Source organism: Pseudonaja textilis, chromosome 2, assembly GCF_049901715.1.
Source record: "Pseudonaja textilis isolate UNSWEBS1 chromosome 2, rPseTex1.2, whole genome shotgun sequence".
Taxonomy (NCBI): Eukaryota; Metazoa; Chordata; class Lepidosauria; order Squamata; family Elapidae; genus Pseudonaja; species Pseudonaja textilis.
The window spans coordinates 123806023-123878111 of NC_141991.1; the positions used below are offsets into that span (position 1 = coordinate 123806023).

The 72089-nt window shown below is 38.1% G+C and overlaps 2 protein-coding genes and 1 long non-coding RNA gene across 4 annotated transcripts; 2 read left to right on the forward strand and 1 right to left on the reverse strand.

The window, feature by feature from the left end:
- Nucleotides 1-23995: 23995 nt before the first annotated feature.
- PCTP (phosphatidylcholine transfer protein) lies at nt 23996-38464 on the reverse strand. The gene is made up of 6 exons (XM_026711087.2): nt 38144-38464; nt 32309-32426; nt 28062-28141; nt 27584-27755; nt 25474-25541; nt 23996-25098 (listed from the first exon to the last, which is right to left on the reverse strand). The coding sequence occupies exons 1-6, from the start codon at nt 38462-38464 to the stop codon at nt 25036-25038; spliced, it is 822 nt and encodes a 273-aa protein (XP_026566872.1). The 3' UTR covers nt 23996-25035.
- Nucleotides 38465-45460: 6996 nt separating this feature from the next.
- Nucleotides 45461-58826, forward strand: TMEM100 (transmembrane protein 100). 2 transcript variants are annotated; one of them, XM_026711230.2, is made up of 4 exons: nt 45551-45649; nt 50567-50744; nt 51072-51236; nt 56193-58826. In XM_026711230.2, exon 4 carries the CDS (start codon nt 56229-56231, stop codon nt 56661-56663), a length of 435 nt encoding a protein of 144 aa, XP_026567015.1. In that variant the 5' UTR covers nt 45551-45649; nt 50567-50744; nt 51072-51236; nt 56193-56228; the 3' UTR covers nt 56664-58826. The 2 variants fall into 2 exon arrangements, 1 of the variants encoding a protein (XP_026567015.1); XR_015741893.1 differs by lacking the exon at nt 50567-50744 and having other exon boundaries at nt 45461-45649.
- Nucleotides 58827-61121: 2295 nt separating this feature from the next.
- Nucleotides 61122-67216, forward strand: LOC148127057 (uncharacterized). The gene is made up of 3 exons (XR_015741894.1): nt 61122-61402; nt 63436-63479; nt 67063-67216. It is a non-coding gene; the product is annotated as an uncharacterized LOC148127057 (long non-coding RNA).
- Nucleotides 67217-72089: the final 4873 nt, after the last annotated feature.

Below are 72089 nucleotides of genomic sequence, written 5' to 3' on the forward strand. Positions count from 1 at the left end.
GCGCAGCAGCAGCTTTGGATAGGGGTGGGGTGGGGTGGCAGTGCAGGCAGAACAGCAGCCCTCTATATCAGTCCCAGCTTCTCATGTGGCCCCTTGGGAAAATTTACTCACTCCTGACCTATGGTATAGCTCAGTAGTGTCTAACCATTTTGGGCTCCTGTGCCAAAAATTGTGTGCATGCTTGTACGCTCGCACTCACATGCCAGCACCCAGAAGGCAATGCGCACCTCCCATGCCCTCTACACATGTGCATGTAATCCCCACCCACCCCCACTGCCCCCTTACCTGCACTGTGCCTCATAGCTGATTTTCGGCCAGTTTGAGACCTTTTTCGGCCTCCCAAAGGCTTGAGGAAGGCTTCTGCAGGTTTGGCAGGTATTTTCAGAAAAACAGGAAGTGATGAAACCGGGCTAGTTTTCAGCCTGCAAAATCTGCAGAAGCCTGCAGAAGCCAACCTCAAGCCTTTGGGGGGCTGAAAAAAGCCTCAAACCAGCCCAAAATCAGCTGTGAGGTGCGCGCATAGAAGCTCGTGTGCTGGCACAAATGGCTCTGTGTGCCACCTGTGGCACACATGCCATAGGTTCACCATCACGGGTATAGCTTAACAAGTATACAGATAGGTGTAGTTCATAAAGACTTATGAATTATCACACTACAGAAAATCGTTAACTTACAATTGATTTAGAAAAGACACATTCATTGTAATTATAAAAGCTGTATGATAACTACAGAATGATAAGAGGTGCTTGGCTTAAATAAATCTGTTGGACTGGAAGCAAAACTATGACGTTTGCCTACCTGTGATGCTATAAATAAAAGAGGCAACATCACAAGAAAGGTCTTCTGCATGCTGAATATCTGATCTCTTCCCAGGAACCTAAAACTGAATGAGAGCCGATTCAGTGGAAACTCATTAGGGAACTAATAATAATGTGATAAGTAGAGAGGCAAAATCAATAGGAAGAATTTTATGCATGGAAGTGCCCTGTGTTTCAGCCCAAACAAACATTGCAGTTCAAACTCTTCATGTAAAGGAAATTGTGTGAAGAGCCAGTTTGTTGTAGTAGCTAACAAGCTGGCTAGAAGCCAGGAGATTGTGAATTCTAGTCCCATCTTAGGGGTCAATAAACTTCTCTGGCACTGCACATCAGGGAATGCATGAGCCTGTCATTTGCGGATGGTTCCGATCCATTGATATTTCAGCAAATGTAACATTCTGGCTAGGGGACACTCAAACAGCAAAGCACAGAACAGGTAGTCAGGTCAACCAATCAGCACGCAGGATGTACATCTCTGCACAACACACAGTTGGGATTTGGAAGGTGTGCATGTCAGCTCATCTGCAGCCACCTGCAACCTACATTTACCCATCAACCTCTTTGCAATGTAAGAATGCAGTGACATCTACATGCATTTGAAGGCAACTCTAAATCAACCCTTAGGCATGAAAGCTGGTTACTTTGGACCAGTTGCTGTTTCTCAGCCCAACCCTCCTCACAGGGTTGTTGTTGTGGAAAAAATAGAAGGAGGAAGGAGTATTATGCATCTTCACTGCCTTGAATTACTTATAAAGTAATAAGGTGGGATACAAATCTAATAAATAAACAATAACATTGCAAGTTAAAGATAGGAAAGAAAGAAGGCAAAAAAGTGCAGTTTTGTACATGACTCCTCCAGCTTTTAGTCGAGGAATTGTTTTACTGAAACTTTCCTACTTCTGATCACATTGTGGAAAGAATTTAGGAGAAACTTCTCAGAGACTATTTTTATTTTCTCATTGCATTTTGGGACACCAGTAACAGATGAATTGGAGTGTTCATCACTTTTGGGTAGCTAGCCCTGTTGTTTCCAGCATCTCCTCAGCCAAGTAGAAAGACTTCTACAACTTTTCCAGAGTCCGCCAGCACTCTGCTGCCTCATGTGAAACAGAGCAATAATACTGCGCCAGCATTTGCACAGCATTTCCACATTGCTATTTTCCCACTGCTTGTAATGCAGAGGGCCTAATCCAAACCCACATCCAAATACTTTGTTCAGGTTTCCAATAAGAGCTACATATTCCTTCCTTGCAAGCTGTTTTGGAAAAACAGGTACTAGAAAGAGGTGTCAGAAGAAGTGTTCTCAACTAATTCAGGTTGAGGGCTTACCTATTGCTTGCTTTAAAGCAGGGGTGTCCATAAGGGGGGAGTGTATAAAAAAAGGCCAAATGACAGCTGTGACTATGGCATCAAAGCTCCACCTACTCATCCATCCATCCATCCAATTTATATGCTTCCATCTCACTACTACAGTGATTCTGGGCGGCTGTATTATGCCGATGATAAAAAAGTGATGGGAAAAATGCATAGTTTATGGCAATCATCTTGATTTTTTTTTCTTCCATTACTCCGGTGTTCTTACTTCAGAGCTTCTCATCCTGTGGATCCTAAACAAGTTATTTTTGAAGGAGTTCATCCTTCAGAAACTGGCTACTTTTAAGATGAAATCCTGTGAGCAGATATTTTTCTCACACAAAAGGGGGCAAAATTGGGGGGAAGGAAGGATATTCCCCCCGTTCTTGGAAGAAGGGATCTCCCAGAGCATTGTAAGTTTCATTAAGATGCATACCACACTATGCAAACCAACCCTGTTGCCAACCCAAACATTCAGGAGCAGGCATTCCAAAAGGAGAACATCACTGACCCTCTTAAAGTTAATTTAAAATTAACTTAAAAGGGAAGCAATGGCAAATCCATGACATGTGTGTCAAAGATGGCATACCACAGTGTTTTGGGTGACCTGCCAGCATTCACCAACACCTGACAACAACTATTCTTGAAAATACACCCTATTTTCACATGATTTTAGGGGGCTGCAGAGGTCATGTGAGTGGATTCTGCTCCTGTGTGGCCTCAGAAGTCTCTGAAGAAGGCTGTGCTTTCACACAGTTTTGGGAGGTCTCAGAGGGCAGAGAAGAGCATTCTCCAAAGAGGCTTCAAGAATGAAGGCCTTGTCCAACCAGAAAGAGAAAGAGAAATTGGCAAGATTAACAGTGCATGGCAGATCCTAGGCAGCTCTGGACCACAGGGGCGATTGCACTGTTCCCAAGGCTCACATTCCCTGGAAAATGGCATGAGTCAGCCTTTTTGAGTGGCTGTAGTAGCGCTAGGGCTGAAGTCAAGACCTAGGCCTTTATTTCAAGTCTAGCCTCAGAATTGCCATCGAGTGCTGCAGTTCAGGGTGGCCTAGATAGGAATGGTTGGGAGGGAGGGAGAGAATTGTTTTCTTTTGTTTGGGGGTGCAACACACCGCCAGAGTCAAGTTAACATTTTTAGAACTTTTAAACTGCTGAGTCTAAAGATTCACCATCACCGGTTTAGGGAGTAGAGAAGATGTAGGGGAGAGCTGACCTCCACTCTCTTTTTCTATAACTACTCTTTTTTTTTTAAAGAAAAAGCAGCGCAAATGCCACATATAATGGGCCCTGGATTGCTTCATATTTTAGTTTTTCTTTTATTTCACAGGTTGGGATAGATGTTTTTAGTATTATGTTAAGTAACATATGGCTGTAGAAATCTATTTGGAACAGTTTGATGGATGAAAATGTGCAGTGTTAGCACTGCCTTCTATTTTGTGTTAACAATCCCAAGCAATTTTCTGCCCATTAGCCTTTTTCTATATAATGTCTGATTTGCACAAAATACTGATGAGTTGTGCAGAGTTCTACTATTATGTGCCTGCACAAAACCAGAGCCTTAATTTCTACTCACTCCTTTGACAAATGATGAGGGAACCACTCTTTTCCCGCCTTTTCCATTGAGAGCATTCTAATCTTAGAACTTCCTGTCCTTAGCATGGTTGTTGGGCATCCTATTTGAAATAAAGTTTTTCTCACTTGCTAAAGCAACACAATCCTTGAACAGTGCCTATGTATCTGTTGCAGATTCTCTGCAGGAGGCTGATGATCTGGGGATAAGCTGTAAAACACACAGGAATATTTATACAGATATGTACTTGGTCATAGGAACTCCCCTGTGCCTTTGGTTTGGGAAGTTTCCTTCAGCTGGCCTTCCTCACAGTATGGTTGTTGTAGGAATAAAATCAAGGGAGATTCTCATATAAGCCACCCATTTTCAGGAGAGCTAGATGTAAAGCAAATCATTTTCACTTATCAGCTGTGTGAACAAAAAAAGCATCCCAGGACGGCTGATAGACACAGAGAGCACTTGTTGACAAGGTGACCCTTACAGACCCATCAAGGTGACCCTTACAGACCCCTCTCTGAAAAAGAAAAACTGAAAAAAAAAAGGTTTCAGTTTCCACAATCTATACCCCCACCCTAACCCATTAATCAACCCCAACCCAGATTGAAGCTAAAGACAGATTGTCTAGATATAACATTTCTGCTCTCAGTGTAGCAGAAAAAGTTAGGAAACCCAACTTGCCATATCTAGAATCAGAAAGAATATTAGGATTGACTCTATATCTGCATCTCTAGCCAAAAAAAAAAGGGGGGTGGGGGGTGGGGAAGCATTTTTTAAAAATTGCAAATAAAAGTAAGCCATTTTCATGTGGGTTTTTTCCCCCCTTCGGCCATTCAGAATCAACTCTAAATTCCCCCAACTCCAATGTTTCTCTGAAACTGAAAGCTGAGTTTTCTCTTTTGCAATGCTGCAGGTCTGCAAGACTTGTGTATAGTTCATTTTCCTATATTGGCAACCATTTGCCTCACCTTGCCTCCAGGTGCAGCTCTTTCGTACCTTGTTTCCCCTTCTCTCCAGCTGATTCTAGCCATCCCACCAGCTAGTGCTAATCCTTCTCAGTATTTTGAGGTCGGCAGAAATGAAGATGAAGGCAGCAGTGGTGGGTTTCCAAATTTTTTTCCTACTGGTTTTATCATGAGAGCAAGCTTCGCACGCGGGCAGCACTAAAAAAAACCACCCCCTGTGTCAGCGCTACTGAAGTGAGCTGTTTTTTAGGTCAGCTGAGGCACGGCAATCTGCTCTGCCATGTGAATCAGCTGATCTAAAAAACAAGGGAATATAGGATAGGAAAGGGTAGGGGTGGGTCGACGTGCCCAGCCAGAGGTGGTATTTGCCGATTCTCCAAACCGGTCCAAACCGGTTGAATGCCACCTCTGGAAGGCAAGTTTTTCAGATTGCTTTAATTACCAACTGAGCAGGAACAAACAATGCTGATGTAGAAGTGCCCTTAATTGGAAAGTATAAGAAAGAACTCTTTTTCTCCCCTATCTTTTGCCAAACAGGAGGTCAAAGCTTTCTGATTATAAGAGTGGGCATCCATTGATTTAAAAAAATCTATTTTTACCACCAGACAGTTTACATTAAAAGAAAGAAAGAAATATGCCGAAGAAGACAGCTCAAATGTTTTCCTTCTGACGTATGTTTCTCCTCTCCATCCCAATTTTCATTTTTACTAGCTCTGATGAAAAATTTGTTTTGCAGCCTCATAAATATTCTATCTTATACAAATCTAAGGAATCCAGCTTTAGAAACATTATTGTACTGCCCTCTGGTGTCAATAATATTTATGGGGAAAATGCTTCAAAATATTTTGTCCCTCCTTATTCTGTTAGATAGTAATTGCTATGGCTTGATCCACCTAGCAGATCCTGAACTTGTAGACATCTGAACAATGAATATTAGTGGGACAGATTTAAGACTAGAGTTATCTCTTTTATCAGATGCTAATTAAGGGTTAGAAATATGTCACCTTTGCCAAGTAGCTTTAATATATATGTATATATTCTTTTTAAAGGTAGTACATTGATGCCATTAGCTAATAAAACATTTCCAAATGTACTATTAATGCCAGGAGAACAATGGACTATAGATCAGAGACCAAATGAACAGGAAACATAATGCAAAACAAGGTGTTTTTATATGTTTAATCTGAATATAGGTATCAGCAGAGAAAAATCTCCAATCTTGATAGTATTAACAGATCAATAAAGCAACTTCAATATTACAAAAAAGAGGAAATTATTCTCTTCAAAAATCTGTGCATCAGATATTCATGGGCATATTTAGAAATAAATATAATCATAGAAACAGAAATATGATGCCCCATCATTGGACTGTGACTAAACTCATGTGGCTTTGCATGTATTGTCATAATAGAATTCTTTATCTTTAAAAGCAAACATGGAATTAGCAGGTAAGAGCTTATTGCTCTAAGTTTACACTCCAAAATCTGAGGCAGAGGGAATAAGAGACAGATGAGATAGATGTAAGAGCAAATAAGATGAGAATATGTACTGAGCATAGGACAGTCCTTTGTGGACTTACATTTACTTACATAATCATCATCTACTCGGGGGTATACAAAACTATAACAAATCTGGGAGTACTGTAGTCAAGGAATTTTGGGGAACAGCAACAAGTGGTATTTACCTATGGCAGCTGCAGTTACTTCTCTGACTACAGCCTTACTACCTATAGGTTATCTACTGTACTGATGTGAATTGTTTGGCATCCCCAAATACATGGCCTCCAACACTTGATATGAGTCAAATACTTCCCTTGAATACAAAGCATAGAGCAAAAGTCTTGTATGAAGATGAAACCAGTGGAAGGCTAACTATTACAAAAGGAGAATTGCTCTGGTTCCATATATATCTACATCTGCTGTCCTGCAGGGAGGCAATAAATTGTTAGAGAAGAGATCAGTGGCCATGCTGCCAGCACCATATCACTTGCCAACCACAACTGGCCAGCCATCAAATCACTTGCCAGACACAACTCTACTTTTGAGTAGAATTGTGGCTGGCAAGTGATTGGGTGGCTGGCCAGTGGTGGCTGGCAAATACTGGTAATATGGTGCTGGCAGTAGAGTTGTGAATAATTATCTGAAGAAGCTGAAGAAAGAGCCAGTTACCACTGGTTTCTAGTTTTGAAGGAGGATTGAAAACTGTATCTTTTAATTTTTCTTCCTCTATTTGTCAATATTGGCAATATTGAATGTATGTACAATTGTCAATATTGAACGTATGTACAACTAGGTGGAGGCTTGGATTCTGCTGCTGCAAATGCCTTTAAAAAAAATAGTGACATTCCCCCCCCCTCCATTCTCTGATAGTGTGGCACACACTGCTGATTCAGTATACTCTATTTGTTCTTCCTGGTTTTTGTATCTGAGAGGACTGATATTAAAGGAAGTTTTCAAAAGCTGCCTTTCTTGCCTATCCATCCATAAGACATAACAAGCACAAACAAGAGTGCCTAAAATGTAAGATGTAAAATAGTATCTCCCTTCAACTCCCAGGCTGCATTTAAAAAAAGACCTAATACTTAATACCTAAAAGGGCACATCAACCACCAGATCAGGTTTGGCTATAGGAAGGGGTGTATGTATGTGTGTGTCCTGCTATGATGTCCATTGGTCCTACTATGGCATCCCTTAAAAAAAAAAATACACCTCCCTTCAGCAGCTTTGAAATCCAAAAATAGAAAACATCTTTTTCTTATTAAAAAGAAACAAAGAAAAAAAAAGGAGGGGGAGTAAAAGCTCTTCATGAAAAAGGATCGATGTTGCTGGTGTTCTTGGCAATAAATGTATAAATAAAACCTGTATACGTTTCTTGACCAGATCCAGTGATGGAAACAGATTCAAGAGGCAACTCTGCACTGTAGTCTAAAGAACTTCTCTCCCCTGCTGCTCCTGGCTTTTTCTATTCTATTCCAGATTTCAATGGGCTGGCAGTGGGACCAGGTGGGTGCTCTGTCCAGCCTGCAGCCCCTGTAAGACCTGATGAGTTGTTTGCCTCCATCTTGTCCTTCTCATCCAAGCAGGGAAGACAAAGCTCACTAATTGGCTCTTGCATGGATCAGTCTCTGCATTTCCTTTTAAGGATTATTCCCTCCTCACTAGTCTCTTGTACCTTTGCTTTGCTTTCTAGATATTTGCACATTATGTTCTTCTACTTTCCTTCTCTCCCTCTCTGTCTTTTGTACATCCACAAACACACACACATTAGTGTCCCTAATGCAGATCCTCCCCCACCTTTTTGATTGCATTGTTGCTCTGATGTTTCAATAACCAAAGCAAAAGGAACAGTCTGTTCTTTCTTCCCTACCTTTCTGGGCAGGTCCGTGAGTATTTTGAAAGAAAGAAAAACTGATATTTCAGATTCACAGAATCAAACTAGTGATGTTCCTACCTTGCCAGTTAAATATGTTTAAAAAGGAAGCTTTACAGTACTGTAAAAAGAGAGCAGGAAAGCAAAGTGAGTATGTTGCCCCCAGCTCTGGCAGGAAAGGTGTCCACTGGGAGATGTAAGCTTTGAATGGAGAATTCCAGCATTGAGGACAGTTCATTGACTTAACTGCTTGATTGCTTGATCAGATGCAAGTTTATGCAATATAGAAATTGCCAAGCAACAGAGCACATTGCTGTGCTTCAAGCCAGGACAAAATGGATGCCCAGGGCAAGACCAGTCATGGTGTGTGTGTGTGTGTGTGTGTGTGTGTGTGTGTTTATATTTGCCACTTCAGCCAATCAGAGCTGGGCTGTTACCAGAATGGAACAATGTGCTGAAGAATATCCACTGTGAAGGACTTAGGACGGTTTGGGTTGGACAAAACAGTAGTTTTGAATCAAAGCTGAAAAATACAGACATGAACGGGTCCATTTGCAATAGGCCAGAAATAGGACAAACATGCTATCATCTGAGTGGGCCATAGGCAAAGGTCCAAGCAGATCTGCCCAAGAGCCCCCTGAATCTTTGTTCCCCTGTACCCATCGTAATTAATTACAGAAGGGAAAGTAGGAATCTCTATCCCGTATTCATGCTTGGTCCTAAGGGCCAAAATGCCTGGGAAACCTGTGAAGATAAGGGGGAAGGGCAGGGACAAGAGGTCAGCTTGGCAGCAGCACTTGTGCATTATATCTTGCTATTATTATTATTGTTGTTGTTGTTATTATTATTATTATTATTACCTTTATTGTCAGAGTACAACATGTGTACAATGAGATCGGCTGAGCCTGCCTTCGTGCACACACACACCCAACACAACTCACAGTGAGACAGCAGTCCCTAACCCAGTCCCAATCTTATTACATTATGTGACCCTGTTGCACAACGCACCGGCCCCGCAAGTGTATCATACTATGTTGACATGAAGTTATTTTCTATGTTGACATGAAGTCTGGCAGCCCACGGGTAGGAACTGTCTTTCAGCCTCTTGGTGTGGCTGGCTGTGCTCCCCTACTTTTTAAGATATATCTGAGGCCACTCGAGGGGCTATCTCTTTATTTGTGTAGCTAATTTTGGGTGTCAAAAAGAATACCCTACTGTAGGAGAAAGTCACAGCATGCCCCAAAGCACTTTTTAGTAATATGGAATTCTTCCAATGTATTCATGTATAAATTTTGTTAGCCACAACCATTGTTGGATGAGGTGCAGTTGGTCCAATTCATTTGGGGAACAAGTTTTCAAAGGTTACCAACTGTTTCAAATGATTCCATACTTTTTCTTGAAAACTTATTTTCCAAATAATTAAGTTTTAAAATAGAAGATTAATTTGCTGAGAATATGGAGATGGTGGTGGGTGGGTGGATTCCCGTGCTTATTATTGGGCCAGATGATGGTGGTGGAGTACAACCATGTTTCCTTTAAATTCAGAGTTTTCTTTCTTCCAGTATCTAAGATCTCAGATTTTTAGACTCAGTGAGCACTAGGTGGCAATAGCATATTACAGCCTACATCATGCTATTCACCATCACTAAAAAATTCACCATCTCTTACCATTTTTAAGAAGCCAATTCTGAAAGGCAATATGAAATTGTTGTCTGATATATTTGTCATGCTTCTGATAGAAATCGATATATTTGCCATGCTTCTATCTTTTAGGGCAAGGAAAAGAGAAATGGATTCTTTTTGGGGAAAACAAGGTAACTATAGCTCATTATGAGAAAATGCATGAATTGATCAGAATTATAGTTCTGATCAATGAAAGAAAAGGGAAGCCCTCCCTCTGCACGAATTATATCTCATTCGTTGGTTATGTGAGACCCAGATTTCCATAGGATCCTCCAGTTAGGATTCCCACCACAAATTGATAAATAAATATATAGATATAAATAAATATAAATATATATAAATATATAGAGAAAAAGTAAGGTGTTTGAACAATAATAATCACTAGAAAGTAGGAATCTTTCCATCCTTACACTTTCAGTGTGCATAAATATCCACTTCTCTTTTCCTAGTTTTCAAGTCATTGTTGTATAATTCATATGACTCTGAACAGTTTTAAAAATAAGCCTTTGAGGTTTTAGAATGAGATGGATAGGTTATCAATGAAATTGAAAGAGAGAGAAGAATCAGAGTACTATGGGATTTGGAACTTATGGTATAACTGGTTGGAAGTGGACACAAAACAGATGGATGAAAGATATGTAGGAGTTAGGGTAAGATTAAATAATATTGTTTATAACCATGTAAATAACTATGTAAAGAATTATGTGAATATATCCTTAAATTGAATGTAGGAATAACTGTAAAAATACTTAGTAGTAACCTACAAATTTAGAAATATGTCAATGAGAGTGAACACTGTTACAAACATGCTGTAATGAGTGGAAATGTGTTTTTAATTGTGAAAATATGTTCAATAAAGATTATTTTTTTTAAAAAAAATAAATGAGCCCTTGAGAGCAAAATTTATGAAAACTTAACCATGCTGGTCAAAGACCTCATGTAAATCAACTGCAACTTTGAGGATCAATATTATTTTATTTTCCTCCTGTTCTGTTTATTTCATTACTTCATTCAATATACTTAATGAATAAAAAGAGGTTTTCAAGGTCTTTACAATAAATGCAAACTGCATTTGATATAAAACCTTGACACTGACAGGCTGACAGCATTTCTCCTCCACTCCCTCTTATGCCAAAGAGAGTCAAGGTCAGGCAATCTTGATTTTTCCCCCCTCACACCTTTCTTTTTGTCTGGACTGAGCTCACATTCTGCTAATAGTCTCTGCATATCTTCCCCAAGGACATCTCTGTACTTTTCTACACCTGAGGACAAGGGGCCTTTATGGTGAAATTTCCCTGACAAGGGGGTGGGGAAGCGTCAGGGAACAGATAACTTTATTTTTATCACTATCCCCACCTCAACCACAGGATTTATACAGCATTGTTCAAATTTTCAGAAAGGTCGATATAAAACAAATTATCAGGGTCTCAAAGAGAAGGGCCTACAACATAGTGGATGGACTTGTTAGAAGAAATATCCTTCTGGGTTCAATTCCAAGTGGGGAAAGAGACACTGGAAACATGGAGGCTGTTTGGAAATATGGTTTAATGGTGGATAAGACCACATGGCTTGGAGCTCCAAGGTGAGAAGGACGATCACATGCTTCAAGATGTTGGGTGAAGAAAAGAAGGGAAAAAGGAAGGACTGATATATTGAGAGTGCCTGGGTTTTATACCCTCTGTTGGGATTTGTCTTTGACCTTATATTCTGATTGATTGTCAGACTCCCATGGGGCCATGCAGGGGCAACTCTGTAAGCTGTCCTGAGTCCCAGGCTTGGCTGTGCCTTGCTGGATGACGATGTAATGAAAGGGCTTTGGGCAATTCCTGTTATAGCTCTACCTGGAGTAGCTCTTTGTTATGTAAAATAGACTGGCTCAGGCCAGAGTAATGGTCCATTAGCAAAGGTAGTGGTGGGGGCTGAGTTTCTGCTTCTTTGAGTTTCTACTTTTTTTAGGGGAAATATTCTGCCTTTTTAATATTTCCTATGATAGTTCATTTTTTCAGGAGCGGGGTGGCTGCTAACTTCCTACAGACTCAATTACTAAGGTGATGGCTACCCCATTGGAAGATCTGAAGGACCAGGTTGGGGACAGATCACCATACAGAAAGTCCATGTATATGGTCACTAACAGTTAATACCAATTTGATGGCACGTAATCAAATCCAGTCATTAGGTCTCAAGAAGCCAGATGTCATTTCTCACAAATAAAGACATAGCTGAAGATCCAGATTTGAGCTTATGCTCCACTAGAGTTTAGTGATTTTAAGCCTATGTCCCAGCTTAATGTAGCCCAGCCCACAGGCTGGGGTTAGACCCTCGCATGCCTTGAATTCACAGGTGTACAAAATAATCAATAAAATAAAAAGGGACTACAGTCCTATTTAGGTGTGCTACTGCTGTTTGCTCTCATAGTCACTGTTAAGTGGCATGGAGCACGGTGATAGAGACAGTTTCTCCATCTCCATAAAACTTTTGATGCAGCCCTGGCTCTGGCTTATCTGAGCATGTGTGCAAACCAAGTACAAATCAGGCTGAAGTGTTCAAATAGTCTTGTAATTTACACAGCTGCAAACTGGTTTGTTTATATTATTACTATTAAGCTAACATGCAAATTAACAGTTTAAAAAACAATTTCTTTGCAAAAAATATACATTTGCCCTGGCTCTGCCATACTTTGCAACTGACCTTCTTGCTAGCAGTACACTTTATATGTTTCATAAATGTTCATTTATATTAAAGTAGTTTTATGATCCTACTAACATTTAGAAATCAGCATATCTCCAACCTTTATTGATGTAAAAAATTAAGCATGATCAGGCCAAAGTAATATTTTTCTGAGACATAGCCAGGAAATTCCAAGACTGACTCCTAGTCTGAAAATTATAATAAGCAAATAATAAATCACCAAATAAGGCAATGTTTACCATTTCTTTCATTGCAAATGAACATGCAGCTCTTCAAATATCTGGTCCTACAGCCCATCTTTGTGCAATGATGGATCCAGATCTCCTTCATGTTGCCAAAGTAGCACAATTCAGAAGGAAGGAGTCTAGCTGTCACTAATAGAAATCCCCCGTGCCTCTGGTCACCCAAGACTTCCCAAGATTATTTTAGGGGGGTAATAATTGATCAACTGGCACCTTTGACAACAAATGGACGTATGTCTTCAGTTCCATTTTTCCAACAGGCTACCTGAACCCCTTAGAGTTCTCAGGGACACTTGCAATCATTTGTGAATTACTATCCCAAGGATTTGAAGAGCACCAAGTTGAGGGTGGATGCTTCAGAGTGTCTGATCCCTAGTTGGCAATAGAACTTTTTTGGAGTTTTATCTGCCTCCAGATATTACTGTCTTTTTTATTGCAACTATGGAAAACAATGAGCACTAAAAACAAGCCATTGGTAGTTCTGGTTTTAATTGTCCTTTAGGGGACTATGTTTTTTACAATTTCCTCCCACACCCACTGCAAAGAATTCTCAAAGCAACTCCAAAATGTCAGACAGATAAGATTCACGTTTCTCAAAATCCTCACCATATTGTTGCACTTTATCAATGGCCTTTAGCAGCCAGCGCAAATGTCTTGTAAGACATTAAAATAGGAGAGGATTCTTTATGACATCAGGTTTATTGACTGCCATCTGCAACCCGCACAAATGGCAGCCTACAGATGCTTCTGACACTTTAGTCCTGCCAACACAACTGGGAGATATAGCTGCAGTTACTGACTTTCAGATCCCAAGCGGTGGGATTCTCTCTCTCTCCCTCTCCCTCCTTCCCTTCTCTCCCTCCTTTCTCTCTGTCTCTCTCTGTGTGTCTCTCTGTGTCTCTCTCTGACAGCAAAGGGGAGGGTATATTGTGGTATGGTACATTGTTTTGTATCATGGAGTCCATTCTAGATTTTAATTACATAATTCATGTTTATTTGAGTGCCTTCTATGCTTATACTGTATATTATTCCACTCTATCAAGAAGACATAGAATGCATTTTGTTCACAATATACATGTTTAATCTGAGATATATCTAGCCCATATGGGATTTTTATTGATTTAAAATTCTTGTATGCCCATGCAGCTTAAAACCAGTTCTCTAGCTGGTCTCTAGACTATAAAAACAGTATCATATACAAAAGTTACAAACAATGAGAACAGAAAAGAAAACCCTGGCTCTACTAACCAAACTCCCTTGATGCAATCTACAACACCCTCTTCCAACACTATCCTGGCGCTTGGGTTAAAAGTCAGCTCTTCGTAACTTTCCAAAAGGGTCAGAGCCTACTAGATCTCAAGGCGAAGGGTGTTTTATAGGACAAGAGCTGCCTTGGAAAACCATGATTCCCAGGACCCACAAAATAGCAACATTTAAGGGAAAAGACTTGAAGCCTGCCTACTCTATTCAATTTAATGAGATGGGCAAAGACTCTGCAAGTAACCAGGCTCTGTGCCATGCAAAGGTGATAACTAGTACCTTGAATTGTAGATTTACTTATTCTTTTAATGTATCGCTATGTATTTATTTTCTATGCAACACATCATAAGGGCATTTTATTTTGCTGGATCTAAACCCTAATAGTACATCCCTTTGTGTACAATTAGAAAGGGTCTCGGGGCATTTCTTAGAAAACTTTTAGATTACAGGCCAAGGCATAATAAATGTATTAGTCCTTAATGTAACCCAGGACTGTTTGCTTTGGTTGCAAAAGATTGACTAGGTAATCTTTCCGGAAGCAATTTTTTACATATCTTAAAGATAAACTGATAATTACTTCATGTTCCTGCAACATATGGAATGGATTGCATTAATTGCTGCCCTCCACGTCTTGATAAAGTCTGTTTGAGCAGAAAATGGCATTTCATCCTCAAATCCCTGCTAGTGATTTTTATTATTTTACTTGAAGGTAGATTTACCTAACTACATATACGCCTCTACTCTTTACACATAATCTGGACAAGCAGCATATACAGAAATGAATTTGTTCATTACTGTTCTACTTATTTTTCTGATCTTTCCTATCTCTCTTTTCCTTCATTTCACTCTGTATAATTTCACATTTACTCTTTGCTTCTGTGAAAACCTTCAATAAAATTCATAAAATCCATACGCTGCCCAATTCTCAGCATCTCTGAGCAGCTCACAGCAATCAAAGACAGGAACTACAATGCAATTAATCAAGTTAAAAGTTGGCATGCATGATGAAGTGAGGGGTGTCCTTCTCCCTCCCCAAAGGCCTGGATGAGGAGGACCTTCTAAACAATATCAATTATCAATGAATTGATTGATGATTCATAATGATTATAACTGAACAATTGGTCATGATCCCAGAGCCCCTGCTTCATACGCAAATAACACCCCAGGATGCTGCTTATACATTCTTGCTCTGACCACCGTATTGTACATTCCTTGATACGAGTGAATGTTACAGTTCTAATGAACTATCAATCACAACAGTAGCCTATGAAAATCCCTGGCCCCAGTTGATGCCTGATTTAAGTTTTGTTTTTAAGTTGCTTCCTTTTCCTCACTTGCCATGAGGTCATCATATGCTCCTATCCCACTGTCCTCTGAACTATAGGAGGGTTCTTTTTTTTTCATTTCCTCATGATGCCTTTCAGCCTCAGAAGTGAACTGTCTGAAATTATTCATCGGAGTAATTGCCTCACATTTCCTCTTGCCAATTGTCATTTTCTCTATCCATAGAATGAGTTAGCAGAAATGCTGCAACTTAATTTTCAGCTAGATCATCTGCCTTTAAAGAAAGGGGGAGGAGGGAATTGGCTGGGCTTCTTCCATCCCAGGAATAATATCAGGAAAAAGGAAACCCAAATGCTGACGGGACTGCTTAGATAAAAGCCATGTATTGTGCACACACCACTTTCATTTCCCCAGTGGCTTGCCGTTTCAGTCAGACAGGGGTGAGTGAACGATGGTGCCCTGGGATCCTACCCTCTACTTCCAAATGTCTCTTTCCTAATGCTTTGATCCTCTTTCCTGGCTTCCTCAATTCCAGTATTCAGCAGCTTCCTCTAGACATTCCTCATCGCCGCGCTGACATTGTCCCAATATTGTTTCCCTTCACTTATTAGTTGCAGGCACTTTCTTTCCAACATGCAATTTAAGTAAGCGACAGCAGTATATTTCAACCTGGGAAGGGGGATTTGAACCCAAAGACAAGCAGCCAAAACTCTCCAGCAGACTCATTAATGGGCCTTTTCAATTTGCACTCATTTTGTAAGGGAGTGACTACTTTGTGTTTTTCTGACAGCCCTTTTGTAAGGGGAATCCCCCAACTTGAAAAGGCCTTGTGACAAAGGGGGCTTTGAGCATATAGAGTGGCCATTTCTAGAAGCATGTGTGAGAGAGATACCTTGTTGCAGAAGTGTATATTTTTGGAGATTTCCTGGCTTCAGTGACACATCTGCTCTAGGCCTGTTGAAAGAAGGAAGCGTGCGCTACAGATCTTATGATTACCTTTGCTTCAGATGTATTAGGAATCATGTCATGGGCTCATTCACCGTAAACAATTCCCAATATTTTATCAGAAACCAAGTTTGCAAGTCAAACTAAGCCACCATTTCAAACTATGTTTTGTTGAATCATCAAGTTGCTTTTCAAGTTTTAAATTAAGCTATAGATCAAGGTGTGCGAACCATATTTGATTTTACAACTTACCAGGCCTAAAAGAAGCTGACTACATCTAATGACTTAACATTAGAACTGTCACTAAAATCCTGCATCTACGATCACTAACCACATATGAGCAAATTTTCAGTTTGAGAGCTCTTCCTCTCAAGTCTAGTAAGAATACACCTTTAAAAATAATTTGAACAATGTCCTTACACAGTAAGGGCTGGAAGGGGAAAAAATCTTCTGGAAACAGAAATCAGGCCTATTTATTTGAGAAGTACCTAATTACTGGCAGAGTTCCTCTATTCTGACACATTCTTCAAGTTATCCATAAACTGTGGGAACATTTTAAAATGATATTCCTTGTACAAATTCCTTCTACATATTCCTTTCTTTGGAAAGATTGAAGTATAAATATACAGGTAGTGCTCGACTTATGACCACAATGGAGCCCAAAATTTCCATTGCTAAGCAACAGTTGTTAAGTGTATTCCGCTCAATGTTACAACCTTTCTTACTAGAGGGAATCACTGCAGTTTTTAAATTAGTAACATGGTTGTTAAGCCAGCAGCTCCCAATCTTTCTGCCTCAGTCAACTGGTGGCAGTGATGGGGGTGGGTTGGGAGAGGGGATGGTTTTGTGCACACTTGCCCAACACTTCCATGGCCCGGTTGCAAATGGGCAGGAGCCCGGGGTTTGGGGCCCCTGAGTTAAGTGAATCTGGCTTCCCCATTGCTTGTCAGAAGGTCACAAAAGCTGGTCATATGATCTCAAGACATTGCAGCCATCATAAATATTAGTTGTTTGCCAAGCGTCTGAATTTTAATATGTGACCACAGGGATGCTGCAATGTATGAAAAATGGTCATGTCGCTTTTTTCAGTGCCATTTTAACTTCAAATGGTCAGTAAATGAATGGTTGTAAGTTGAGGACTATCTGTAACTAGGAATTATGATATACTGTAGAAAGAGTTCTCTGCACTTCGTTCATTGCCACCATGAAAACCTACATGCATGTGAACGTTATTATGCACACCATATATGTGGGGAAAATCAGGGTGGGGAATATAAAAACTCGTTGCATTTGTATATGCTTGTATGTATGGGGATTGTGGAAAATACAAGGTGAGCTGCCTAAACTTTATTCTGGGTCACATGATTAGGAGGAAGAAGGGACTTAAAATGGAGGAATAGAGGATCCTAAGCCAATTCTCCCCTATAGGGGTATACTGGAGGGAGCATTTTTTTTTGTAGCCTCCTCCACCCTGTCATCCCATTTTCAATCTTAATTTTTCTTTTGCCACTTTCTCCTGCCACACCAAATCTGCTTGTGCTCTGTTCAGTCTTTGGAGAATCCCCTGCTGATAAAAATGTAGACAGAAGCATGAATGCCCTTTCCATAATTGCTTTCCAATATTTTGCCAGTTGGAAAAAGAATAAAAAGGGTCTTTAAAGTCCTTGCAATCCTTTGTGCAGAAATGTTCTCTCAGTCGATGCTAGGGATGCAGAAGTTAGTTTGAATAAATTGTCTGGATTCTTGATTTGACCCCAATTGCTTCCAGGATTTTACATTCTTTGGCAATTTTTCAAAATAGTACAACACAACTAAAATGACCAAGCGATTCGAGAATCTTTTCATTTGCTGTGTGAAGAACAAAGATAATCTTTTTCCCTTTCCCATGAAGGTAGAACTTCCCTAAGCCACATCCACATGGGTTCCTCTTCCCATGACGCCTTTGCCACAACCAACTATTTCCAACCACATCTTCATAATTCTGCCTGTATTTCAAGGTCAGTCTGCAGCTGGATTTCCATGAAAATGTGGCCTGGTGCTCGGTTCCAGGTGCAGCGTCTTCCCTATTATCCTTGTTCAAGACTGTTTACCGTATCTAGACAATCAATGGCATTTGGCAGAGGAGACTTAACTTGGAATGGCAATTTGCTCAGCTCCGTCTGGCAGGTACACCATGGGACTTGAGGCTTCGTCCCTGTGCTTGGTACCTATTCTGCAATTCTGGTTTGGCTACAAGGGAAACTACAAGGGAAACACCAGAATAACTAGACACCAGGACAGTTTTTTCCTGAAAACCATCACTCTGCTAAACAAATAATTCCCTCAAAACTGTCAAACTATTTACAAAGTCTGCATTACTATTACTATTACTATTAATCCTCCCATCCTTTCTTTCATCCATCTCCTCCCACTTATGACTATATGACCATAACCTTGTTGCTTGTACCCTCACAAATTTATTGACTGTTTCCTAGTAAGATTTGATTGCTTATTGTACCCTATGACTATTATTAAGTGTTGTACCTGATGATTTTGACTCTTGACGAATGTATCATTTCCTTTATGTACACTGAGAACATATGCACCAAGACAAATTCCTTGTGTGTCCAATCACACTTGGCCAATAAAGAATTCTACTCTATTCTATTTTAACAAATAAATATAAAACCCCAAAATTCAGTAGTCCATCCTTGGCTTCACACATGTGACTGAATGCATAATCAGAAGGAGTTAGCTTTTGCACTTCTGTAGTGTATATGGCATAAAAATCCCCTTCTCAGTGGCTGCTGCTCAGGGAAGCTTTTGGGTTTGGAAAGCCAAGAAGCTTTCTCTTCTTGGATTTTGTTCTTGGGGTAATTTATAGTTTTCCTCTTCCAGCAGCAAAACTCCTTTCTCAAACTTCAGTTCTTTAATTGTTTTATTCAGCCGCTATATTTCAGCTATAAAGTTTAGATGACTACTAGATACCAGCCAAGATTTACCGTGTGATAAGATGGGTGGCCAATAAATTTGATAAACAAACAAACAATAGCAGCCCTGGATGGTCAATCCATAATTACAAGGTTTTTTTTCTGTTTAGTGTGAACTGGACTACTGCAAAGGAATAAAAGAAAAGGGAAACAAATGGAGTTCGTGGACTAACAGAGCATTGTGCATACTAATTGGGAAAGGCTTTTTACCTACAAGTTGATGGATGACATTGATTGGGTGTGGAATTTCAGTCAAGGGAACTACCAACAGCAGAATTTTGTGCATAGCAGCTGTTTGAACAGTAGCATGGTACAGACCTGTTCTGGGGACACAGAATGACAACAGCAACATTTAAGATTTCCTGATGGTTCCAGGGAGAGGCAAAAGCATGGCAAAGCAGTTGGGTGGGTATGGGCCTAATGAAGTTCATTGCAAATACATCTAGAATGATCAAAACAAACTGGTTGTTTGACCAACATCAAATTCACTGAACTCACAAATTAAGCAATAATTGATGCTCACTACTTGTTTAGCTGGATTTAAAAAGGGCTTAGATAGATACACTAAGGATGAATTTAGCTGAATGGCTAGTAGTCATGGAAATTCATCTGAATACCAGACTCTGGAATAAACAACCAACAGGCAAAGGTCAGAAACTTCACATGTTATAAAGCACCACATTTCTCATGTTCTCTTCGTAAGGATTATAAATTAACTATAAGTTAATTATAAGTTAATGAATTATAACTCAATCTCTGTACCATTGACACAAGGGTAAAGAAAATTCAGAAATTGATTTCAGAAGTCAATGTTATTATGTTTCAAACTCAATCTCCCATGCAATACATCTCATTGCAATTTTGAAAAACTTAATTGGCATAATTATCTGATTTATTCACTCTTCTGGTTCCGATTGCCACTTAATATACATATGGAAACAGAATCTCTGTGAACACAGATGTGGAAGTGACCATCTGAACAAGTAAAGAATCCTGAGAAGAAACAAATATTAGGTCAATATATAGTCCAAACTGTAGAAATTAGAGAGAAGTTCCCTGAAGATGGGCTCCAACACAAATCTGAAAGCTCAGAATACAAAACTTCTGGTCCTGGTGACCAACCCAGATTGGATCCTAGAATATTATCCTGGAACACATATATTCACCTTCATTTGTGTAGAAATTACCTCACAAATTAATGCATTTTGATTTTTAATTGCATTTAAGTAAGGGTAAAGATGTTTCTGAACTACAACTGCTAGAAGCCTGCCTTGGCCAACAGAGATGTAGGAATATTCATAGTTGGGTTTCTCAAACACCAGGAGAACCACTTAGAGAGTGTATTTTCTTCTCCCCACCCCTCAGATGGACTGAACTTTTTTGTACTCTTTCTTGATGCTCATAAAAATCTCATAAGAAATCAGAAACAGAAGCAAGGCTGCAAGCTCACCTGAATGCAACCATATAGGATGAGTGAGAGCAGGAGAAACGTATTACACATAGATTCCTCTCATTACTTGACTTAATTATAAAACCCAGCAAATTAACAAAGGCATCTGTTTTGCAAATGGCCTTATTTATAAATCTGCTGATAATCAAAAACTCTTTAGACCTGTAATTATTTTCATATATTTTTATCCATATTTTCAAACAAACCTTATTTTCAAATTCTCACTATCAATTTTGTGAAATTATAACATTTGAACTCATTATAACTTCGCCTCTTGCAAGATGACATGCAAAGGGGAAACAGAACTCTGTTCCTTGTTCAGGAAACATCTGGCCAACCTTTTAATTCTCACACAGGTCACTGGCCATTTCAAAGCTCATGGAACAGAAAAGGGTGGGAAGACAAAGGTTCATCTCTCTAAGTATCATCACACAGTATACCACTCTGAATCCAAATAGGTTCTGGAAGTGGCTTTTTGCTGATTGAGGGGTCCTTGGTGCTCTCTGAGCTTGGTTGTTTTCTTGCTGAGAAAACAAGTGCCAAAACTAGGTGACATCATCAGTGCATTTTTGCTGATGGCTTTTCTTAGATCAACTTTTAAGCTGTAGCGTATAGATAGAATTGCAAATTTTCAGTGTAAGTACTGAAAATATGCAGTGCCTGTTGAACACTGAATTATTTTGAACACTGAATTAGTTGAACACTGAATTATGAAGCAAATCCAGGCAGAAGAATGGAATGGCTTCCTTTGAGTTTTTAAATAGTCTGTACTTTTCTGGCTGACATAATGATTAGAAAAGAATGCATTTTAAATTAAGAGCTTGTAGTATTTGTAGATTTATGACAACCTTATACACCCACATCCACATGTCTGTCCATTCACCCTCACCAGTGCAATATGCACCAGTGCAATATGCAAGGCCAGAGAAGGAATAATGGATGGAAACTGAACAAAGAGAGATTCAACCTGGAAATAAGGAGAAACTTTCTTACAGTGAGAACAATCAACCAATGGAACAGCTTGCCCTCGGAAGTTGTGGGAGCGCCATCACTTGAGACCTTCATGAAGAGATTGGACTGCCATTTGTCAGAAATGGTGTAGAGTTTCCCATTTGGGTGGGGGGTTGGACCTGATGACCTATAATGTCCCTCCCAACTCTGATTATCTGTTAACCTCTCTTTCCAGTAAATTAGAGTTGCAACCCATTAGACCAAACTCGGCAGATCAGTTGTCTTTGGTGTTCATTGAAACTCAGTTAGCTTCCTGTTTTGGCTGTCTGTCTCAGAAATAGGGTGGAGAGCAAAAAATAGAAATGTTAACTCATACCTGGCAAACTGTATTTATTACATCACTGCAGAAAGGGGCATAAAATCCACCATGCATAAGTTAAATATGATTAACCCAAATCTAATTGATTTTTATGGGTCTACTTTAAGTACGACCAACAGACATACAAATGTAACAAATGCATAGTATATGCAACTACCCATGTGTTATATTACAGGAAATATAGAGGAAGTAAGTTTAATTCCCCTTATCAGGAGATTCCCTCCTTTTTTCCATTCATTTGAAAGCAGAGATTCACATCTGGCCAGTGTATCCCAGGTGGCCAATTGGAGTGCTATGACTGTTTTGTATTTCTATTTCCCTAAAGCTGAGCATTACAGACTCTAGCTGCTTTAAAACTATTTGAAGCAGTCATATTGGCACAGCAGACAAAACTCTTAGTTCCAGCAGAGAAGATGCAGTCTAAGTTTAAGAACACTTATACAAGTCTCTCATTTGTGCCCAACATAGCTTTAAGATTAGAACTGGGAATTACGAAAACAGCGGCCAAAATGTGAATTGTGTGGATTTTTTTTTAAATATCCAGCTAGAATTTATGTTTATCCCAAGAGGGCTAACTCCTCTGATAATCAGGGTTTTTTTTTTCAATTTACAGGGAAAATCTCTTTCAGAAAAAATGGCTTTATATGGTGTCTCTTGGGAGATATTACTCAGGATGGGATATAATAAGACATAAGATGGCACCAAGCCAGCTGACCGTCTGAAATATGCTAGCTAACTCTTGCCAATCTTTAATAATTATGAATATTGAAGAACATAAAAAGTCACTAATGACAGATATTGAAAGATTCTCTCATATGAACACCTCTGCCAGGGGGGCTCTGCAATTTGCCCTTGGTATGACCTTAGATATAGTTGGTATTGCAAGTCCGTGGGATTGACAACCAGGAACATTTTTTACTGACCTTTGCAAATTTGTGGTAATAGCAAAGTTTAGGTATTAATGGAGTAACAGCACTGTCCAATAGTCTCTGACATTTAGGACACTCGGCTTTTTAAAAGTTATATCTACATCTGAAGGGGATACTGTGAGGTTGAACTACAATGGTAACCTGACACATAATTGGCTAGTGCTGGGAATTTGGGATAGATGGGCAGACTACTTGTGACACATTGCTGGATTATATCCCCTGCACCATCTTCCACACTGTTAAATTAAGCTGGTAACTTCTTGTCATGTAAAAGAGCTAGGTTATTCAAATCTGCCCACTGTATAACAGCCTCCCCACTTCTGCCATCATCAGGATACCCCTGATGCCACTGTGACAATTAAAGTGACAAGATTTATTTTATCCTTATTAAATGTATTAAATTCATCATCCTTGATCTCAGTTAATGATGGTTTATATACTGTGACCATACAGTTGCTCAGCTCCAGTTATTATTTTTATGTTGTTTATTTCCGATATTGTTATGAACTGAACCTGGATCCCTGTATTTTAGGTCTTCTCTGAAGATTGCCTCTGAGTCTACACAGGACATCGCAATTATACTTTTGGCACAAGTCCCACAACAGTTCTTTCTTATATGTGGACAAACCCTTGATGTTTACTTAAATAATAGTCATCTGTGATCCTGAAAAGGTCATTTTTGGGATATACATAGTGTCACAGGTGAAAATGAGCATCTCACTATGCTTTGGATGCTTCCGGATTGAAAGAATTAGGCAGCTATAAGCTGTTGTCCAGGAGACGCCCAAATGTGTTTAACAGCACACATTCTTCAGGGAGGCTTCTTTCATGTCCCCCTCTAATTGAAATGCAAAAGACTTTCAGTTTTAATGAGTCTATATGATTTTTGTTGGAGAGAGGCCAGCTTTTTTAATGATTAAATATAACAAAATATCTAAGTAAAACTACCATCTGTTTAACTTTCAAGGAGCTGATTAAACCACACTGCTTAGAAAATATAAGATTAAAAACAGATGACATTCCCACAAAGAGAACAAACTAAGGGCATGCATCAGCGTCAGATGTACTGTATCTAAATTCTACCCTTTCCCACTTAATTTCTGTGAATCATGAAAAAGAAAAATGCCCAGACAAATCTGAAATACTGCCAGATATATTTTGGATACTCTTCCTACCAATACACACAGAAAGACATATACATGCATACGTGTGTGTGTTAGTTTATTTGATTACCCTAGTATTTGCTTTTTACTAAGCAGTTACTCCTTAAATTCATTTTTTTGTACATGATTTTCCTAAATTGCACCACCACCATGTATTAGTTTTAGGCAGGTTTCACAAAACAATATGTGTCTGTATAACTTTCCCAAATATACACTAGTCTATATGATCATTCTTTGTTGAGGACAATGGATAAAAATGTGCTCTATTTATTCCTGCTGTTCTTCCAGGTACACAGGCTCGGGGGAGAGAGTCAATGAAGGCAATGACAAAAGCAGGATTGAAAGTTATTATATAAGCTCTGCACCTTTTGTAAGTGTGTTATGAAGTTGCACAGAAGTAAGAAAGGGGAGCAGCTTGCACAACAGTTCCACATTGCTTATATCGCTTTGTTGAAAGCCCTGGATCCTGTGGATGCTTCTGGAAGATGCTCATGTCATGAGGGAATTGGCTTTGAGGGTCAGCAGCTTTTTTGAGTCAAAGAAATATGGAATAGGTTTCTCTATTTGAAGCAGATATTGGAAAAAGAAGCAGTGACTTGAGTTCAAAGTACTGAGTTGCTCCAACAAGTTTAATTCATGGGATAAGCTCTGCATACTCAACTCTCTAACCCAGCACTGATTCCAGCACCAGTTCAATTTCTCCAGCCTCTGATGTCAAGGGAACACGTCACATCAGAGTTTAGCTTAAAGAAGATTGTAAGAAGATTAATAGGTTATGTTGAGAAACACAAATACTTTCATTGTGTTTTCAAGCCATCAAAAGTAAAAGAAAGCATGACTGGAAAATGAATAGTTTAATAAGTTCCATTATCATATGCCTGGAAGCTTCCATGGCTCATGATTATCAACCCGAAAGGCAGCTGTTATTCAGAGATGTCTCATGACTATATCCACATTGATGACCAATTTTGAAAAGTATATCTACCAGTCCTTTAGATTGAATACAAAGAGCCATTTATCTCTTACAATAAGTGTAGCAAGCTTTCTGCATGTCTTTCAAGAAGTTGGGAACTCCAGTCTGGAACAGGAATTGAAAAACAGTTATCCTTCTATATTTAATAGTAAACTAAGTAGCAACTAATTTTCTTTGCATCTCTTTTGCGACTACACAAAGAATAAACATTGATTTAAGTCACCCATCTCATACTACAATTTACAGGGAAGCATCACATCAGGACTTAATATTTGTACTAATTCTGGGGACACACTCATTGGATTACTGGTATCTCTTCTACAGTAGCAGCCATCCACTGCCATTCACACTTTTCTAATTAGATATGGAAAAAGGCAACAACAAAACAATATTCCAAATTTCTAAGAGCCCATGAATCAAAATGACTTAATGACTTAACCTACAGCGTTATTTCTCCAGAGCTTCAACTGCTCTGCTTACCTTAACTGCCCAGTTGACAACCCATGAAGGAAGCCTTCCACCAGGATCATCAAAATAGGTCATGAAAACTTTTTAACCAAAAAGAAAGAAGAAAAACAAAGTGCAATTTTAAGTGCATCTTTTTCATTTCTCTAGTATATGCTTGTAATTTAGAATTAAGGATGGAACTTATTCCATCAAAGTTATTTCATGTGCTGAAACCCCACATGGTTTATAAGCACTTTTTATTCCTTTTTCTCTTCCAGATATCAGAATATCCTCCCTTATGCATAATGTACTTCTCATGTGGATTATATTCTAGGCAACTGGACAACTTATTGCACATAAACCCAGTCCAGAAACAAAAGCAGTAAAGAACAGAGATGAATCTAAAAAAAGTTATTCCCTTCCCTAATCCCATTGCCTCACCTATCCTTTGTAAGAAACCTAAATTTGGCCTTTACCAAATCATTCTTTTTGGGTGGGTGGGTGGAGGAGGGAAGGGAGGAGAGATAGGGAAGGGAAAGGAAAGATTATAGTAGTATTTCAATTTAAGTGTAAAGAATCTTAGTCTTGGAATCATAAAAAAATTACTGGATGACACTAAAAACCTATCTATCGCAAGCCCTATTCAATTTTTCTTCCACAACTGCTATTCAGAGATAGATAGCCTCTGATATTGCAAAAACTAGACTGACATCATGACTGCCAGCTACTGATAATCCTTTCCCTTCATTGGTTTGTCTAATCTCAGTTAAATGTTTCCACCATGCCATTTATCAGAACCTGCACTAAAGGAACAAATTGATAAATTAATATGAATTATATGGCTGCGTATCTTAGAAAACACTACTCGGGGCGGCTCACAATAATAAAACCAGGAAAATTTAAAAAAACCAAGACCTGGCATCTTAATCACCAACATGCAATACATCTAATAATAAAGTTCCTGGCACCCTCACCCTATCCCAATGCTTGGCACTAATTGTGTGCCCTAAACGAACTCATGGAATATGCCCAAAATCTCATTCCTGCTTAGTCATTTTAATGTAAATCTCATCAGTATATATGTGACCTGAGGATTTTTCTTCTCAAATGTGCATTTCCAAGGGCTTATTTGAACTTAAGTAATTTATGTTGAATTTTTCAAAGAACTGAGATTCCTTTTTGTTTTAAGTATTCTAACCTATTTGCTAGTAGCAAATCTTGTTGCTTTTCAATTTGCCCATAATTATTTTCAAACATAGTGAAACAAAATTTTGGTTGCTGTTGCTATTTTAAAGCCATTTGTTTTTTCTTTGTGCTTTCTGTTCTTTAATAGATTATCAATCTTCCAATTCCGTAATAGTGAATTTACTCTGGTGCCTCTGGCAAACCTTGTGACAGTAAAGAAAGAAAAGAAAAGAAAATTGTATCCAATGGACATCCCTATCCATAACCTGAATACCTTCAAAGAACTTTAAAGGGTCAGTGAGGCAGAAATTACATTTCCTGAAAGTCTGTTGCTATTTCTTCAGCAAGTTTTGATTTTATATAATGTTCAATGTATCACATGGTCAATCCAAGAAGTACTGGGAAAACCTCTATTCTTCATAGAGCATGGTGCTGCTGTGAGTGCACCAGGCATTTTAAAAGTTAAAGAAAAGTAGAAGAGATTTCCTTGGTCACCACACATAGTTTTAAAGGTGTGTGCAGTCCTTCACCCAACCGTTGCTAGCCAAATTATTGTTCAGTTGCTAGGCATCCCATGACAAATCTGATAGCAGCAAATATTCAAATTCAGTTCACAGAGGGATCTATACTAAATATTTTTAATCCCTAGGTAGGAGACAAACAGAACAGAAAGAAGCAAAAATAGTAGAGATTGGTTAGCTGTGAGACAGAATTATCTGTATTGGAATTTGTGAAATAAATGAAATTTATGAAATAGATTTGTGAAATAAATCATTGGCTGTAGGCCTACAATACTACTATGTACACATTCTTTCAGCAATCTGTTTATCCTAATCGCTAACAAAAGACATAAATTAATTTTTACAAAGGCATATAGATATTTGTCAAAGTCCTGATTAGAATTTAAATTTTCTGATCAAATTAACCATTCCTATAAAATTATCTATTAATTTCTTACCTTTGCACCCTTTCTTGCCATCGCTTGCAAAGGCCACACCTTGTCTAAAATTCTTTACTCTAACAATCCCAGGCTTTTCTGAGAATTTAACAGTATTCACACTTTTAGCCAATATAACATAGATCTTCTGCCCATCAAGCTCCATATCTTGACGCTCGCGAACAAAAACATACTGTGCTGAAGTTTAAGAAACAATCAGGATTTTAAAATTTAACATACATTATGTGTCCAGACATACCCCAAATTTAGGGAGCACAGATTCAATTGCATTTTGGATTTAAAATTATGTGGTTGTTTTTTCCCCCAAAAGTGTAAGATGAAACAACAGCATGTATAAAGATTCTACTTTTTTAGTTTCTAATAAGGATTAATTTGTGCACCATTCAAGTTTTCAGGAATTGAGAAAAACTGAGACTATAGCAAGGTTTGTAACTATTAAAGTTAAAATAAAATTACTGTCAAAAATTTGAAAGGATACATCTCTGTTTGCCAAGGGGAAGGGGAACTTCACTTCCCAGTATATAGCTGTTTTGCCATCCTGAGTTTTCTCACGTACATCTACAAATTGGTGGTAAAATGTATAAGAAACATATTTATTTCACTAAACAAACAATAATGATTAGAAAGCATTTAATGAAAATGCTACAAGTTATACCTAAATCAAGCTAGGTATGTGTGAAATTTCAATAAATGTCCCTTTTTCTAGGCTGTCAGCTTCTAGGGACTTAGGTGGGAGGCAGGATGTGTTTGCTCATCATTCAGAGTTGTTTAAAGTCATGCGGCATGCAAGTTTAATAAATCTTCATTATTATATGCATAACAATGTGAAATCACAGCTGCCAGTTCTTTAGCTGGTGTTGGCCTTCATGCACAGCGAGTTCTTTTTTATTTTATTTATTCAATAAATTTGTATGCTGCCCATGTCACTAACCAAAGCAATCCTGTGTTCTTTCCAAGAACTTAGGACATCATAATGTATCAGTATAATATATATGTGAATTCAAGAATTGCCTTCTGCAATGTACCTATTTTCTAAATGTTGTCCCAGATTTGGTTTGCTACTCAGTATGTCGATAATCAGGTAGGACCACCATGGCAGGCTTATGCCATAATCTTTCAACTTTGATTTGCAAATCTTATACTTTGTGATCTTCTCCAATTCTTTGTCTTTTATTCTACCATCCCTTGGTATTGCCACATCAATTATCCCCACTTTTTCTTTTCAGCCGATCACTTTCTTGTTATAAGCCAAGGCTTTATCAGTTTGTATTTGGAAATCCTACAGTATTTTAAACATTCCTTCTTGACTATTTGTTTCAACTAAGAAGTTCCATCACGTTTTTTTTTTCATACTAGCACATGATAATTTTTATAGATTATTCAGACTAAATTGCAAGTTAATGAGATCAAGGCCAAAAACCATGGCAGCAATTATGGAATCATTATATCTTAACTGCTTCTCAGTGGATAGCAGCTTTGGCTTGCAAAAGTGACCCCTGAGAAGCTCAGAGCCTAAGGAAAAGGAATCCCCCAAACAGTACTGACTTTTTAAAAAGAATACATCAGGAAAAGGAAAAGTTATACAGAAGAAGAATAGGAAATACTATTAAGAGAAGTTATTTATCTATCACCATTTATTTAGCCTCATTAAAGAAAAACAAAAATGTACTTCTGACTTTGTTGCACTGCGGGAACATATCTATTATGAAACAAGAACCATGCTGAGCAACTATGTCGAATTAGGATGTGTTAAGTCTCTGACTACAGATTGCTTGAACCTAAAAGGGTGCCAAGTAAGACTCATATACAATAAATTCTTCACCATTTTCTTGCAAAAGTTTCCCCCTTCCTCAGTACTCCATTCACTTGTATTTTTAGTATCTTGTTGCCCCCAAACCCCACCTTCAACATACATACATACATACATACATACATACATACATACATACATAATTGTATACAGTTCAAATTTTAAAAAGAAAGTTGCCAAGAAACACAGTGTGTTCTAACAAGAGCTGGACTTTAATATAGAGTAAATCATGTCCCCTCCAATTGTATTTCGTCTCCCAGAATTTCCCAGCCAGCATGGTCACTAATGAGAATTCAGCAGATTGACCCATTTGGAGTGCCACCAGATCGGGAAAGACTAGCTTATAAGATCCAAAATATATATCATTAAATTGCCTTTCCCACAAGAAAAAGAATAGAATAATCAGATAAATAAATACAGCATAATGTCTCTGGTGCAATGATTAAGATGTGGGCTAGGCCTGGAAAGGCCCAGGTTCCAGTTTAGCTTAGCCCTTTAAGCTAATCTTTCTGTCTTACCTCACATTTTAAAGTAAAGGTAATGGAAGGAATGAAGAAAGGAATGCTATGTACACTGTCTTGAGGAAAGGTAGTCTATAAGTATGACAAATAATATACATAAGAATAGTAAGTATCTGCCAAAACCCCTCTGTTTTCCAGCAGAAGAAGATCCATGGCTCTGTAACTTAAGCCCCAAAACTGTCTCATCCTTATGATGAATCCTCTTCTGGCCATCTCAAAACAGCAAAGTACTAGGAGATACAAAATGGAGAAAGCTTCTTCTTGGATAAGATGAAGAAAAGAAAAAAAGTCAATTCTAGAAGGACAAATCTATTTCTTCTCATTATTTATTCCAGCAATGGCTCTATTATGAAATTCTTAAGGCAGACAGCGAAGAAAAGCAGTGGACACGAAATCTAATTAACCACCAAACTAGAACTCAATCCAAAAATGCTATTAAATCTTTTTCAATATAGTTTTTCCATTCTGTTGTCAACAACCATAGTTAATTTATGTAGATATGTTTCTTAAATTATGTGACTTATATTTTTTAAAGCCTCAATATATTTTTTTTAGTTTTTCAAGTCATCTTGTGTAACCTAGTTCTTAAAATTATCAGTTAGTTAAAGTTAACTACTTTTCCATCAACACAAATTAAAATGTTTGATTGCTTTTTATAATAATTCATTAATTTCTTTTTAAATATTTCAAAACCGTCAAATACTTCTTAACTTCTCTCTAAAAATAACCTGTAGTGAGGGGAAAAATCCAAAACAATACATTTGGTGCTTTTTCAGGTATCTTTTTTTACTAAGTTTAATTTTTGAAAAATGTTCCAAAATTGCTGCACTACTATTGGTCTTATCCACTCTAAAGCTCCCATTGGAGCCACTTGACAAATAGGAAATCTCATGCACCTAATTGAGGCAGTTTATGTGTTGATACTAGAAAATGCTCTTGAATGCATTCTCAGTGTTTCTGGACAGCTAAATGAAATGCATCTTGAAATGCATCATGCTGATCTTAAAAGTCAAAAAGGCCATTTTGTGCTTTTCAACTAATACTACTACAGGGGTGGGAAGGAGTGACTTCAGATGCTCATATCAGAAAGAGAATTCTCTTAAATTCTTAACATTTCCCCACAAACTTATGGAAGGCTTAATTACAGGATTTCATATTCAATACCAATTTTCTAATGGAATAGAGTATAATTCCCAAAAAGCAGTAAATCACATGAATATCACATTTTCCACCAGAGGTCACTGCTGTATTAATTTGATATCAGACAAATGTACACCCACATCTTCAGACAGAACATCTCTAATCATACACATATATCCATAAATATATTAAACAATCAATGGAACTGAACATTTCTACTTCTTATTTCCTGCTCAATATTGAACCATTTTCTCAGCTCCTTGTTCTTATGCATGCCTTGTTTTAATTGTATATCACTCTTACAGAATTCAGAAATCATTCGTCAACACCATATTTGTGCAAAACAAGCCTTCTCAACTTTACTGCATGCTTTCTTTAACTCATCAAATACAGAATTAATTCTCTTTTCGCTTTCATACAATTAATTTCTAATTCCTGAAGAGTAAAAATCAGGTCCATATTACCTTATATGACATAAAACTGCATCACCCTTTCCACATTATAATTCATTTTAACTTCTAGTATTTTTAGTCACAATTCTGCCAATCACAAATTCTCCCATAGTTTCCTTTTGTGCAAGGAACCCTGAGTAGCCTTCTTTCGATTATAAGGCCTCCATACAATACTTAAATCAAACAGCTACTTCATAACGAAAAGATATTCATATATTTCTCCAATTACAAAATGTATACCTACAGCCTTACTATCAACAAATAGTCAACAAATTGCATGAAAAAAGAAAGAACAGCACATTACATGATAACAGAAGCAGACAATGCAAAAATAGTATACTAATATTGTCTGGGTTGTATTATATTTCCATGTATTAATTTATGTTAATTTCATTATATTTAGCATCTGTGGTTTATAGAACACACACACACACACACACACACACACACACACACACACACACACACACTTTCCATAGGCAGAATAAAATTCTGTTTAGAAGATTTCCTCATATTAATATCAGTAAAGCTAAATGAGAATATCATTGAAGGATCAAAGAAGCTTGATTGAAATAAATGGCTGCCTAGAAACTGGCATATGCTTTAATTAGTTTCTCAAATAAATATCTATAATTTTCAAGGTTAATTTATAAACACTGGAAGAGCATTTTAAACAGTATTTGCATTTTTAAAAAAGAAAAGTTCACTCACTGAATTAATCATCTTTCAATTTAAAACAGTGAAATGAAAGAATCTTAAAAAGGATAGCAGTATAGAAGAAACATTAGAATTATTTACTAACTTTTAACATATTGGTCCCATTTTGTTCTGTAGTTTAAGTCCATATAAACTTCAGCACATATCTCTGGGGAACAATCATTAAGTATGCTGTAGATTTTATATTCATACAGCCCCGATTTCTGGAAAAAAAAATAAAAACCAGTCAGATAAAAAAGTAATATCTGTTTTGTAGTGTATCACTCTTCTTCTCCCCAGTGTCACTCAGCAAAGCCATTGCTAAGAATCAGGGAGTGCAGTGTTCATAATCAAGGGGCACCAAATTAGGGAAGCCTACTTTTACCAATCCAATCTACTTTCATAAAATCAATTTACGTTAGCATCTCAAATATAATATTTGTCTTAAAGGACAGATACTACTGACCCTTTGGTGAAAGGCCTAAGGTGTCCCTTTCAAAATATGAAATACAATATTTGCCAGCAGGTTTCTAATCACTCATGTGATGATGCCTACCCTTCTTTTCCTCCTTCTGCAATAATAACTGCCCACCCGCCCCCCAATCTGCTTTGAAATGATGCAAAAAGATGTACGACAAGAGAGAATGAGTGTCTGGTTGACTAGGATGAAAGAAGTAAAAAGGGGGAACAGAATACATGAATGGACAGGAGAAAAAACATTGCTGGAATGTCCTTGGAAAAGCTGTATTATAATTATGGAAGGCAGGTTGAGATGGCAATCATTTATCTTGGAATTCACCAGAAATTGAACTCAATGAATGGCATCTAATTATCTATTCCATTTGTGGAAATACAGTTAGATTTAAGCTAAAAGCTTCCATCGTGTTAGAAAATAGATTTCTTCATATAGTAACCACATCACTCTGCATGGCAGCCTTAAGATGTTTATCTCCCATGCTGATACTGGCTAGATAGAAAACCTGTCTAGTTTTCAATCTTTGACAATGATCTAGGCCAGATGTTTTGTTCAGACAATACTAACCATGACCTCTAGTTAGTAGATTCACCTACTTCTTTACCTTTTCCTCCAGCATTGAGAAAACAAACACTAATCGCTTTTCCTTATGTGGGCAAATCTTTGAAGACATGCGGTTTTCCTCTGCAAACATTGACACTCAATGAATCATTCAGCTGGGAGGAGGCTTAGACATCTAATTCAACCACGTTTAGGGCCAGATTTGCTTGGCCACAATGAATATATCACCAGATTACCAGTGGATCACTGAATAAAAACACATCAATTTCACCAGTTCTTATCATTTGAGCTAGAAGGCAAAACTGGAAAACTGCGCTCATTTCCATCCCAGCCCTTACTTGAATCCAGAAATCCTTTCTGCCAGCATTGGCCTTTGCGAGCTCAATTAACATTAATGGGCTCTAGTCTTAAGAGAACTGAGAAGCACATCTATACTAGGAGAAAGGAGGGAGATTCTTTTCTCCTTTTTTATGATTTGATAATTGGCAATTAGTACTTGACAACAAATCATATAGCCCCTGGCATTTCATGATTTAGTTTGGTTCCTCGGCAAGACTTGGAAGATATTTCAGACATGAATTGGCTGGTAAGATTCTTTAGATGAGAATTAAACCATGCAAAACAGAGTCTTGATTTTTAAACCTATGATGATTTAGTGCCAGGGTTTCTTCATCCCATCCCTTCCATATACCCTTAACACAGCATGGAGTGGCCTTAAAGCAACAAGAATATTGTATGTCATTTGTTAACTAAGAACTATCTAAATCCTAACTGAGAAAGAGGTGATGATGCAAAGAGACCCAGAATCAGTTTTTTATCTGAGTTTTCCTGAATTCTTTCATTGCTTTAAAATGACAATAAGACTACTTTAGGACATTTCCTATCCCTAAAGCAGTAGGAAACATATCATCAGTTTTTGTGTCATGTTCAAAAGCAACTTGAGGGTTTCAAAGGATTAAAGCAGTAAATTGTCTGCTTTTGATATACAGCAGCAAATTGTTGATTCTCCCAAATATAAGCAGCAACAATAACCATATTTCTGTTGCGATGTTTAGCTACGTAATATATTAGAACTCTTGAAGCAAAAATAAATAACTTGCTATTATTACTATTAGTCATTGTAGAAAGTCTAATTCAATGCATTAACAATTTAAATGTTTTCCCTGATGAGAAACATACTCAATATTATATATGGGTAGAATTTAAGTGATTACTCTAACTAAAATTACCCTATCTATGAGTTCTAATGCTTATTAAATCTAATTTCATTTTAATTCTTCTATTAGAATTTTGAATGTAACTATAGTAACCCAATTCAGTAAACATAATTTCATCCTTCAGTAAAATCAGCTAGGGCCTCTATTAAACCATCATTTGAAGAAAAATAGTAATTTAAATAATGGTGTACAATTCACACAGAATTTTATAGTGGTATTAAACATTTCCCTTATTTATTATTTATTTTCAATACATTTTTACAATATTGCTTTGAACAATCAATCCAGAAGTGGAGATAAACCCACTCTTTATAGTTGCATCAAAACTGCTCCTGCAGATAGAGGTAAACAACCATAACTACTTTAGCTTTAAACAAATAGTTAATGTTTATATTATACAAAATTACAACAAAAATTATTTCATTGCTTTAAAATCATCTTAAGCTTTCCCACTGCTTCAGAAAAAATCTTTCAATAATGAAATGTCAATAAAATTGGATATAATATATATTAAAATGGCACAATTTTAGCAGCCTACTCCAAGGCTGTTTGCAGGCAGTCGATGGGACTGACAGTATAAAACATTTGGAACCAACAGCTTGTCTGGAAAAATATATAGCAAATACGAAAGAAAGAATGTTTTTCACTAACATCAAGAGATAAATTAATCAAGTTCTTGAATACATAACTCAAACCTGATCTAAAATACGGGCTTAATCTAATGAATAAAGATGCAGTCAGATGGAACAGCCAATTGAAAATACATTTCATTAAGAACTGCAAATACCAAAACCTTGAAATTCTATTATGATCATCAGATAATAGCCTTTGATTTAATAAACCAGTGGTGTCAAACTTGATTTCATTGAGGGCCACTTCAGGGTTGTGTTTGACCTCTGGTGGCCAGGGTGGGTGTGGCCAGGGTGGGTGTGACCAGTTCGACATCACTCATGTCAGGGGTGCCTGTGGTGGCCCCAACGCTTTGACAGTGAAAATGGACTCCTGAGCTCTGTTTTCGGCTACGATAACATCCTGCAAACCTCTGCCAGTAAAAATGGAGCTTAGTAGAGATGCACATGGCCCTCCTGAGCTCCATTTTCTTTGGCAGAGGCACCACAGACATCTCCTTTGCTATTTCCAGGGCGTTCCCGCGGGCCAGATCTAAGCACCCCATGGGCTGGATCCAGCCCCCAGTCCTTCAGTTTGACACCCCTGCAATAAACTATATGTATACTGGCTTTCTTACTTTTTGTATAACTTATACATAATATATAATATATATATATTATATGTATATATATGTTATATATGTTATTAAGTTATATTGTATAATTTGAAACCTTAATTATAATCAGGAGTGTGAATCAAAAGTATTTATATATTTCTGACATGATTATACAGAGCCCCTCTCTGAAGGAGATTGGGCAGTTAAGAAGCATGAAATATAAATAAAATAAACAAAAAAAAATATTCCATTAACCTGTAAAAAGCTTTTCTTTTATTTAAATCAGTAAAGTGAAGTAATAAGAAATAATATAAAAAACTGGCAAAAACTACCCATTCGGAATAATGGGTTCATTGAACAACTACCATGTTCACTTAATGACCACCATGTTCATTTGACTACGGCATTTGCTTAATGACCACTACAAGAAATGTCTAACCCTGCTTAACAACCCACACAACTTACGACCATAATTCTGGGCTCAATTATAGTTGCAAGGACAAGAATACATGTAATTATTTCCCTTTTCCTATCTCGCTTTCACAAATATACATAATGGCCTTCACTCTTTGCAATCATTAAGATTCCTAGAAAATAGTGTCCTAATTAGAATCTTAGGAGAAGAGAATGAACCTTTTAATATTTTCAGGAAGGCAAAGAAGCATTTACATCAAACAGACAGAACTCTCCACCACCACCACCATTTCTTAGGAGTATTTTATGTAGGTAGTCTAGGGTGAGGACAATCAATTTTATTTGATAATATATTGGAGGAAATAGTTCTTGGCCTTTCAGATCTCAGGAGCTGACAGTAAAAAAACATATTATATAGGGTTTTTTCTCCTGAAAAACAAATATTCAATAAGAATAATGTTTCTAAAATGTAAGAGAATAATTGGGCTTTTGAGAAACAATTATTTTTAATTTCCAAACCCAAATTATTCTTTATATTCCTTCAAGCAAGCTCTATAGAATGTGAAGAGAGCAAAAACTTTATTTCCAAAGATATTAACTGCGTAGGAAGGGAGGGTAGGAGAAAATTCTGCCTCTACCTATACTCCAAACATCCTGCTCGCCTCCCTGACCAGCTCAACAATGCTGCAGAAAAGCCAGACTTGCAATAAGAGCTAGATCTGCATCCCACAGCTTCTCTAATTTTGTCTTACAGTAAACATCCCTTAGTGAAAAGGAGTAAGGAAAAAAGAATATTGTTGAATATACCCATGATTAAGTATGATAAATTCAAGCTGTTAGCCCTCATTGTCACCTCATCTCAAGTATGGGAAACAGAAAAATGAAAGAAAATAAAAGTTGAAGGATAGGATGGCAGAATGTTCATGAAAAATAAAGATGTCTTTTCGGGCACTTGCCAATAAATTTTAAAAAATAAACGCCATGTAATCATGGTTGCTCAATCTATAAAAATACGTACAAGTCTATTCTTTTTATTAATTTTCCTATCTTTTATGTTAGTTCCCTTAATAGGACAAATTTATCGATGATTTATTACTCAGCACAACTGGTCCTTCACTTTAAAAGCACACTTTTAAATGCTAGGGCTACTTTTATCCAGGCTGCAAACATCTGGACAACTGGATGGCAGAAAAGAAATACAGAAAACTGATTACGATTGTATGCAAGAATTCCCACGGGGTCCTGGCTAATGACTATTGGAAACAGTATTGGACTTGGAAAAAACTTTGATTTTGCCAATCTTCATAGTTTATGACGGGGACATTTGTTGTCTATGCCCAGACAGTTTACAATTATTTCTTCTTCCCCCCCAAAATGACAAAAATATTGACAGACTGAAACTTTCAGATTACAAAAAAAAATATACCATCGTATCTGATGGAACATGCCTAAAAGTCCTGTTCTCTCTACGATTTTGCTCATGGTTAAAACAGTGGTTAAAATATGGGAGACTGATAAGGGAGCTCCAAAATTCAACCCTCTATAACCACCCCAAACTTTTGACAGGAAGATGGGGGGGGCGGGGTGTTATAGTCTGCCTCTTTCCACCTTGCAGGTTTACTGTGAAGGCAACAGGTGAAAAGCCACCCTGGAGGCCTCCTGAACACCTTGGCTAAAAGAGGTGAGGTTAAAAATAATTAAAAGTAAAGGTAAAATAAAGGTTTTTTTTTTTTTTTTGTAAAATTAGCTCGATTAATGGAGATTATTACACGGACTCATCTATTCTGGCTTCTCTTAGACGGCGACTCCTCATTTGTTTTCCATTTCCTTTCCATTTTTTTTTAATGAGCCAAGGTCCACTGACTCAACTAGCTGGGAAATAGTCTAATAAAATCCGAGGCACGGGCTCCGCCGTAACATTTCAGTTTCTATGGTAGCATATCTAAATTGAACAAGTAAATTAATAAGGCCCTTGCCCTCTCCCATCTGTCTCCCCCGGGCAGCGGACTCGGGGATGGGGGAGACGGACCATGGTGCGACCCCTCGCACCTCGTCATACAGTCGGTAGATGCAGAGACCCTGAATGTTGGTGAGGAGCTGCCAGGAGGCGTCGGGGCGCCCGCTAGGGCTGATCAGCTCCTTGGAAACGGCCAGGAATTGGTCCTCGGCAAAGAGCGGGCGTGACTGCTCCGGCCTGCGGAGGTGGGCGGCCGAGGAGGAAGCTACGTTGCTGACGTTGCTTCGGGACATCCCCACCGAGAAAGGGCAGGCGCAGACCTCGCCTCCCTTTAGCTCGTCCTTGGCCGCCCCCTTCAGCGGGCCACTGGTGCGCCTCCGGACCAAGTTGCTAAAGATTTCCGGCGGGCACATGGCCCGGGCCCAAGCAGCATTGCCGGCGGAGCTCCCGACACGCTCAGCTCGGCCGGGCCCGGCGCGGCGTAACGGTTGCACGAGGGGCGCGCGCGGACCTGGGTTCGAATGCCGCCCCCCTGACGCGATGAGCGAAATCCCTTGGGCGACGCGTCTGGGGGCAAAGAAAGAAGGGGTCCCCAGGGGCGGGAGGGCCCCAGAGTCTGACCCTCCTCACTTCAGCTCGCAGGATCTGGGGAAGGGGTATCCTCTGGGGCAGATCCCCACCGATGACATGAGCTTTTCGCCCCTCCCGCCTCCCCCCACTCCCGCCGGGTCATGTTTCTTTAGGACGGCTGCTGTTAGACGACCTAGAAAAAGTTAACGGTTGTTAGAAGCAAAGGCCTCTAAGGGGCTTAAAAGAATTGTCAACCAGGATTACTCTTGCACGGGCTGTAAACTGGGCTAAAAGCCAACCGTACAACAGGTCTAAGTAGCTCCTTTCATCCAAGAATAATTGCCAAACGGGTCATCGTACTTCAGTCAGACACTTTGCCTAAGAATCACTTTTGACGACTCTGTTCCCATGACACGCTCTGGGTTAATCCAATTCTGAGTCTGTATGACATATGCAACCATAAACTAACCACATGGCTTGAGTTTCCATAAGTGACAAGGCTAAAATGTGATTGGCTTGTTGATATTTCAGGCTGTCATGTTCGTGAAGGGCAATAAGGGTGCAGAGGGGTTTTTTAGAAGTCTAAGAAATGCTTAACAGCAGCTGAATCCAAAGAAAATATAACACCAAAACTGAGCAGACTTTTAGGCCACAGCAGGAAAAGCTTTCAAGGTCCTGAAATTGTGACGGATTGTGAATATCTAGTCCATTTATGTCTTTTCCTATGGAAGAGCTAAACCCAAGAGGTAAGATAGACCCCCATCTGTCTGAATGTTTTGGACGACTGTAAGGATATGGCTTTTCCATGGGGATAGAAAGAGACTGTGATTATCTGCTCCTGAGATGGAAGAAATACCAGAAAATTTTATTATTAATGTGATAATGTAGATGCTTGTTAATGAGGATTTTTAAGAGCTCATTGTACCAATTATATTGTTAGAGTTTATATAAATAAGTTCATTGCTGTGAGGAAAAATTGTAATCTGCTCAGAGTTAATTAGAACAGTGTGGAGATCTAAGCAAGTTCATTTTGTTTATTGTTTCAACCACAACAGAGTATAATAATCAGTATGAAAGTTAAGTAAATCATAATCAACCAAAATTAAAATACATCAGAATCTGTAAGAGTAACCAAAACATACAGAGCAATATTGCTACATTATAAAAGTAAGAAGTTAATAATTTCAATAAAATAATTAATGGGTTTGTTACTTGAACAAAGCTTGCCAGCTTCCATAATACAGCCCCCCATCTGAATTCATCAAGTATTAAATGTTGATGAATTGGGCCAAAAAGCACCAGTGGTTAAGGCACCAAGCTAAAAACCAGGAGGCCGTGAGTTCTAGTCCCACCTTAGCCATGCAAAGCCATCTGGTGACCTTGGGCTGGTCACTCTCCCAGTCCAACTCACCTCACAGGTTGCTGTGGGAAAAACAGAATGAGAAATGTTGAATATGAGTGAGTGATTTGTAAAAAAATAAAGGGGGCATACAAATAAATAAATAGCATAGTTTCCTTAATTTGCCATGGACAGAAGTAGGGCAGTTCAATAAATAATATCAAATAGAATAGAATAGAATTCTTTATTGGCCAAGTGTGATTAGTCACACAAGGAATTTGTCTTGGTGCATATGCTCTCAATGTACATAAAAAAGGATACATTAGTCAAGAGTCAAGAATCAAAAATGTGTTCTATAGTTTTACTTGATCACAGAAACACAAACAACTGGTCATTGTTCAGTGATTGTGTTGGACAGCAACCATTTACAATTACAGTAGTGATGAAAAAACAATTTTACGATCAATCCTCATATTTATAACCTTCACAGATCTGTAAATCAAAGGAAAGCTGAAGGAAGATCAAAAGCACAGTTGTGATTTCAGCCTGGAGATTGCTCCACTTAATAACTGAGTTACTGTCCCAATTGCAATTGGTAAATGAAGACTAGCCGTATTATATGGTACTTTTAAGAAATTTCTCAGTAATTAAAACTATTCTGGTGAATATCTCTATAAGGAATGGCTGTTGCACACCTTAAATAGTAGTCATATTCAGTTGGTTATATTAATTTTATGCCAAAGGGCAATATTGCTATAGTTGTCCTCAATTTCAGTGGGACCAGAATTTTGGTCATTGGGCAATGTGGTCATTAAGCGAGATGCCCACATGATTGCTTCACTCAACAAATGCAATCCCAGCTCTTCTAGTTGTGGTCATTGGGCGACCATATCGGTTGTTAAGTGGGCAGCGAAAGAGCTGCTTGCCAAAGAACAGTGGGCAACTCCTCGCAGTGCACAGAAGGGAATTGCAGTGGCAGGCTGGGGAAAGGAAATTCAGATCATGAAGAGCAGACCTTCCTTTCTCCAGCCTTCCTGCTTCTCCACTGATTCTGAGGAAGCCAGCAGAGAAAATTGCAAATAATCACATGATCACAGGGTGTTTAGCAATCAATCATAAAAGCAAACAGGTTGCCAAGTGCCTGAAATGTGACTGCAGGGGCAGTAGTCGTAACTTTGAGGACAGGTCATAAGTAGCTTTTTAAAAATCCATTATAACTTCAGTTGTTACATAATTGACTAGCAAGGATGATCTGTATGCAAAACCTAAGAACAATTCTTCTCAAAACATCCAGAATTTTGTTTTTAAATGGCTGATTATCACAAGCATTATTTGTATTCAGAAAGACTTGGTGAAGTGACAAAAATATGCATATGATTGGTTAAAAACAGAAAGCAACAATTGCAAGATGAAGTGGGAAATTTCATTTGCTTCAAAAGACACAACTTGACAAATGGTGAATCTGCTTAACCCAGTAATTCAAGCTTAATCCTATAATTAAACATTATTTTGGCTGTAATTGGGTATGTGCCAGTTTCTGCATTCAAAAAGGAAATACGTGTGCTTTAAGGTACACCTAAAGAGCATGTTTTGAGAAAAGAACATTTCATAAGGGGCAGAAACAGAATCAGTGATGGGATTCAAATTGTTTTACCGCCGGTTTGGTGGGCATGGCTTGGTGGGCGTGCTTTGCCTAACATGCAGCTTTTCCCACACCAGCTGAGACCTGCAGCGCCTATCAGCTGAGAGGATAAAGAAGAGATAAGTGCAGGGGCGAGTGGGAGGGCCAATCTTGCACTTTTCTCTTCTTTTTCTTCTCAGCTGATTGTCAAGAATTTTTTTCCTTCTCTCAGCTGATCATCAGAAGCTTTTTTTACTACCAGTTTGATCGAACCAGTAGCATATCAGCACTGAACAGAATCCTTTTGGATATAATCATTTAAAAAAGGATTTGACTGTATACTGATAGGCAGAACACAAAGTAGCTTCCATTTTCTTACTTCACTGAGCCAATGGCATAGGGAATATGAAAGGAATATAACAAGGACATATTCAGAAGGTTAATTTGAAATAACCAGTCATAACTGCAAGTTTCTATTTTCTATATATTCATAAGACTTTCCCCACTTGCATCTAACTGTAATACTGACATAGCTTAGTTTCTTCCTTCCTTCCTTTCTCCCTACCTCCTTTCCTATCCTTATGAAGCTGCCTCAACTGATCTGAAATTTAAACTAGGACAGATATTACTCCTTCCCTCCTGGTCTCTATTCCAGAGTTATTCTCTTCTGTATAGTAGAAGACTCGACTTCTTTCAGACCAGGCTATCCCCAAGGGCCACCAGGTACAGATACAAGTGCAGGGACAGTTATGCAGGAGGGTCCTGGCTTTCTTTCATGCTTCACCATGCAGCCTACTCCCACACCCACACCTATCATGGTGGACTAACAGTGGTGACAGGGTGTGGAGAGTAAATGAGAGACTGCCATTTTTCTACCAGCTGCTAGTTGGCAGAGTTCACCTAAAGCAGAGGTGTCAAACTTGATGTCATTGAGGGCCACATCAGGTTGTGTTTGACCTCCTGGGGCCAGATGTGGGCATGGCCAGGGTGGGCATGGCTAAATTGACATCACTCATGTCAGGAGTGCCTATGGTTACCTGAGCGCTCTGCAACCCTCTGCCAGCGAAAACAGAGCTTGGGGGCCCCTCATCCCGAGCTCCATTTTCACTGGCAGAGGCACCGCAGGCCAGTCCTTCACTGTTGCCAGGGTGCACTCACGGGTCAGATCTAAGCACCCCATGGGCCAGTTCTGGTCCACGGGCCTTGAATTTGATACCCCTGACCTAAAGGGTCATTGTGAGGAATATACTGCACATCTGGTGGACAAAGTTGCTCATAATCACTCTACATTGGATTCCAGTTTTAAAGCAGAATCGATGGAGGTAGTGGCAGCTATGTCTTGCAAAGAAGTTTTAAGCAGCATGGTGTCATAATGTTGAAGATGCTCGCCTCCCACTCAGAAGATTGAGAGTTCAGTCTTAGGTAACAGCAGATGTTTCTTTCTCGGAATTCCACATAGGAGTCAGGAAGAGCACCGGAGCAATAAACACTCAGCTCCATTCAATTGCCCCAGCTCTACCCCAAATTAAGGGATTAGAGGTTCATAAAAAAGGTGGTGGTGGGGGGTATTTTAAAGTTTTAGAATTATAAGCTACCCAGAGTCACTTGGCTGAGATGGGTGGTTATAGAAAAGAATGAATGAATGATTTAGAGCAAGTGTAGGGAAGGGTGATAAATGGTTGTTGGCTATAATAACCTGTACTCTATAAGGTCAGAATAATTTGCTGCAATGTACCTATGACAATATAGGGATTACCAGTGGAGGAGCAGATTTTTATGTCAATTTAGTTTTCTGCTGGCAAAAGGAGCGGTAAGTAGCATTTTAACTCAAAAATCCTCTATCTTAGCAGCAAGATGTCCTTTGAATCACATTTTGGGATACTTTGTGCAACTGTTTGCTAACCTCTGTTATGGAGTAAAGGCTTTTAAAGATTTTTAAAGTTTTAATTAAACATCCTTTTAAAAACACAAATCTCTTTACACTGGCATATTTCAAAAACACTAGATCTTCAAAAGGTCTTTTCTTTTGTTGACATTCTTACAAAGCACATCATAATTACGAACAGTTACACCCTCTCAGAATTGTTCATTCTCCAGGAAAAGAGCCCTTGTTTTCTTAATAAGAAGGAGGTACCAGTTTTATTGCATCTGGCAAATGGCATCTTAAAAAGTTGAAGATTTGCTCCTTATGTTCACATTCAGACCTTTTCATTCTGCCTTCTGGCCCCTCCTGGGAGTATCCCACTCTCAACATCCTATGGTACTTACTGAAGAATAAACATCTCTCTTTCCAATTCTTTTGCAATGAGAATTGCTTGGCAATTTCAACAGACCAAAGTGACAATGATCCTTTTTGCTCAGGTTTCAGTCTAACTCTTGCAAGTTGCTGAATTAAGTCTTTTTTGGATTCGTTGCTTTAGTCTGAAAATTGCTAGGTAAATATTTAGTGAAAAGCCTGTTGTTCTAAGAGTGCCACTATTCTTTAATATAATCAATGATCATATAAAGTTTTATGGTTTATGCATGGAAGACCACAGCATGGAAATGCCTAACTGACCTATGGGGTGTTTTCTGTTTAGGTACTGCTCAGCCATTTCTTTTTCAGAAAGCTTTTTCATTACTCCATTCTTGGCTACATCCTCAATCTGGGGAATATTTTGTCTTTTTCCATAGATAGCCAACCTTTTGTAGATACTGAGAAAGTCATGTGTTCAAAGAAAACCCACAAAAGCTGTTTCACATCCTTACTGGCTTTATTCTTGTTATCTTTTTCTTTTTGGTGTCTTTGACTCAATATGAACTCATGGCAAATGCCTGGACTGGTTCCTTCTGTTTTACCAGTAAGATTATTAGAAGTAGTTTGCCCTTGCCTTCTTCTAGAGCTGAGAGGGGTGGAGTGGCCAAAATCACCCAATTGGCTTTGTGCTCAAGGCAGTACTAGAATATAATTGTTTCCTGGATTCTAGCTGAGTGTCTTAACCACTATACCAGACTAGCCTTAACCACTATACCAGACTAGCTATCTGTCATGAATACTTAGCCATTATTACTTCATGTTTATTCATTTAACCCAATTCCACAACTTGCACATCATATTGAGCCCTCACCAACTACATGAATAGAGCTTGTACAATATGCTAAGCTAGAATATGGTTGAGTAGCCTGGGAGTCAATGTGACATGCACATTTTGGGGGATTTAAGGAACCCAACACGTTTTGATCAGTAGCATATTAAAACATGTACAGCTCTTCATAAGTACATATGCTACTGATCAAAATGTATTGAGTTCCTTAAACCCCAACAAATGTGCATGTCACCTTCTTTTTCTTCCAAAGAATTGGAGACATATTGATTCTTCTGCCCCCTTACTTATTTTTTATAACACCCTTTTGAGGGTGGTAATTCCCAAAATATTGACTGGTGCAAAGCTACATAATAAATGAAGAGTGGCCCAAGATACGGATGTTAGCAGAAGGGACAGGAGATGACAAATAATGGAATATCCAGGCAACATATATGATGTGATTGATGCAAATTTTATAATTGAAACATTTACACAGTAACATATACAAACATCACCATTTTAATGTAACACTGTCTGTAAGTGACACCTATGGCTTAGAAGTAGGAAATGTGTGTATGGCTCCCAATAATCTGTGCCAGTCAATCTGTCAGTCTATTTTTCCCCCATTATAGCTCCTTGTTTCTATAAGGACATACTTTTGCCCATTACAAAGTCTCCTGGAATCTTTCTCCAAACTAACAATTCTCAGTTTCCCTCCTGTTGTATTCTGTCATTAGCAAAAGAGGACTCTGCTTCCCCAGACGCCCCTTTGTGGCGATTTCGCTAAGACCACCCAGAACTAATGAAGTTTATCCCCCAGCAGCTTGTTCCCTCCAAGAACGCTTTTCATTTAGTCTTGTGAAGTTGACTCCGGTCCCTTGGTTTTTCTTCCCCCCACCCCACCCCCAGCTCTGGCTCAGCCGTTTGTTTACGGTCCCTAGGTTCCCCCTCTTCGGAGTGCTCTGGGCAAGCGTATGTTCAGTTCTTCGCTGATCGAGCTGAGGTAAGCTCACACGGCTCATTTTTGGCTCCTGGGTTGGATTTAAAGGGAGAACCGGTGGAAACTTTTCCGGGCATTAGGTTTTTCCTTTTCCTTCCTAAATAAGTTTTATCTTTGAACAGTAACTCCGATTCTCGGGCGTGAGAGGGAACTAGAGGGGGGGAACCCTCGAAAAACGACAGTAGAGCACCGGGGAACTTCAAAGGAGAAATATTAAATGCAATCGGGATTTTTAATGTGTGTTTTTTTTTCTTTTGTTCCTCAATAGCTGCAGGCGGTTCTTTTTTAAAAAAAGCCTTTAAAAAGGATAATAGCTTCCAAGATAGTTTTTACTTTTCCCTCCGAACTCTCTTTAGGTTATATTTCCCCGACTTTTGGAGATATGACACTAAAGTAATCGAAACTCCCCTTTAACTGCGCTGCTTTCTTTCAATCTTAATATTGAAATAAACGGCCCGCATGTATTTATTCGTCTGTTTGACTGCGGACGATGAGCGAAGTTGTTTGATTTACAACTCTGGCTCCACACTTTCCCCACTACTAGATTTCCATACCACGTTGCCTTATATTGTAGGGTCTTAATTTTTACAATGGGGCTTAAAGACGGGCATGTAAAAGTTTGGAGCGCACAACCGGAACTAGCTTTTGGAATCATGCTTATAGTATTTCAACGTGCAGCGAGAACTAAAACTAGATTACACAGATTCCCTTCTCCCCGGGAATACCTAAGGAAGGGCAAGAATAGTAATATGCAAAATGTTATTTTCCTGTGGGTTCTCTCATTCTTGAAAACTCAGGTCTCTATAGCCTTCTGAAATGCAGCTGGACTTAGTGATCTAATTTGCATTTGAGTGTTACTTGACCAGCTTGAAATTGATGTCTGGACTGTTGGAGGTGATGTGTCACATTCTATACCTCAGCTAGGTCAAGTGTAGTTGGTAAACAATTTAAATGCAAAATGCACCTACATGAATGTGGAATTCATGCCGGATTGAGGAATGCTGCAATGGTTCTCAGCACACAAATTTAATTGTACATTTACACAAGATGAAGGCTATTAAAATTTGATTTCTCATAATATTGTTATACCATCATATTTAAACATGCTATTTTGGAAATAAAACTCTTTCAATGAAACAGAATTTACTTCTGAGTAAGGGCATACAGCAGCCCCTATAGCTGCTAATAAATGCTATATTCAGCAAGGTTTTTCAGCCTTGATCCATCATTAATATTACTGTGTTCTATTTACTTTAAAGCATCCAGCCTTGAACATTCCTGGAAGCCATAATTTTCTTCTTAATCTTCTTTCCACAAAATGTCACAGTTAATACTTAACAGTTCTTTTACTTTTTTTCAATTCTTCAAATAATCTGGGGCTATATTTCATTTGGGATTGGGATCTGGTAAAATATTGTTTAAACAACTCTCCACCACAACTTCTGCTAAACATCACTAAAGATGACAAATGATTGATACTGGTAAGGATGTAGAAGTACCTGAAATATTTGCAACTTATTTGCAATAAGTAGCGATAGAGAAAATGTTAGAGGCAGCAAAGTAATGAGTAAAGAGAAGTTTACAAAAACAGACTGGAATTGTTTTCTTTGGCATGAAAGATCAAAGGGGAAAGCTGTTTTTACAAGAAGATAATTCCCCAGTACAGGCTCTGTTCCTAAACTCTTTCATGCTTCAAAAGCTGGAAGCCTTGTTCAACCAAAGATGGAAAGAACATAAACAGTACTACAAGGATATGGACAATCCTGATGTTGTCTCTTTGCATCCTTGGGCAGAGAAATATGTCTTTAAAAAAACAGAAAAAGTTAAGAAATATTGAAATGAGGATCTCATGACAGGAGAGATGAGGAAAAAGATCAAAAGATAATTTCCTAGTGTGATCCTGTCCAAGTTTCTTTGGTTCATAATCAGTGAGACTTCAGAATAATTATTTGTTTAAAGATTATTCTGTATAATATGTGATCTTTATAAATGCATACAAGCATATGGATTTGTGAACTGATAACAGTTAGGATAGAATAGGAGATATAGCTACAGAATTAAAAGTATATCTTATTCTCCTCTTGATCAGAATTAGTGACTTTAAAAAAAAATGATACCGGAGTTGATTAGATGAGCATACATTTTTTGCTTGTATGATTTCGATTATTTTTTGAATATTTCATGCAGACACTGGGTCAAGCTCATAGTTTGGGTCAGGCTCTTACAAAATTCTACTTAGTGATGCTGTGAATTAAACTCAGTGTTTTGGGCATTCCAACTATGTGCGGTACCACAGAATAATGACCCTTCTTCGCTTTAGTTTTCAGAATGTGGTAAAAGCTGGCAAGCTATTAAATATTTGGCCTAATCTTCTGCATGTTCCATGCTAGTTGTGGGTATGTACTTCAGTACATTATAGATCTATCTGGCTTCCCTCCAATGTACTCCAATGTACTTATGGAGTTTATACTTATGGAGTTTATATTCTGCACTAGTGCTAAATCAGACACCACAAGACAGGGCAGATGTGCTTTTCTTTGCCCTCACCATAGGTTCTATTGACTGGCCCAAGAATACAGTATTCAAGGAGCTTTGTAGCCAACTGAGGATTGGCTGAATGACTGTCTGGATGACTGTCCAGAAGCTGTTCAGGAGCTCAACTATTTCAGCATTCTATGGGTACATTGTAAATAACATGTACACAAATGCACCTCAGCTACTAAGACTTTTATCCTTGAGAATCAGTTTGTAATAAGTTGTCTTGGAATAAGCTGTAGATATTTCAGTCCTCCCTTAGAGTTCTGCTGGATATAGCTCGTCTCAGAGGTGGTGAAAGCCATATATGAAATGTGAAGAGACAGAAAATTGTGCATCCTTAGCTATCGTATCCCATTCTGTGCTTTTGTTTGAGTCAAGTTTATCTTTCATGATACTTTTATGTAGTTGTAATATTAAGAAATAATTTTAACTGGAATGGCAGGACCATAAAATTAATTTGTTTAATTAAAATATTTGGCAGAATGTTGGGGTATATCTCATAAAATGCATTTAGATAGAAAATAATGTAGGTAATAATGTATATAGCAATACCTAGACAATTAAAAGAAATCTGGCATTAGATCCACGTTCCCCTTATAGCAGTTGCCACACAACCACACTTAGCAATCTTCTCAAATAAGAGCAGCCCACAAGTAGGAAATATACATCTTCCTCATTTGACTGATCCAGTCAGCTAACTAGCAGGGACATTATCCATATGAAGTGTCATAACTGATACCACAAAAGAGGGAAAGAGATTATCCTTTAGGGAGCTGTGATTTTATCTGCCCTTCAGAAGCATAAATGCTGTACCTTTAATCTGTGGAAAAGCTATTCTTTGCTTTGGCAGAACATGCACTGAAATTTGAATTGGTTGAATATGTCTAGTCCTAAATTTCATCTATCTTTCAATTCTGTGAAATATAAGAACTTTATGCCAGGTCAGATAATCTGTCTGTTTAGTTTAGGATTGGTTTTTTAGAAAGTTCTCAAAAGTTTTCGAAATAGAGATCTTTCATATAACTTCTTGCCTAATCTTGAAATATGAAAGAGAATTTAGGATAGATTATTAGTATGCAAAGCCACAGTCTATGCATTTAGACCTTTTCCTCAAGGAACCAAGATGTCTAAAAGGTTTTGTAAGTCTGAATCTCTTTTTACTAAACTGAATGTGAATTTTTGTGTGAGAAAGTGAGAGAGGGGGAAAGAGAAAGAGAAAGAGAGCAAGAGAACATGGTAACTTTTAACTGCTTTATAGCCCCTAACCCAACAGCCCATAAATTACAGTCTTCAAAATAACACCTGTACATTTCCTTTTCTATACTGCTATTGCAGATGTTCTACTGCCATATAGCAACCATCCATGGGCAAGTGTTGTCTATTTGTGGGCACCTTTCCCATCACTATAAGCCAAGGGTTACCCTAGGTGCAAATTATAAAGTTATACTCCAATGTATCTGAAAATACCAATTGGAGTCACATTGCCATTGAAAGTTCAGCCGTGTTCTCTTATAAACCATGTTGCAAAAGGAAATATTTCAATGATACTATTTAAGGCTGCGCTTTTGAATACATCATTGACAATTACAGTGAGGCTATCTGTCATCAGAAAACAGGATCAGCCCAGCGTGGTATTTTGATCCAATGCAAGTAGTATGTAGGCAGTTATCCCTCTATCTGTTCCTCACATTTCTCGCTAGCCCTGTTCTGAAGCCTTGGCCTGCAGTGTTGAATTGGCCAAAGTGTCCTCTAGAGCCTTTCAGGCAGAGGGAAAGGAATGTTGAGTAAGCTTAGTAGCAGATCTTTTGCAGGTTCAGAAGGTTAACCTGACTGCCTTGTGGTTTCACAGCTGTTGCTCTAGCTGATGCTGCTTTGGCTCTTCCTTGCTTAGGGGACTCATGGAAAGTGTGAATCTGGGATGTAGTTGTTACAAATGCAGGTGTTCAAGAAAGTTTGTCACTTTAAATGGGATCAGCTTGAAAGATAGCAAAGATGAGGGTTGTCCTTTTTTCCTCTTCTACGTACTGAAACTGATAAGACCTTGCTTTCAAGACTGAGCAGGACAACCATTTGTCTCCATACCTGAAGCACAAATCGATTTAGCAAGCTAAGAATAAACAATGAGGGACACAGATCTTTCTAACCTCACCATAACCTAGGATAGCATGGAAGAACAGGATGACAGGCTGAGAAATTGGCATCCTGCTCCTTGGCTTCTCTCACCTGAAGTAGTTTCTCATTTTCCTTAAGGACAGGGCTGTATATAAGTAGGGTCTCCTTCACAGAGAGAAATGCAAGTGTTTTATTTTGAATGCTGTATGAAGAGAAGCTGCTCAAGTGATTTGTGTTTCCTGTTCCCTCTGGATCGCTGTCATATTCGAGGCCTCTCTGGTCAGATGAGCCAGGCTGAAAAAATTCTTTGGAGCAGTTGATGAGGAACAAACAAGGATGAAGTTACCAGATCAAATGGCATAAATAATGGAGCTTCTAGAGCTCTGGTGTCTATTCTGTGGAATTCTAATCTGGTGGGCTGAATGATGTTGAACTCTTCCAAAGAAAGGTAATTCCCCTGAAAAGGGAAATAACTGGTAGTGTTTACTTCCTCATTTTTAAAAAATCCTTTAACAGCAGGATTTAATTAACAAAAATTACTCAACTGGTTGTATTATTCTTTATATTTCGATTGATGTATGTGCTTGTTTGTCATATATTGCCCTACCTTCAAGAGCTGTTAGCTATATGGTCTGACTAATTTTGCACTGCATACTTTATTTAATAAACAGAAATCCTGATATATATATCTGTTGCTTATATTGAATATTTCTGTCATTTATGTAAACCTTCACCCTTTTGCAGTTTATCATTTTATCCAATTTCTTTTCTCTAGGTCCCACTATAGTGTGTCTGGTTTTCACAAGAAAAAACACAAACTGTTAACAGCCCTCAATTTTTACTGTTCATCAACTAATTTGGAAAATAAAAGTCTGATTTTTGGAATAAACCTTTACTGTTGCTTGCCAAAACAAACCATGATAAATGTTTTACAGAAGAGGTAGGTGGAACCTGGCTCTTGCTTGTATGCATGAACAATAATAAATCATTATGATTTTAGATCAGAAATAAACTGCATGTAACTCAATATCTGAAGAAATAAATACAAATGTATCATTCAATAGGCTTTTTAAACATGTTTGTTAAGATGAACAATCTCTGCCCTATATTTCTTATCCATTTATGTTATAGTACAGTATTTGATTTATACAACCCTAATTTGTATTCTATTGCAAGGAAATTTTTGTTCTTTGGATCTGAAGAAATTTTGATATTAGCAGGGTGTTCACACTTGTCCCATGGAAGAGGAAAAATATAGAACCATGCATTTGCATGAGAAAGGAAGAATGCATTATAAGTCATATTTAAAGAATGAAACCGTGACACTCCAATGTGTGAATTATCTTGATTTTCTCACTAGCAATTGGTAAACAGTAATCTTTCTGGGTAGAAATAACTTTTGCTTAGAAAACTTTGCAGAACATGACATACATTGATGATGCTAAGTTAATAAATATTGAGGGCCCTGTGTTTAAGGATACTTTTAGTTTTCTCAACTGAAGTAGTAGTATCGCCATGGATATGGTACAATAGCTTAACTTAATTTTTTTCTATTGTGGTATGCAACAGATATATGACACTTCCACTGCAATTAAACCAGATCTGTCATAAAAGAATATCCAAAAGATTATCCAATTGACAACCAATCCTGTAATCTCTAGGTTTGTTTTTAGGTTAACCTCATAGCCTGTATTGCTCACTTTGAGAGTTGACTAGTTTTCTTTTTTCTTCTTTAGAAAGCAAAACATTATTAATTTTTATTTACTTTTAAACGTCAAATACACAGAAACCTACTTGCCAAAGATATTGAAGAGCTACTACCAGAATAGATGGATAAACTTGGATAGATGGATAATCTATGAGTCACAGCCCCAACTCACGTAGGAGTTCATGTTTTAGACTTGATGATTGCTTGGAACAAATGTGATATATAAACGTTAACATCTGCCCTTTAATGTGGTCAGATAACATCAGTTCATGAGAACTCCTTGGATTACTGAGAAGCTCCAGGAAGTGAAACAGCAGAAGAGACACCTTTGTCTTTTCCTGATGTTGCTTTAGGTGTTTCTTCTGCTATTTCACTTCCTGGAGCACATGTAAGCTCAAGCTACACTCTTTCTGGATCTTACAAGACTGTAGCTTGAGCTTACATGTGCTAATGTTAGCGCTAAAATACATATTACTGATCCATAGTTTGCTATTCAGTGGCCTGTTTAAAGTTATCCTTACCATATTACGTAAAGATGAGAAAAACAAAATCACTGAAATCCATTTGGAATTGGGTGCTAAGTAGGCCTATTGAGGTAACTAAGAGTGTTCTTTGCAAGGTTAATCCGGAGAGTTTGATTCTTTTGGTTCTGGGGAAGTATTGGCACAGTATTGCTTCAGAGTATTGGCTCTGCCGCTTTTGGTTTGGATGCCTGTCTTTCTGCTTGGTGAAAGTCTCCAAGGAGCTCTCAGGTGGCTGGGCCTGGGTAATGGTTAATAAACCCTTGAGAGAGGCAATAGTACTCCCTCTTGTTAGAAAGGTAGCAGTGTACCTTCTTCTTAAGAAGCTATCACTTAATCTAACTATATTGGATAACTGTTGTCCAGTCCCTAACATTCTCTTTTTAGGGAAGGATATTGGTAAGGTTGAAGAACAGTGGAGGAACTAGATTACCTAGGTGCTTTTCCATCTTATTTCAGGCCTGTAAATTAGCCTGTGGTAGTGGAAGTGTGACTCTCATGGTCTTGCTTACCTTTATATGGCTTTTGCAACCTCTGTTTATTGTAGCCTGACTTCAAGAGTTAGGCATAGGGGACATTATTTTATTGTGGTTTTCCTCCTTCCTGAAGGGGAGTTTCCAGTCGGTAGTACCAGAGACATTCCATCTTTGGTTGTACTCCCTTTTTTAGAACTGGTTCATAATTTGGCAGTCCCTCTGGACTTCCAGCTTCTGACAAAGAGCCAATGGTAAATGTGACAGGTTACATCTGATATATCAAATGATCTCAAGACTAGCAGACATTATTCTGGATCACCTGTACCGTAGCCACTTATTACTGAATTACTGCAATATATGTGGGGCTTCCCTTGAAGCTCAGAGTGATTCAGAATGGCTTGAATAATGGAGGAAACCTTACGTTTCTCCCAAGTAACATTTCTATTTCAAGAGCTGTACAGTGTGCTTGTTCTTTTCCAGGAATTATTCAAGGTTATCTTTAAAGTCCTCCATGGCTTAGAGTTGGTTATTTACAGGATTGTCTTCTTGCATGGGAGGATGAGCTGCCTCTTTTAAGAGTTGTCATTTTAGATGCTGCAGGAATGAACCTTCTCAATCCCAGATTTCATTTTTGAAGCAGCAGATTCCCAAAATTAGGTTGTCCTCCATTCTGTTAGTTTTGAGAAAGGCCATTCAAGCATGACTTTTCAAGAGCTCCTTGAGTTGGAATCAATGGTGGGATTCAATTTTTTTAACTACCAGTTCTGTGGGCAGGGCAGGGGAAGTCTACTGTAAAATCTCCAGTCAGGGGTAGTATTTGCCAGTTCTCCGAACTACTCAAAATTTCCTCTACCAGTTCTTCAGAACTGGTCAAAACCTGCTGAATACCACCTCTGGTTGGAATGGATATCAATAGTGAGCCTCTCTTGTTATGATATAATAAGATGTTTTGGCTGGTCCTTGAATATTGAAGTTATTCTACCTATATGATCCTTACTCCTTTCTGTGCTGTTGGAAACACATTTCCATGAGTCCATGCAATGTAATATTTAAACAACTGCATTCATAGGTCTCAGTTCATTATAGCCACATCATGAATATAAAATGCAAAGTGTTTTTACCTTATTAATAAAGAGACTGCAAGATGAATGTTATCAAATACACTGCTGGTTATATAATTATATAATATATAACATGTTAGGAACATTGGGTGTATCTTTTTGAGATACAAATACTATAATTTAATTTTTTGGTCAAATAGGAATTGGGAGATATGTTTGCTGCCTTAAGTTAACTAAATATAAAGATGGGTTAAAAATCTAAGTATAGTAGCAAAATAGACATTCAGCTGTGTATAGCACTACAGTAGCACCACTCCAGTCCCATTGTGCTAGAATATTTCGTATTCAGTTATTCTCCAAAAACGGAAATGAATATTTCATTAAAATATTTTTATGTTGAGATTATTCCTAATTAGGGTATAAATAAAGATGTTGGTCTAACAGGGTATTTGATTCTGCTATCTTAAATTGGAAATATTTTGTCTCCCTCTTCTTACCTCTTTTCCACTGAGTTTTTTAGGCTGGCCAGGGAAAGTCCCATGCTTTTGTAAAAGCCAGAATTAGCAGGTGGTGTAAACATTCATGCTCCCTGATTTTCTTCTATCTAGAAGGAAATGGCTGTTTGCAAATGACCAGGAGAAGGTTGCGCATACAAACAGTAGGGGATCAGTTTGCCTTGTGGGAGCTGGGCAGTCTAGTAGTCTGAAAAAATCACAAATAATTTTGTACTTTGAATGTTTTATTGCTGGAAACTGCCTTAAGATTTGGAAAGGCACAGAGTAAATGTTTTCAATAAGTAAAAGATATTTGCAAAGTACATGATAGTTAGTTCTATTGAGGCACTGATCTTAACAAGTTAAAACTTGACAGTTCTACCCCAACTCTTTCTCTTTTTCTCCTTGATTTCAGTGTGATCCCTTAAAAAGAAAAACAAATTTAATGTGATGTTCACAGATCAACACATATTTCTTTAATTGTTTCAAACCCAATCTGAATCAGAAACTTCAGGGTCAACAATTCCACAATAGTCACTACAAAAGAACATAATGCTATTATGTTCTTAGTATGTTCTATTAAAAATCCAAAATTGTATAAATTACCTAAAATACATTTATCAGAATTGAAGTCAGTGAAATTTTGTAGACAAGGAACATTCTACATTTGGATCACCCCAGCTAATCAAGCCCTTCCCAACAGTCCTACATAATATATAGTATAAGTTATAAAGAAGAGCAATGGTCATCAGAAGATGTGATCTACTACTGTTCATGGAGAGAAAAAAATATCTTTAGCAGAGGTCCTTCCCTTCACCTGCTGTTTGATATATTGTGTAACCAGAGATACCAGAGTTTATACCTGGGATCTTCTTACTCTGCATGCAAAATACTATAGATGTGCTATGGAGCAAGCTGGAACTAACCCTGACCTGTAGAGGAGATGTAGAAAAAATTGCTGGTCTTTATTGGGTTTTTTTTTGTATCTTTCAATATTATGATACCATTTATGCCATATTTAGATGAACACCATATATTGAACTATTCCAACAATTATTACAGATAACTATTCCTGTTAACCCTTCAAAAATATTTCCTTATGCTATTTTTGCTACTCAACAAATCATTACAACAAATGAATCACTACAAAATTATACTAACGAAATGCCTGAGTTTTAAGTTAAAAATGTAGAAACACAGAAAAGAGGCTCTTAATTGCATTTGAAAGGCTCATTTTCTCCTAATTTTCAACATAGGCAAATGACAGAATTTGCCAATTGCTCCCGGGTTAGGAATAATAGCTGTGGAAAACCATTTATTTCTCTCCCCAAGGAGGATCTGGAGGTGGACTATAGTCTTAATATGGAAAGGAATAAGGGGCACCATAGGAAGAATTGTGGCAGATAAGTGGGGCCAGGTTATTTTTGGATTTGCGAGATGGGTTAGGATGCTGCAACTGGTTTCATGTTATTTTAAGACTTTTATGGCTTATATTGCAGTTTGCTTTCTCATTTTAAAATGCCATTGATGTTGAGTTAGAAGGGAGTTAAAAAGATGTGGGTCCCCAGATTGTCCATCCTGCTTCTAGAGATAGTCCAGAAATATCCATGCATTCAAATCCATTTCCTTTTCACAGCTGAAATCTTTCAAACAAGATCCAAGCTCAGCATTGATGCAAGAGAAGCTAGTCAAATATTGCAAGATGACAGATGAGCCGATTAAAGAGATCTTGGGGAGTTCCAAATGTCCTCAGTGTACAACACAGGAGAAAAGCAACAACAATGACCACAGGGTAATAGCTGTACCTTTGGTGAGTGAATGCCAACTGACGGCTGCTACAGGGGGAGCTGAACTCTCCTGTTACCGCTGTACAATCCCATTTGGGGTGGTGATCCTCATTGCTGGGGTGGTGGTCACTGCAGTGGCATATAGCTTCAACTCCCATGGATCCATCATCTCCGTGTTTGGTTTGATTCTCTTGTCATCTGGACTCTTTTTGCTGGTGTCAAGTGCATTATGCTGGAAAATCCGTCAGCACCACAAGAAGACCAAGAGACGTGAAAGCCAGACAGTTCTAGTGGCTAATCAGAGGAACCTGTTTGCTTAAGAACTACATTTAAAAAAAAAACTTCTAAAAAAGACTGAGAGAATGCAATGGGTCACAGAGTGCACAAATCTATTTATTTTCATTTGGGCTACAGGATGTCTTTTATTAATGACAGTTTGGATTTATCAATGTTAAGTAAACAGTTCTTGCAAAATCAGGAATAATTGGTATCCATTTTATCATAAAGATATTTCAAGATGCATCAGGTTTAGTAGTTTCTTCCATTTAGTCTCATATCGGCATTTACCCCTCTCTCCATTTATGTTATAAACATAAAAGCAAGACAAGCTAAACTGAGAAAACTTATAGTCAAAGATAGCAGTAAGCAATTGAAAATGTATATATGCCCATAAGAACAAGGTAATTCTTTGTTAACAGCTATATCTTTTCATAGAATTATTTGTTTCAAGTATATATATGTAACAAGAGCTTATCTTGAATTACTTTCCTGAGAAGCAACTTTTGACAGCGATTGGGAAGAGGAGCCTGTGAACAATTCTATTATGGCTAATAGTTGCAAATAAATCTGTGTCACTGTAGTAGTTAATAATTCTATATTTTTCTTTCCTATAAAAGGCAGGAAAGCACCTAAACTTTAGCTGTTCTTCCACTCCAGATTCCCCTTGAAAAATGAGTTTCTACCTGTTGTTTACCTTTGTGTGGAACAAAGAGGTTCTGCCTCAGTACCATCTCCCAAACTGAAAATAACAATTTCATTGCATGCTTCATTGATTAGCATGTTTCCTTGATTTACAGAGGGCTGCAAATAAAGCAGTTCCCTTTTTCTTCTACATCCATTTGGCAAAACCATCTTGAAATGTTATTTGCCTCCCTGTCCTTATGCATTGCCTCTGCTTACTGCCTTCCTCCTCCTCAGCTCCGTCTTCTGCACCGAAGATTTTTGTTGTACTCCAAGCTATTCTGGATGCTTGGATAATATTGGAAACAGGAAATGTCAGGAAAATTGAGAAGACAATCAGAAAACACCTAAAAGTGCCAAAAGCCTGCTCATGGCTTTCTCCTCCAATTTTGTGGCATTATGTTTTCAATAGATGAAAAGTTCATATACATATTTCATCGACTTAATTTTTTAAGGCCTACAGTAGCTGAATTTTCTCAATCACTTCTTTACTCTTGTTTTGTTCCTAAGAAATGTATGGTACTTTTTCAAGAGAAATATTGAACTTTTTAAAATTTTGGGTGCTCAGGGGAGGGGGATTAATACTTAGACACAAGTTAATCTCTATGTTTATTAGCCCAAAGTAAAGAACAAAATATCTGTATAGCTAAAAGTGTCCTTTTTTTTCTATAAATTTCATTATTATAATGCTCTCATACTTAGCACTTTGGGGTGGTTTTGATATTTTTTTAACGAACCGTTCATTTTAAAAATAATAAACTATTTCTGCTGCTAGAGCTTCACAAGGTTTAGTTATTTCCATTCTGATCTGGTACAGGGAATCCTTAACTTACGACCACAATTGAGCACAAAATTTATGTTGCTCAGTGAGAAATTTGTTAAGGGAGTTTTGCCCCATTTTATGACTTTTCTTGCCACATTTATTAACTGAATCACTGTAGTTGTTAAATTAGTAAACAATTGTTAAGTGAATCTGGCTTCCCCATTGACTTTGCTTGTCAGAAGGTTGCAAAAGGTGATCCTGGGACACAGCCATGGTCATAAATGTGAGTCAGACGTCAAACATCTGAATATCAATCACATGACCATGGGGATGCTACAATAGTCAAAAGTGTGAAAATGGTCGTAAGTCACTTTTTCCAGTGCCATTGTTAACTTCAAATGGTCACTAAATGAACTGTTGTAAGTCAAGGATTACCTGTACTGATCCATCTCAGAAGACCAGTATGGATACAAGTGATACAAATGCAGAGACAGCTTTGATGTGTTTTGTTCATCCCTGCCCCACTGAAATTCTAAGGAACACATGCAACTAGAGAGGAAGAATATTGAACAATGCAGAAGGAACCTTTATCCAGTCCCTGAAAGCTTGTGCAATTATTGATTATTAAGTGCAGTTGAACCTCTAAAAGTTTGCTAATGTTGAAATGTCTCTTCTGCATCTTCATTTAAGAAATGTATGGGGCAGTGTATGCAAAAAATATGTTAAAAAGTAAAATACAATAAAAGATCCTATGAACCAAGCCTAAAGCAGTAAAATTTCAAAAAGCTGAAATCAAACACAAAATGATAACATGTATATACAAATTAAATGCATTAAATGCAAATAAAATGTTCTGGCATGTTGTTGAATTGAATTCAGAGTACATGCCAGCCATGTTTCACTGGTAAGCCAAGTGATGCAGTGGCTGTGCTTTCACAGCACCTAGAGGCTGCAGGGGTCTGGATGGGGGACAACAGGCTTCTACTGAACTCCAAAGGATGGAGTCTTTGGATCCAGAGGTTTATCTTTAGTTGTGGATGGAGTGGCACTTCTCCAAACAGACCTGATGTGCAACTCGGACTTTCCTAGACTCATGACTCCTGCTCAGAGAGTAGATGGTCGTCATGGTTAGAAGAACCTTTACACAATTTTGGATTATGCACCAACTGTACCCCTTGTCTGGATTGTGAGGCCCTGCGCTCAGTCACACATGTTCTGGTCATCTCCCATTTGGATCATGCATTCTACATGGAGCTACCCTTGAAGAGTGTTCAGAAGCTACAATTGTTCCAGAATGCAGCAGTACAGACCGTTTTGAGGCTCCTAGGATAGCACACATAACATCACGCTGCACTGGCTGCTGATCTGCTTTCAGCTAATTCATGGTGTTGAATTAATTCTCTTTAAAACCCTTTATGGCATAGGCCCATGATATCTGAGGAGCCATCTTTCCTCAGTGGGATTGGCCCATTCTCCACACGCTAGTAAAATATCCTATTGCAGACCCCATCAGCCAAGGAATTCCAGCTGCGAGGTTGGGTCCAGGAGAAGAATCTTTTCTGCCTCTAGCTTTTGAACATCTTGCCACTGGAGGTGAGATCTATCCCCCCCTCTCCTGGCCTTCAGGAAATGCTTTAAAATTTGGCTATGTCGGTTGGCATAAGAGAAGCTGTTGGCTGGAGGTAACTAGTATAGTAACAGAGAAGCTCTGCCTAATTTCATATATCCTCAACCTAATTTCAACAGCCTCTTGCAGGAACAAAATTCAGACTTTGGATAAGGGATTTCAACTTTCCCCCAGGGGCCTTCTCTCTAGGAGTAAAAAAGCAAAAGGGCAATAGAGAGACTGAAAAAGGATGCCAGAAAAATGACGGCCCTGCTTCAATCACTGTTGCTTTGCCATTGAGCTCCACTGACTCACAACCAGGCTGTGCTTGCAGAGATGTGTTGCTTGGTCAAAAAGAATTGTCCCCCAAAATACAAAGGATGAACCTTAGAGACATTATAAGTTCTTGTAAGTTGTACCCCAAAACAACACTTGAGGTGAGGGACAAAGTTGGTCTCGGAATTCTGTTTCTTCTATCTCTCTACATGTCAAAGAAGCTATAATTTGGGGTTTGTCCAGGACTTGAGTGAAAGCATCTCAGCCTATTTCCAGTGTTAAGACTCAGTTCTGTGGCATGTTAGCATGTTAAGTAGTAACAACAGAGTCTATCCGATCATGTTCAAAGTGTCATTCCTTCCTCAGTGTGTAAGATGCATCTGGGAATAGACTGAAAGTTTCCAAACCAAAGGATGTGACTTGGGCCATGACATCCTGCACTTTAAGAATCTAATAGGAAAAAAGATCCAAATTGTTTTCGAAATTGGCCATTGTAGTCCTACATTTTAAAGATAGAGCCATGTAGTTGATTAAGAATCTGCTCTCCTACAGATGGAAGCAAACCTGTGGCTCAGTTGTGAATACAACTGGACTGTCCTATTTTTGGTCCAATAGAATTTGCTTGTAAGCAAATAGGAATAGGATTGCAACTTTTAAATTACAACAAATGCTGTAATGGTCTGTGTCTAGAGAGATGTAAAATCAAGCCCCAGAAATTTCCTCTCAGAATATTATTGGCTTTCTCCAGATGAAGGAACGGTGGAGGTACATCATTGCATGAATAACCCCAACCCTTCTGTTAAAAATGTGCACATGGAAACAGTGTTCACAACGGAGACCCTAGCCTTCTAAAGTGCAAGCTGTGATTTAAATAGAGCAGCAGTTATACATATGGGAGGGGATGTTTAGACTCAGTATTTGTGTTGCTACACTCCACAGTTACCAGACACTATAATAAAATCACTTGCATCAGAGGAAAGCTGACCACACATTTTAGCACTTTTCATAGCTCGAACTTAATCACGGCAGGAAGCTTTCCTGCTACTGGGGGAACATATTGCGTCACTAGAACATCTGACACGGGTATCTTATGTCAATCACTTTGCTTAAGGTCATTAAAAATATTAGGGGGTGTTCTCTTACAATATAAAGCTGTGGCACAGAGTGACAATTAGCAGGACATACAGCAATGCTAAATCAGTGGACAGAGGATTTAAAAACCCACTATTATTCAGAATGAGGGCAGTGGTTAACATCTGCAAGGCAGAGGGGGTCAGTCCCATACTAAAGCAATAATTCTGATCAAGCTTCAACTAGGGAAACAAAGACAGCATATTCTGGCTGTAATATACTTATTTTTTTCCCTGCTGGAATTTTGTTTAGCCCAGCAATTTGACTGGGTGTATTGTAAAATTCAGGTGCACTGAAACACCAGCCAACCATCTGAACAGCACGTGAGTATAGAAGACAGAAATAATTTTCCCAAGGATGATATTATAGAGTTAGCCTTTTTTTTTTGACCCAAACTTTCAGCTCAATATCATTTAAGGCTTTTTCAGGTTTGGATCAGGTTTCAAACTCTCAATGACATAGTGGGCCAAGGGTTATTGAACAAGAACCCTTATGCAGACATGTATAACAGACGGTAGCTCTTTTGCAATATGTATGTCCTGTTCATTGTCACTCTGTGCCACAGCTTTATATTGTAAGAGCATACCCCTTAATATTTTAATGACCCTAAGCAAAGTGATCTCTTATAGGCCATTTATTTAGGCAAAATGAGTATAAGAAGCATAATTCAACAAAAAATGAATTAGGGAGGGATGATTGCTGGAAATGAAATAGCTTTCTATGTACTGGTGGGCTTGCTCAGGAAGAGCAAATGGGATTTCTTTTTCAGATGTCCTTCAATTCTTTGTGAATGTTCCCTTGTTTGTTGACTTTAGTTTCATGGAGACATAATGAGTAAAGGGCAAAAATAACTACTTGGTGTATCTTTTGATTGGTTGGACTAGAGCTGTCAATCTGGAAATATTCCAACTGCCCACCTCAATGGGGCTATCATAGGAGTACTCCCAAAACAAAATGGTGGAGGGAATAACATCAACAATCTTTAAAAGTATCCCCAAATTATACATTATTTATCCATGCTCAATTATTAATTTCTACATCTACATCTCCATGTATGCCAAATGATATTAACTTGTTTTCATATTGATTCCACTAGGATATCTCTGGTTCAGTGCACAATTCACCAAATGGACAGAGCCATATACTATGAAGAAAAGTCCACCCTGCTTCCATTCAGGAATCAAATATTCTAAAACAGAACCTCCCCTGCATTGGATAAAGCTGGGTTATCAGAAAGATTTCCTCTACTCTCCTAAAACAATCAGAGATGAGCATTCCCACTCAGTTAGATTCCCTTTCTGTCTCAAGAGCTCACTTTGTGAATTAAATTAACAGCTTTCCTGAAAAACTGGCTCATGACATGATTTCCTTGTGAACTCCATCCACCTGTCATGTCAGAGCTTGGAAAGCTGCCAGAATTGGCAGGAAATAATAGGCAGCAGGATACTGGTGTGTGTCAATGGCCCTGACCCTCCCATTCCTGAACATGAATAAGTTTGATGCTTGCAAGGCGTCAGAGCCCATCAGCTTCTGGATTCACAGAAGCCTATGGGTGGGATGCACAGCTCTTGAAATAACATCCAGCCAGTAGAAAGCTTTACAGCTTGGGAAGCAGAAGGGGCTGCATTCTCTTTGGCTGGAATTCCCATACATCCCTTTGTTCTTTGGCTTAATAAGATTCCGACTGGTTCTAATTGAAGAACGAAACACAATCCTAATGTGAGCGGTTGCTTGACAAGCTAAAATAAAAGTTCACCCAAGGGAAACATGAAAGCAGTGGTTCATAATTTCCACCTTTCAAAACATTTCTTTAAAAGGAAATGCGGTCAGTTGGGATGCTGAAAAATACCCACATGGAAATTTATTTCCCATTGATCGGTGAGTGGGTTTAAAAAGAAAAAAACAAGTCATCAATTTGATTACATTTAGTGAATGAAATTCTTTACTAGGGTGAAGCATTTCCTGAGTACTACAGTTCACATATCGTGGTATCTATGCCTTCAGAATAAATATGGTATCTCACATATGTTGTGGCAATAGATCATTGATAGAATTTATTGTAATTATGGTGCAATAGTCAATCCAAGGTTTCTGATGACATGTATCTGCAAAAAAGGTGCCATTCTTGTTTCTAACTAATGTATATCCCATGTTTACCTTACCCATTTTTACTCCACATAAGCAGTAGGCTGTTTCATATTGGAAATGCAGTTATTTAAATGAATTTTAATGTTCATACTTGATAAAGTGACTTGATAGCCCAGTTTCCATAGTATATCAGTTGGTTCTTGCAGTATCGATTAAAGTATTGAGTAATGGCTGCTGAATTTGCCACCTAAATACTGTATAATTTCAGGTATGAAGACATAGCATCTTCAAACAGACTGGAACCCATAAAGGGTAAGTGTTTGGCAGCATCCATTGATTGATTTATTTTTTACTTTGGAACTGATACCTTTGGAAACTTGCTTGTGCAAAAAGTGACCTTTCCTTTTCTAGGAAGGAATCCATATATTTACTGGCAATGGCATCCATCTCGCTATATAAACCAGATTAGCATTGAAAAATCTTTCAATAGTGCCAGTAAATAAGTCACGACTGAAAGATTGCTTCTTGTATATAGACTTTTTTTTATATATTGAAAGAATCCAGATTTAAATTAGTGGGAAAATTTTCCTCTACTTTCCCAAGGTTATTATACTGCAAATGGAAAGTGCATTTCCTGGTTTACCTGGAAGGGCCTCATGCTTCCTGCTGGTGGGATAGATAGGGCTGCTCAGCTGAACAGGTGGGGCTGGGAAGCCCCCAACCACCCTATGGATCCGAGATGTCCAACCTTGGCAACTTTAAGACCTGTGGAAAAATGGCTGGCTGGGGAATTCTGGAAATTGAAGTCCTCAAGTCTTAAAATTGCCAAATGTTGGTATAAATTCCCTTGCTGTAGATTCTGCTCATATTCTTCACATCAGGCTGCCAAGATTGATGCTGGAGGGGCAGTGAGGGAGGGCTGGTATCAAGAGAAACAGGTTGACCTGCCAGCATCTATCAGCCAGCCTGAGAAGCAGCTGACAGGCTGGATTAAGACTGATATGACGAAGTGAGTGAGGTCCTGCTTCACCACATAGACCCTGAAGGTATTTTTTCAGCTCATTTTAGAACTGTTACTGTCAGCATTTTATATAATTTATCGTTACTTGTACCATTCTAAAACAGAATACAGTGGTGGGCTGATGTTAGTTGTGGTGGAAGAACTCCTTCCATTATCTCACTATAATTTTCCTTCTCCTGTGCCTTATGCTCTTTATTTCTAAAATTCTCTGGCTAATGAAGCTACGTTTATAATGAACCTGAACAAGGATCAAGATGAACCATGTGCAAAAGAAGGAGCTCTCCTACTTCATCCATTCCACAAAGTTTTCTGCTCGTTCTCCGTTTTTCTAGAATCTAGATATTTTTAGCCCCATTTTTAAAATTTAAAAATAACTTCAGGCAGCAAACATACCGAATATTCATTCTTTCTCCCATTTTCCCCACATTCACACCTGTGAGGTGAATTGGGCTGAGAGCGACTGGTTCAATGTCACCCAGATGGATTTTTATGCTTTAGGCAGAAACCAGAACCAGAACTCAGACTCTCAGTTTCTAGCCTGGTTGCCTTAACCATTAGAGGAAATTGATGGCGAAACCTTTGGGCCTAGGCCACTGTGAACAGCACTAGCAGCACCGAAGCTGGGCCTGAGGTTGACACCAGGCCTCAACTTTGGCTCTAGCACCACCAAAAGGAAGCTTTGTGTGGTTCCCCAAGGTGTACAAGTCTTGAGGAGTGGTGCAATTGCGTCACAGTCTAGTGTTTCCCAAGATCTTCCACTGATGTACCTTCAGGCAATGTTCCCTGACAAGCCCTGCGGCCTACTTCTCCAGATACGTCACACAAGACCTTATTTCTTAAAGCAGCTTCAGAGTATGTGCTTCTGCGGTTTCTGAAACCTGGAAAAATACATCCTATTCTCATACAATTCTCTGAGAACAGAGAGCACTTTCAAGAATAGTTGTTGCCAGATGTTGGTGAATGCTGGCATTGTAACATGTCATCTTTGACACACATGTCATAGGTTCATCACCACTGCTCTAAATTAAACTTTTCTGGAGCCCATCACAGTATTTTGTAAGTTGCTGATTTTGAGCGGGAGTGGGTGAGGGCCAGAATCCATCCCCCAGTAGCAAAACAGTAAATCTGTGTTCTGATAAAGGAAAATACTCCGAGGTGCTATTTGACCGGTTCGCACCTATTCAGGCAAACTGGTAGCGGTTATTTGGCATGGGTCACCCAACCGTGGCAATCCCTGGCTGGCCATGCCCCCAACCCGGTCACCCGGTCACTCACTTGTGATAGCTCTCCTAGCTTTCCGTTCCCCATGTCCTCTTTCTCCCTGGGGAAAAGGAAGAAAGGCATGGACGCTGCAAGTATCGCTTTCCCCGTGTGAGTTAAAGTGCTGGAGTGAGAAGGAGTGTGGTCTGACGGGGTAGGGGTGAATCGAGTCTTGGAGAAATTTAAAGGAGCTGCTTCCAAAATGCTTGTCTGTTAAATGCTGTGTGTGTGTGTGTGTGTGTGTGTGGAGAGAGAGAGAGAGAGAGAGAGAGAGAGAGAGAGAGAGAGAGAGAGAGAGAGAAGAAAGAAAGGAAAGGAAAGGAAAAAGGAAGGAAGGAAGGAAGGAAGGAAGGAAGGAAGGAAGGAAGGAAGAAAGAAAGAAAGAAAGAAAGAAAGAAAGAAAGAAAGAAAGAAAGAAAGAAAGAAAGAAAGAAAGAAAGAAAATAGGAAGAAACAGAGAGATAAAACTCTGTGCTATTATTTTTAATTGTTCCATTATTTATCATGTGTTAATATTTTACACCATCCCTACACCTAGGGTGATTTTTCTGCCTTTCTTTTGCCCAGGGCTACTACATATTTTTCAGGATTTACATGCATTCAATGTCAATAGTCCAGAGCATAAAATAAACATGTGTTTTAACATTAATCACCCTCCAAATGTTCCTTATAATTTGGAAGCCTTTATTATGTACTACTCCTTCGAGGAAGCTTAATCTTTATCAGTGAATTTATTTTGGATGGACCTGCATGAACCTATGATGATAAACTCATCACACATGAGTTTAAACATTATTGTCTCCTTGTTCACCGAGTCTTATAGGATAGACTAAGAATAGGAATACAATTTTGGAGTAATATGTGACAACATTTCCCATCAAAAACTGGAATGGATTTTATTTTTTATTTATTTATTTTATTTGTCAATCACTTGCAAGATTATAGGTATAAGTATAAACATGAGTAAGAATACAGGAAATAGATACAAATCAATGGAGACAATGGGACAGGGACGAGAGGTATGATGGTGCACTTATGCACGCCTCTTACAGACCTCTTAGGAATGGTTCTTAGGAATTTGCTTTGAATTCTGGAGGGGAGAAAGTTCTTCATTTTTTCCAGACCAAGACAAATAGCTCCAAGTTGGACATGCAAAGCATGCAATTGAACAAGACCCCTTATTTCCGGGGCTAGTGGAAGAGAGCCAGAATATTTGGAATGGCATCTTGGGATTGCAGCTGAAAAGAAACTGTTTGTTTGTAAGCAAGCCATCCTCCCACTTTTACTCCTGCTGATAAAGAAAGCTTCGTCTGCAATCCTTCTTCTGGGAAACCTCCTGAGGGTTTCTTTGAGAAAAAGTCAAAATGAACTCGGATTACTTCTGAGTAATAGTTATTTCAACTAGTTATTTTTCCTAAACTGCTTTTGCTTTTTGAACTGTGATCAATAGCAACCAATAGCTATAAAATACATAAAATATTATAAAATAAAAAAAAGTATCCTTAAAATACATGTCATAAAAGTAATCCGGGGAAAATGTTGCGCTAAGTTCTTTAAATTTTCCTTGTTGAACAAAAATGTATTTATTTTTATCCCGCTTTTATTATTTTTTAGAAATAACTGAAGCCTCCCTGAACAGGCATCGTTCTTTCAAGATGACGTTTCTTGACTTCCTGATGAAACTATAAATTCCCAATCGGATCAAACAAACCTTTGTAAGGCATTTTCAACTCTTCACACAATGTAATAAATGTGTACAAATAATAGACAGAGTGCAGCCAACATTTCCTTAGTCCAGGTCAGCAGCACTCACTGGTTTTGATGGAAAAGTTAAATATTGGGTTATGGTTGCAATTTCATGTAGACTGATTTCAGGGAACCAAATTCCACTGAACGCAGGAAACTTTCCTTTTAAACGATATGCAAAGGATGTGATGATTAATGTATCTTCCTAATATCGTGGTTCAATCTGTTTAGAAACCCTCTGAATCTTGGTATTTCATTTTGAAAGAAGTTACTTTTAAGTAATCTGTTTCCCATAATTTAAGGGCTTTGCCAGCTCCATTAACTTTAAGATCCAATGGTTACAACCCATTAAATCTTGAGCATCACTTTTTTAAAAATATATATTTTAGGTCCTTCCATATTTTCTATCAAATAAAACACCAATATTCCTCACTTCTGTTTAAAAGAAATAAACAATGGTAATTAAAAAAATAGATCTCAATATGCTTTATGAAAAGCCTTCTCTGCATCCAGTGACGAGGCAGGCAGAAACTACTTGATAATGGTGTATATTTTTTATTAAAACTTTTAAATAAAAAGATAAAAACTAACACAAATTAACAAAGTAAGGAAGAAAAAAGAAAGGAAAAATCAAAGAAAAGGGAAAAAGTGCAAGAAAAGAAAAATTGAAGAAAAATAGAAAAGAAAGAAAAAAGCTCCAATATTCACCACAACAGTTATAAATTCAAGTCTATTTTAACCTCTCTGCAATATTTCTAATCACCTCAACTTCTTCATCCCAGAATGAATAATTTCCATCTTTAAGCATTGCAGCAGGTTTTTGTAACTGAATCTAAGTATTTCCCTGTAGAGATTACAACATTCATAGAATTATATATACATACTTCAGTTTAAATGCTATTTCCACTGTTGCTCAGAGAGAAGAAAAGAATTGGAATGTCAAAATTAAATGAGAGGATTAAGCTTTTATTAAGTTTTTTAGACGTTTATAAAGAATTGCAAAGTAGGAATGGAGCAAATTGCAATATGATATTATATTAATATATGTATTTAAAATATGGGGAAAATAGGTAAAATCTGGGCATATCAGCAATATGAGACTTTATTACAGTAATTCAGGATTACCATAATATATTGCCTAAAGTCTTCATATTATTAGTGTTTAGTTATGGTTCTATCTTCTTATTCTATCTTCGTATGTTTTGTACAAATTTCTGAAATTGTGGATTAGTGCGGGATTCTTGTGCTTTTGGTTTACATTACATATTTCTAAGAATTTGCTGAGCTAAAGAGTATTTAAATCTATTAAAAGATACTCCAACCCATATCAACTTTACAACAAAATAGTTAATTACCCCAAAACAGATGTCTTTGCATAAAACTAATTAGGGGATTGAAAGGGAATATTAATTGTAGAATAAACATACATTTATAATACATGCATCTTAAAAAAATTAAATGTAGCTTTAGACTGTCCCTACACACTACTTTTGGGAGTGATGTCTCGAAAATATCACTCAATGGCAAAGTTCAGTCTTTGGCCAAAGAAAAATGATGTATCTGTACGGCCTTCCTAATTCATAGGCACTTCCACATTGGCACTGTTTTCATTTTTCAAATTCTCAGGATCAGTTTGAAGGAAGATAAAAGACATCCTTGACAAGTTCCATGTCACATCTTAATCATAGCGGAAATATTTCCATCAGTATTTATGCAAGCAGGAGTAGCATAATAAATGTTTATCCGTGAAAGAAAATGTGATGGAGATTCAAGGTTCTTTTTTTTTAATAGATTGTTCTAAAAACTTAATTGGCATCACATCAAGGACATCTAACAAAGCCGTTCCAGTTGTTTCATTACTATCCAAATACTCTGCCAACATGTTTACCAATAATATAATCCTGTCAGAGGCTTCACATCCTTTCATTAAAACCAGACTATGCTGGCTAAATTATGAAAAGTCATATTGCTATAAGCTTCATGCCAAAGTAGCTGTCAAAATCTTGGCAACTACATTTACCAAAGCTATCAGATTCTAACATACACTATTTATGGGCTCCTTTCCCTTTTGAAAGTCACTGTTCTGTAAAGCTCAGAATACAATAAGACCAATAGCCTTTTTTCCAAAAGATTTGTTTGTTACATATCTCTAATAAGACAAGAGCTAGGCTTTCCTTGCTTTGTTGATTTCCTATCCCTTGGTAGGAGTCCTATCCAGTCCAAGGATCTTTCCAGGTTTCATTTCATTGCTTTAATATTACTAAATATGTAAGACAAACTTCAAGTTTCAGCAAAATTCCTCAACTGAGCATACAACATGATTGGAAGATGTATTCATTTCAACAAGTCTTCTACGATTCAATGTCATGGGCCAGATTCCCAGGAGGGAAAGGGGCTGTCTTCCAGAGGAGTAAGAGACCGCTTAGTTCAGATAATTTGTGTGAGAGAAAGAGGGTGAAATCCGCCCCTCCCTAATAGTTCACAGAGTATTTATTTGCTTGTTTGTATCCCGCCTTTATTATTTTTAAAAATAATTTAACTTGGCAAATATATCCAACACATCTTCATTTGCTTCATATAGATACTGATATGCTTCATTTTGACAAGATTCTTGCCTATAAGTATGGAACAATAAAGAAATATCCTTGTAAGAATCACTAGATGTCTTTCTTGGTTGTTGGAGCCCGATACCCTCCATCTGCTTAATAAATACCTCTGTATTTTGTTTATGACAAATTGATTTCTTTGCCCAGTTGACGTATACCAAGAAATAAAAAGAATGTCTTCTTTATTAGAGGAGCAGGAGGAGCAGGAGGAGGAGGAGGAGGGCGGCTGGGTCTGTCCCCTCCTTTAAATTGAACTGGGCTCCTGATGACTTCAGGGTCATATCCATATATATTTTTGTTCCAGCAATATAGAAATGGTTTGGTGGTGAGTTCTAGAACATTATTTTGATCTCCAATATAGAACCATTGCCATCATCTTTCCTAGTAATAGCCAGTAATTCTGCTTACTTTTTAATCCAGATAAGTTCAGTGGAATACTGTCATCTGCTGATACACACAATATTAGGTGGGTTTCCTAGGTAGGAATTTGGGAACTGTATCCCAAACACTTCTAGTGGATCGAGAATGGGGAGAGGCTGCCCAGTCTAGTTTCAGCTTTTAAAATATTTCCAGACATTTGGTTGAAATGAAACTGATATTATAATAACATATAATTTCAAGACATCTGAAGGTAGCCACCTTACAATGGAAGTTCTTCCTAAAATACAGTTGGCCAATCAATAAGGAGGGAAAAAAACACAGTTTCATGGTCAAAAGAAGTAAAACTACCATTTCAACGAAGCTGAAGAAGCTGGTGCTGAAATGAATCATTGCAAGTTTCTGAAATACAGTGATAGTTTGAAGATTCAAGGATTACTGCCAGCATGAAACATTCACAGGGTTGTTTAAAATTATATCTGAATTTTACGCCTAATATCAGGAAGTAGAATTTCAACTTCTGAACTGAAATGTCAACACTGACCTGTTTGGAATTTTTTTTTTTTTAATATGCATTTATAAGTCATCATTTGAAATAGATTTTATTTTCTTTAATTTTATTTATGTTAGCACAAATATTATGCCCATTATGTACCTCTTTTCTATCCAATCTCTTGTACTATACAATATTAGGAATGCAAGATATGGGAAGAAGGATTGGAGCTTGAATACTTGCTTCTTTACGCACTGTAAAGATCCTTGCAGATAGAAAAAAAATAATAGTAGAGAAAAGGGATGCATTTATTTTCTTTATGATAGCTTATAAAAGGAGCATTTAATTGAGTTTTGCTCAATTTTAGTCTAAAAAGAGACAGAAGGAATTATTACTTGACTAATGGTTGCATAAAGTGAATCTGCTTATTTAAAATATATTCATGGAATAAACACCTTTTATAGCCTTGCATATTCTAGCAAAACCAGGGAGAGCCATGTTTCATATCATAATTCCAACAGTGCTCTGTATGGGGAATCATAGACTTCTGGAAATTAATTAAGGTCTAGAGTCGATGTAAATACATTAGAGGACAAAAAATATGTTTGGCTGCCAATTATAAGCACAATGGAAATAATATTAACTCACTAGCTGACCTTTTTTATTGTATGCATGTTAGCATAACAGAAAAATAGTTAATACATCCAGCTAACCCACTCTTCATTCTTCATTTTGCATATTAGCCAAAAAGGATGGTGGCCAGATTTTCCAAGGGTAGACATGCTAAGATCACCAAAGGGTGTTAGTAGCTGGCCTACTAAGGAATATTTGTTGTTCCTACTGTTACAAATAATGTAAGTATTGGCTAAGAAGTACAGTAATGCCTTCACCTTTCCAACTTTAGTTTAAATAGGGATATTTCAGTAAATTCTTTTGTGGCAGCTTTAAAAAGAAGTTTGTCCATCATTGCCAGAAGTGCATAGCAAACAGTGGTGATTATATAGTGAAGTAAATACAGATCACAACACCCCCACCCCCACATATCAATTACTATTTTCTCATTGCGGTAATTAAACTATTCCTATTTAAAATTATGAGATGGAAGAATTAACGTTTCATTCAATCCTTGTACAAACAGGGTGGGGCTTGCACTACAATGTACAACACTGCTTTAGCCATTTTGGCAAAAGCACTGGATACATACCTCCGTTGCCACTGTAGCCAGCTGGGTGTAGGCTGCTAGGACTGCAAAACCCATGTTCTGCATCAGGCTTTTTGAGGTACCATTCCAGTGAAATCTTTTGCCTCTTGACTAGCACCTTAGGAGGGGCCAGGGAACCACGATTTATTCCAGGTATTCCAGATGTGCCCACAGAGTAATTCTCAGTCATGTGCCAGCATGACATCACAGAGCACTG

Coding starts and splice junctions, on each gene's coding strand:
- TMEM100 (XM_026711230.2), top strand. CDS start 56,229: ATGCAAGAGAAGCTAGTCAAATATTGCAAGATGACAGATGAGCCGATT.
- PCTP (XM_026711087.2), bottom strand. CDS start 38,464: ATGTGCCCGCCGGAAATCTTTAGCAACTTGGTCCGGAGGCGCACCAGT. Junction 28,142..32,308: donor ATGGGACCAATATGTTAAAA/GTTAGTAAATAA, acceptor ACCAATTTGTAG/ATGTACGTGAGAAAACTCAG. Junction 25,099..25,473: donor TTGTCAACTGGGCAGTTAAG/GTAAGCAGAGCA, acceptor TTCCTGTTCCAG/ACTGGAGTTCCCAACTTCTT.